Consider the following 72089-nt stretch of genomic DNA (forward strand, 5'->3'; position numbering starts at 1 on the left):
CAGAGTATTGCCAGTGCGCGTGTCATTGTACGTAGTATCCAGACATTAAATCACGACAAAGTGCTCTTGACGTATTGCCGGCTCGAAGTTACCTCCAAAACACACAGACCCCTTACGGGAATTGCGCATGATATTGAAGGGCTTCTTTTATGTTGTTACATTTCTGTATATTTCTTCGGCTTGGTCTACCAAATTCTTTAGCCTCTGGTTATGAGTGGGAGGCAATGTTAAAGGCACAGAGCCTGGAAGATCAGCGAAGTCTGGTGGACCGGGACCGGGCTACAGCATTAGCCAACGGCTTTCTGGACGAAGAGAGCCGCCCACCTAGGGCGAAGAAAGGACACTTTCTCGCTGTTTCTTACAATAAACGTTCATTCCTCCTCCTCCTCTGGGTATGAGCCCATTCTTGTGCAATCCCGCCGAATGGATGTAGACTACTCTCACGCATGGGAATAAAATCCTTAATTGTGTATAGAGGGGTGTCACGCTTCTCTGTGCCATAGTTCTTTTAAGTGTCAATCTTCCATGGACAATGATCGTTCATCACCATCTTCCTCGTGACATGGCTTCGTCGGTGATTAACAGTATGCACGCTCCTGTTATGGCATTTGCATTTCGGCTTAGTTTGCTAACGGCGTCATGCGCATAAACATACACACCGCATTACATCAAAGTTGTGATCTGTGGGTTCCATAACTACAAACGTTGAGTGACATTAGTGGCCGTAATGATATTGACACTAATGACAGTGGTAGTATGATGACGCTGACAGTAATGACACTCACAGTAATGAGCACGAATGAACGTATGCAGCAACTAATGTCACTCGAGCGCCATTGTTGGTAACAGCTGCCGCAGTTTAATTTATTTATTACTTTTCTGACTTGTTTGTCGCGCCTTTCTCCACCGCGCTTTCAACGTGTATGCGTGCGTATGTGATTCCTTGTTGCACATTAGCGGTTGTGGAGTACAGCGCGTGTTAAAACGCCTTCTATCAGGGGTTGCAGTCATTTGCCTAAACACAATAATGCGCGACCACGTTTTCGCGTGAACCATATTTAATATGTTACATGTATACAGTGTCCACAATTTTAACACGATCTGAGGCTGCGTGCTCTTTCTCAACTCATTACGTGCTCCGGTTTTGTTTTTCTCTTCAGAGCTTCGTCTTGACCCTGCAATGGCGAGGTTTTAAGTCCTTCGGCGAACAGCCTTGCGATTTCGTCACAGCTAGCTAAGAAAGAAACCCAATCGAGCCTTTTGCGTTAACGAAAACCACAAGCAGTGCTTTTCTTTCTTTTAACGTAAAATTCTTCTTCGCATTTCTTTCTTTCTTTTCCTTGCATTCATCGCATGCTCAGGCCGAAAGGTCAGTTCGAGGTCGATGCGTTCACGACCCGGAACCCTTAATTACTTGTGCCTCAATCACTTCGTCGCAAACATATGCTTAAACTGTTATCACGCACTGTAATAAAATTTTAGAGTATTGTTCGATAAATAGAGCATTTTATGCGCGCCCCACTACCACACCGGCTTCGTATAAGCTTCGCGCCCGCGGAATACACCCTCGCTGCTTTTTCTCCTAATATGGCGCCTTACGAAGGACAACGAGTCTTTTCCCCCATCACAGGGCGAGCCGGTTAAGATCGCAAAGGGAACCCGTACGATAGACGACGTCGGAAGCCAAATTTAGCGTACGTCTGACGCTATAAACCTTTCAAAACACGCACGCGCGCACCTAGCTTTGCTATTCATGCAGCCTCCTTTCAAAGCTGGAAAAGGGCTTGTCAGCGGAGATCTAAAGCGGCGCCAACGGGCTACGACCCGCTGCTGATTGATGCGCCGAATTCCAAAACCAGTAGAGCGTTCGCAGCTGCGCTATAAGGGGAGGGGAGGGGTTAGCGCTTTCGTTATACAGGGTGTTTTTTATGGCTGCACCAAATTTTTAGAAACAGCCCGAGACAGATAGCACCATTCTAGCCCTTCAGCTAAATAGTTCGGTGAGGCGCGGCCACTACTTCTACGATAAATCAAAATGCTTAATTTAATAATCACGATAATTATGCGCTAATTAACTACATTATATTTACCTTACGGCACATATTTCAGTCTACGAATGATAGCGGCTGAGTTCGCAAGGTGACGCGTCCAATTGAAACGAATTCCCTGGAAAGAACCAGTCTCGAGATATTCATAGTTTTCAGTGACCGACGAAGTGCACTGGTGTTCTAGTTACTTTTGTGCATGAATTGCATAAACTAGGGCTTTCCTTTAAAGACAAAGTGGAAACATACGTGCGTATGTATACACAGGAAAAGGCAGGGTGGATAAGGGCACAAGAACAAGTCAGAAAAGTAATAAATAAATAAAATTGGCACAACGCTCATTAAAATGGCGTAGAGTTACACTAGTTGCTGTTGGTGGTGGGATATATATACATATATTAGAGGCATCCATACAGGAGGTATTCTCGGAATAATGCATCTTTCTCATGGCTAAATAGCATTCTGATAGAACTGTTCGAGTTCCTTGATCATCATCACTGAACGTTTGGGCCAATGTTGCCCAATGAATGTTACCCGTTGTGTTCTTACAAATTAGAAATTGTACCGTGTATTTGATCTGGAAGATCTCTGTAGCAGTAGACGTGGCGCACCGAAGCCCTGTTGTGCCGTAGCAGTTCTATTCACCTAAGTATATTCTACTGATATCCCAGGAATTAAGTGATGAATCTTCAGAAAGCCTTGAAATCTATATAACTTCAGTCGAGAGTTAGGGTTCGCTTGTTGAATGTTGCCAGGTTCCGTTTCCAGTGGCGGTTTGTCCGGATCCAGAGAGTATTCCATTGGCTCGTCGCAGGTCTGACCGCCGCCTTGGTCTTGTGCTCTGCAGCCGATTAGCTTGAGAGTCAGATGTTAGGAGCAACGGACGTGATAGAGGCAGTGGCCAAATACTTCACCAGGAAGGCCGATTCCGGCTCTGGTGAAGAGGTGTCTTGTTGGTTGGACCTGGTTGCAACCAAAAAGTTGCATTTGTTCGCACCTAGACTAGTAGAGTGCCACTGGCTCTCCGCGACTCTTTCTTTCTGGCAGTTTCAGGTGCCGCTCTACGTGTTAAAGTGCGGTGGCCTGGATGAGGATTCAAACTTGGGACCTTGAGCATAGGAGCCCGTGTTCTACCTCTACTCCACGCCGCCACCATGAGACGAGTAAGAGAAAGGTATTCTCAATATTGTCATGAGTATGAGCCATGTAGTGAGGCCTACTGCGCGTTGGTAGGAATAATGGAAAGTACCAGAGTGCTCTAAATAATTTAATATAACAGCTTTGCGCCAGACAGTCTCGGTTTGGTCTCGCAGAAGGCAACTGTTCGTTTACGTCGTGACGCAGAACAGAAAGGCCACGAAATTGTTTTCCAGTGGCTACCTAGGAATTGCGGAATCAGTGGAAGTGATCAAGCAGACAAAGCTGCCCGAGAGTCACATAAAGAACACAGCGTTCACATTCTTCTCTCTAGGACAGACGCTGCAGGGCAGCTTCGTCACCTGGCACGCAAGCTCTCTTTAGCAGAGTCAAATATAAGACGCACCAGGTTGCACGAAAAGAACCCTTCGTTCCAACTCCTACCTCCACCCGAACTTCACCGACGTGAGGCATCGATTCAAAACCGGCTGTGGTTGGGAGTGGCTTTCATGAAGGCGTACACTACTTAGATTGGAACAACCAACAGTGCTGCGTGCGACGTCTGTGGTGGCGAAGAGAACATCGAACATTTGTTGTGCCACTGTCACCAGTTTCAGTCTCACCGCGTCTTTCCTTCCCCCTACCTCTCGCTATCTCATCTTTGTATTCCCCCTTTCCCGCCCCCAGAGTAGGGTAGCCAACCAGACGCATTTCCTATTAACAACCCTGCCTCCTCTCCTTCCTTCCTCCTCCTCTCCTTCCTTCCTCCTCCTCCATGACGCAGAAGGTGGCCCCGTAGGAGCAAGGAATCACCGCCTTTTGACGTTTGCTCCGGCTCGCTCGGTTGTCTGATGTGCTGCTGCATCGAGCCCCACATCGAATAGCAGCATAAGAGGAAACCGGGCGAGCCAGAGCGAGCGCCAAACCTACATAGCGAAACGCCGCGACGTCTGCTCCCACGTCACGGCGTCTGCTCCCACGTCTGCTCCCATGACCTTCTGCGTCATGACGTCAGGACGCAAACACCTCCGGAGAAACAAAATCGAGTCTGACACTGCGAAACCCATTAAAATGTAGCACCGCATACATCCTTTAGAGACCATTGGTGATATTAATGCTAGTAGCAATTGTAGCAGTTTGTGAGTAGTTGGTGATAACGTGTCTTATATAATGATTATTATGAAAGACGCCACGTACCCAGTGAGATATAGCCACTGACCGAAGTTGGCGTCAAATATAATCATTTAAGCGCGGGGCAAATATCATGTGGCAGGTACCCTGAGGAAAATATCTTGTGTCCCAAGTTGGCGCGTCAAAGCATGGTTCATTGACAGTGGCACATACACATCTGTTCCATACCCATTGCTTGAAGCTTGGGCGAAAGAGGGTTATTCAAGTGCAGTACATTCGCATTGGCATATACCCAGTGAGCCAAGTTGGTGAAAAGACGTTTATTGAAGAGTGGCAAATACTTGTATCCTTGTATACCTTGTATCCTAGGTTGGCTTCGAAGTCTGGTCCATTGAAGAGCGGCCCATACACAGTGGCCCATACACAGCGCTTCAAGTTTTCGTGAAAGACGGTCATTGAAGAGCAACGCATAGCCAGTGGCATATAGGTGCAGTGACCCAAGTTGACGTCCAGGATGCTCATGGAAGAGCACCGCATACCCATTCACATACCCAGTGTCGTGAGAGGTTCATTGCAGGGCCGATACCCGGTGGACCATGTCGACGTACAAGAGAGGTTCATTGACACTACATACCCAAAGTTAACGTGCCCAGTTACCCAGGTTGGTCCGGCTGTTCGTTCTGAACCCGCTTCGTGCGGAATAGCAGCCCAGTGCTCCACCTTTTCTACCATAGACTACCAAGGGACCCTAATGGTCGGGAAAGCGGTTAGGCACAGACATAAAGACATACTGCAAGCTGGGGTACGTTACCAGAGGATGCTAGTAGCACAAATAATTTATGTACGGTGCTCTCAGGCTTGCCACTATTTCTTCTATCGTTTAGAGGTTTAGAATCAAAGATATCCCGTAAGAAAAACGGAAGAAAAAAAGAACAGGAGAGACATCTTTTGTGGAACAATCGTTTATTGAACACCGTTCTCTTCCTCTGAAGCATGAGGGTTGAACGTAAGCACGTATACGGGCAAATAAGCGCACATCTTCGGCGGCTGAATGATGCGGCACGGGCCCGGAAGTTGTCCTTTCACGTGGATGGAGAAATGCCTGAGATCTGCAAACGGGTGCGCGATGAGCCGGCATCAGAGAAACGCGAGTTGGTAAAAAAAAAGAAAGAAAGAGGAGAAGCTATTGTTACGTCCTCAGGCGCTGCGCGTGCAGTTGTGCATGCCCCAAATTGCGGGCCAAAAGCAAAAAAAAAAAAAAACATCGACAAGAATAATTATGCATAACACATATGTCGTGTACACATTGGGACACTTCTGATTCGAGCTTTTTTCTGCAAGTTTGAATAATATACATAAAGTGTTTTAGTAAAATCGGTTGCAAGGTAATTTCGAGCCAACAGGAAGATTTAGAAATATCGTCCCCAAGCCGCGTTGCGCATCCAAAATCTCAACTCTTTTGTATATCTAACGGGGTGCATTTCGCATATGTTTTTCGCGTTTTTGCAATGATAGTTTGTCATGGGTTCACTTCCCTAGAAATTCTGACATTCGCCAGAGTCCGTCGCTCAATCGAATCCCAGAAATAAATGCTAGAATTTCAAGAGAAATAAAAAAAAAACGTCCCAGTGCCTCGCCAGGATTCGGCGTCCTGGTTACTTCTCTTTCTACACAAATTTGATTACAAGCAACTTATTTCTTAAATCACATTCGACAGGTCGCCTACGAGCGCTCCTGCGAAGGTTTTAAAGTCGTTTAACAATGTAACTAAGCTATATCATGATAATTAGTACGCTCGTGTAATGTGTTAACAAATGCGAAGTAATGCTGCTATAGTCCTGAGTCATATATGGGCCATTCCACGCCAACTGTCCCAACCTTGGCGCTCGACCATCACCGATTTCTTTGAAAAAAATTGAGGACTATCTATTTAAAGCAACAAGTCCTTGTGTAAAACATTTTCGTGAAAAAACAATTTTCAGCACCGCTAGGAACATGTGAAATTTTTTAGAAAGCTCGAAAGTATGAGTCGTAACACGCATTGTCGAAAAATTTCCTCTTCTTAAATTAGGCGAGCACATGATTTTCCATTGAGAATAAAGATAGGCTTTTCACTTAAAAAAGGTTTTATCGATCTTTACGTTTCCGTGAGTTTCTTATACGACACTAAATATGCAAAATTTGGTGCATATTGAGAATTTTTTCGCAGAAAGGTTATGACGTCACACCGCCTTCCTCGTCGTTGCGCTCGCCTCCGCTCGCTTCGCCAGCTGCGTCGCACGCCTGATAACATGTCGGATTGAAAAGGAGAGCTCGCGGGCGCCGCAACCACAGTTGAGGCAGCAGTATGGACGGTGACAATTCTGAGAACCCTCCGTGGTTGCTCAGTGGCTATGGTGTTGGGCTGCTGAGCACGAGGTCGCGGGATCGAATCCCGGCCACGGCGGCCGCATTTCGATGGGGGCGAAATGCGAAAACACCCGTGTGCTTAGATTTAGGTGCACGTTAAAGAACCCCAGGTGGTCAAAATTTCCGGAGTCCTCCACTACGGCGTGCCTCATAATCAGAAAGTGGTTTTGGCACGTAAAACCCCATATATTATTATTACTACTACTACTACCACTACTGCTACTACTACTACTACTACTACTACTACTACTACTACTACTACTACTACTAAAACTACTACAACTACTACTACTACTACGACTACTCACAATTTCCACGTTGTGCGTTTGCAGGTTTCGGGTAATCCTGATGGCCTTGAGGCTTGGCTCGACAGTGCTTCTCACCAACGGTACCTTAACCGGTGGGGCCGGAACGGGTGCGCCTACGAGCGAGATGATCATTTCGGTGGCACTGAACTTCATCACGACCGTCATCGGCTTGTTCTTCTGCAGCCGCTTCAGTATGGCGGCCACCTTGCCGTCATAATACACTGTGATCCTGCCAGCGACGAGGTCGTGAAAGAAAGAAAGAAATGACGGCCACTTGAACACGAAACCGACAGGAAACAAACAAACAAAACACACACAAAAAATCACTGGCGGTTTAGCGGTAAATTCGAGAGAGAAATGCGTTAACATTGCGTCGCACCTCTTCGATGTCCCGGATCCAACCGCGTTCGCCATATTGCAAGGTGTCCTTCAGGAGATCACTCGACACACGTCCTGCCGTTTCAAGGATATATATATATATATATATATATATATATATATATATATATATATATATATATATATATATATATATATATATATATATATATATATATATATATATTGTAAGCACTATTAACGTACTTCGTCGTTTTCATTTGTACATAGCCATCATCATCTTCGCTCTTCTTCGACTTCTTCGCGCGTGAGCTGCGGGCGTTCCCTTTTGTGGAATAAACAGCGCTGGACAACTTGATCGGTCTCGGTATTATAAAGTGGTGGAGGTACGTCAAGATCCCGACGTCCTCTCGCGTTTCCGTCCTCCCTGGAGCTCCGTTCCGGTCGCCGCCTGCACCCAGCTACCTCTACAACAATGGACACTTCCAACCCCGGCCCTTCCGGCGCCTCTAACCCTACTACACAGACGACCCCACCTGCGGCGCCCGCTTGGACTGTGACGAGCCCTCAGCGCGATCCCCCTGTCTTCGCGGGACTCCGCGGTGATGACGTAGACGATTGGATCGACCACTACGACCGCGTGAGTTCTTGCAACAAGTGGAACGACACCCAGAAATTGAGGCACGTCGCCTTCTATTTGACCGGTGTTGCAAAGACGTGGTATTTCAACCACGAATCCGACATCGCGGATTGGTCCACGTTTACCTCGAAGCTGCGGCAAATCTTCGCTTCCTCGTCTGGCCGTGCAGAAGTCGCCAAACAGAAGCTGGGAACGCGGCGCCAACTTCCCCAAGAGTCTTACACCTCATACATAGAGGATGTCTTGGCTCTGTGCCGCCGTGCGAATCCTAGCATGACGGAAGCCGAACGCGTTCGCCACATCTTAAAAGGCATTGGGCCTGTCGCGTTCAACGCCTTAATCGTGCAAAATCCGGCTTCTGTCCAAGACATCACTTCAACGTGTCAACGCCTCGACGAGCTGCAGTCTATTCGTCTTCCACATGACAGCAGCGATCCTCCGGTTCCCCATTCTCCAGATCTACGTGCTCTTATCCGCACCATCATCCGCGAAGAGCTTCAACTACAAGACCTCAGCCGTCCACCTGCTGCCTGCGCCCCAACCCCCGCCTTCGACTTGCGCGAGGTCGTCAAGCAGGAGTTGACAGCGATGACTACACCCACGACGCATCTTGCACCGGTAGCGCGCTCCACACCTACCTACGCGGATGTTGTTTCGCTACCCACCCCTCCCGTGCCTCCCGTGCCTACTGGCGTTTCCTATGACCATGTGGCTTCGATGGGAACCAGAGCACTTGCTGCGCCATCGTACCCTCAGTGGCGTCCTCCTCGTCCAGTTTGTTTTTACTGCGGTATACGCGGCCATATATCACGCTTCTGCCGCCGGCGCCAGCAGGATGAAAGGCGAGGCTATGCTGAGCACGAAAGAGACCGCACTCGCCGATCAGACGACTACTATCCCGGACCGTACTCGTCCCCGCAACAGCGTTCTCCGTCTCCACCAGCTGCTCCCAGTCTGCCTCCTAGTTCCCGTTCGGCCAGACGTCGTTCTCCATCCCCTTACCGGCGCTCTACATCACCGCTTCGCCCCACTTCCCATTTTGTCGACCAGCACTCGGAAAACTAACTGTTGCAGTTTTTGGAGGGGAAACTGCTTCTTATCGTTCTTCGAAAATTCCTCCTGTTCACCCGGCCAACATGCTTTCTGTGACTGTCGAAGGTGTTCCCGCGTCAGCTCTCATCGATACCGGTGCCGCCGTTTCTGTTCTTCGGAGTGATCTGTGTTCCCGGCTCCGTAAAGTAAAAACGCCTTATCTTGGACCTATTTTGCGTGGTGCTAATAATGCGTTCATTCACCCTGACGGACAGTGTACTGCTCGTGTTCTCATCGACGGCATACGCCACCACATCGAGTTTATCATCCTTCCAACGTGTATCCATGAACTTATACTGGGTTGGGACTTCCTGCATTCTGCTTCAGCCGTCATTTCCTGTAGAGAGGAAGTTGTCCACATCACGGATACAGAGCTTGAACCTGCTGCGGACTCTTCACTTTCATGCGTGAACTTGACCATCGCTGCCGACTACGTCCTGCGTCCTGGTCACGAAGACGTTGTAGCCGTAACATCCAGTCAGATCGCCGACGGAGACGCCCTAGTCGCCCCTTCTTCCCGCTGTACTTCTCGCGGAATTCTCATTGCCACCTGTCTCGTCCGGTTTTCACGCGGCCGCGCCCTTCTGTCTGCTTGCAACACGACCCCAGATCCTGTGATGCTGCCCAAAGGGATGACTGTGGCAACCCTCGCCGACACTCAACCTATCTCTCTAGTCGCGCTTTGCCCTTCTTCATCGCCAGCCCCAGCCTCAGGTTTGGATAATCCTTTCCCTCCTCCAGCCGTTCTTGGTTCTGACCTAACAGCCGCGCAGTCCGAAGCCTTAATGGTGGTCTTGGCAAAACACAAAGCCTGTTTCGACAGCTGTTCCCCTGTGTTGAGCCAAACTCCTGCGGCTACACACCGCATCGAAACCGATGGTTCCGCTATTATACGACGACGCCCCTATCGTGTATCGCCGTCCGAACGAAAGGTCATTGAACAACAGGTTGCTGACATGCTTGCGCGGAAGATAATACGACCTTCATCTAGCCCATGGGCGTCTCCCGTGGTCCTGGTAAAGAAAAAAGATGGCTCAGTTCGCTTTTGCGTGGATTATCGAGCGCTCAATAAGATCACACGCAAGGACGTATATCCAATACCTCGAATTGACGACGCTTTGGACACACTACAAGGGGCGGAGTATTTCTCCAGCCTTGATCTTCGATCAGGATATTGGCAAATTCCGATGAACGAGACTGACAAAGAAAAGACCGCATTCGCTACACCGGATGGCCTTTATGAATTCAACGTGATGCCTTTTGGCCTTTGTAATGCTCCTGCCACATTTGAGCGCATGATAGACAACGTCCTTCGTGGTCTAAAATGGAAGACATGCCTCTGTTATCTGGACGATATTGTCATCTTTTCGTCTGACTTCAGCCAACATCTTCATCGATTAGACGAAGTTCTCAGGTGCCTTGCGAATGCTGGTCTCCAAATCAATACAAAAAAATGCAAATTTGCAAGCAAAACAATAAAAGTATTGGGTCACGTCGTCTCAAAAGCTGGCATCCAGCCTGACCCCGAAAAGATTAGTGCCGTTCTTCAATTTCCTCGCCCCCAGCAACAGAAAGATCTACGTAGTTTCCTCGGCTTGGCGTCATATTTTCGTAGATTTATACGCAACTTCGCAGCAATAGCAGCTCCTCTACACAAGCTCCTGGTTACCGGTGCCTCTTTCACGTGGACTAGCGACTGCGAGTCGGCTTTTCAAGCTCTTAAGCGGCATCTTACTTCCGGACCAGTGCTTCGCCACTTCGATAATCGTGCCCCCACCATACTCCATACTGACGCAAGCGCACAAGGTATTGGCGCAGTACTTCTGCAACGTAATACAGAATCTAAAGAGCAAGTCATAGCATATGCCAGCCGAACACTTTCTCCAGCTGAGCGTAACTACACCATTACAGAGCAAGAGTGCCTGGCTATCGTTTGGTCGATTCAGAAATTTCGCCCATACCTTTACGGCCGCCACTTCACCATCGTCACCGACCATCATGCTCTGTGTTGGCTGTCATCAATGAAAAACATGTCAGGACGCTTAGGACGCTGGATACTGCGCTTGCAGGAATATGACTTCACTATAACATACAAGTCTGGAAAACGCCATCATGATGCAGACGCATTGTCTCGCTGCCCACTCTCACTCTCTCCCGGTAACGCGCCGTCGTCTTCCCAACCACGTCGTTCCGATGATACGCTTGCCTCCCACCAACTCTCGATAACGCCCCTGGACCAAGTTATGCTTTCATCACGCTCTGATTTCGTCTCGCTTCAGCGGGCCGACTCCTACTGTCGAGCTCTCATGGATCGCCTTAGTGGGTTCACCGAACCACCCAACAGCCGCTTGCGACGCCAACTTCGACAATTCCGCCTTCAAGATGGCGTGCTACACCGCTACGTTTACCACCCAACAGGTCACCGGTGGGTCCCAGTTTTACCTCGCTGCCTTCGCTTGCGGGTATTAGAGGCACTTCACGACGATGTATCGGCTGGCCACTTAGGCTTCCACAAGACTTACGACCGCATAAAGACCCGCTGCTTCTGGCCTGGCCTATCCACAACAGTGGCCAAATACATTGCCTCTTGTGCGTCATGTCAGCACCGCAAACGCTCGACATCCCCTCCTGCCGGTTTACTACAACCTCTCCCTTGCCCGGACGCACCTTTTGAATTTGTTGGCATTGATTTATATGGTCCCTTGCCGTTGACACCATCCGGTCACCGTTGGATTGTCACTTCGGTCGACCATTTAACAAGATATGCCGAGACTGCCCCTCTGCGTTCCGGCACCGCTTCTGAGGTCGCCGACTTTTTCTTGCGCGCCATCGTCTTGCGCCACGGGGCTCCTCGCGTTCTTCTCAGTGACCGTGGCAAGGCGTTCATTTCACAAGTTCTCGAGGAACTTCTTCGAGCCACTAATACCGTCCACAAATCTACTTCTACTTATCATCCGCAAACCAATGGCCTTACTGAGCGCTTCCACCGTACGCTGTCTGACATGATTTCCATGTACATCCGTCCTGACCACACTGACTGGGATAAAATTCTTCCTTTTGTGACATTCGCATATAATACTGCTATTCAACGGACTACCGGCTACAGCCCTTTCTTCCTTGTGTATGGACGATCTCCTTCCACCATATTCGACAGAGAACTATTTTTCGCACCTTCTTCGCCTAACGCGTCGCTTCCAGAAGATTTTGCTGCCCGCGTTGCACATTGCCGTCAAATCGCCCGGCAAAGCACAGAAGCGACCCAAGCGGAGCGCAAGCGTTACTGCGACAACAAACGCCGTGACCTACGTTTTCACCCAGGAGACCAAGTCCTGCTTTGGACTCCAGTCCGCACCCCAGGCCTCTGTGAGAAGTTCCTTCCACGCTACATTGGTCCATACACCGTTGTGCAGCAAACATCTGCAGTGAACTATCTCGTCCGCCCAGTACACTCCGTCACTGACCGGCGCCGCCGGAATGCCGAAATTGTTCATGTGTCGCGGATGAAGCCGTTCACTCCCCGTTTAGATAATCTCTAATCTGCGGCCAGGCTGGCCGCTTCCATGACGGGGGGAAGTTAGTGTAAGCACTATTAACGTACTTCGTCGTTTTCATTTGTACATAGCCATCATCATCTTCGCTCTTCTTCGACTTCTTCGCGCGTGAGCTGCGGGCGTTCCCTTTTGTGGAATAAACAGCGCTGGACAACTTGATCGGTCTCGGTATTATAATATATATATATATATATATATATATATATATATATATATATATATACGCGTACAACTTCTACAGCGAAGCTGTTGGCCTCTAGTTGGAGTGGTCGAGAGTTTTCGTCGCGTGCTCACCCAATACAAGTGCAGCTGGAAAAAGGCTTTTTTTGTTCGAGATTTCCGCGTAACAGAATTATGGCTTGTCGCATATTCTAGTTACAATTCTACGCTTTTATGTATGTAGCTTGTGTGCAAGTCGTACTTTACCAATTTTCTGACACATTTTGCTAAGAGAAATTCAACTAGTTCAACAACGCTATTGCGCCAGGCGGAAGGCCGGCCGAAAAACAAACGGCGGCTGAAAGGCTTTGTGTTTCGGCTTCTTCGTAAGAAGAATTACGTTTTCTCGTGTATTCGAATTACAGTCCGATGCTGCTCTGTGTGCAGGTTGTGTACGTAAGTCGTACGTCACAAATTTTCTGGCGCATTTTACTTCCAGAAATTCAATTACTTCAATAAGGCAGTTGCGCTAGGCGCAGGGTCTACAAGAATGAGGATGCGTGCTGTGTTAAAGGTAACCATAATGCTCGTGTGCGGCCAACCCAATGCAACCCCGAAACATCAAAGCGCCAATCGTTATTAAATATTTGCGTCAGCCACCGGTATCGTTGTCACACCGTTCAAGTCTGTAGGCTTGAAATTACTGCGTTACGTCTACGCTAGCCTCCTATACGAAGCCGATGGCGTTGCCCAACACAGCGATCACTGCGGCTGGAACCAGCATGATGCATATAAGCTCTTTGATACGGTATTCCTTCTTCTTGACCTGCACAGCAGTTTTATCCGAATGAGGGATCCCATAAAAAAGAATCTTGCGGCTATTTGCGAGGACGCAATTTCCGCAAGACAGGTGACTGCATCATGGAGAACGGGACGGACAAGACCAAAAGAAATCGGTTCTCCCCTCTTTTTCTTTCGCGAGAAACAAAAAAGAAATGCGGCAGAACCCATCTCACGATGACTGTCGGCGGTAATGCGCCAGTTTAGAAACAACACAGCCATACAAGGTATTGCCACCGTTCAGCCGAGTTATATATGAGGCTGTACTGCAGCAGGACTCTTCTTTCGCGCTTTTCTTAAGACACTGCACGTGACCTCCGAAATCCGCGGTGCGCCGGTGCGTGCGAACGCCGAGAAACGCGTCGTGCTGCAGCCGGGCTCCTCTCTAGCGCTCCTTTCTGGACACGCTGCGCCATCTAGTGACAGCGTCGAGAAGTCCGCGCCTGGCCTCCGAGACTAGAAGCGCGCCACGCTGGTGCCTGCGAAACGCTGATAATTGCTGCCTCGCTTGCCGCACACTCAGTGGCACACACTCAGTGACGCAAGTTGGCGGCGAAGAGGCTCATTGGAGACCAGCAGAGACCGAGTGGCAAATGCCCAGTATATACCACATAACATGGTCACGTCAACGAACTGACGTAGTCCCAATCATATCGCACCCAAGCGCGGAGCAATGGGAGGAGCTGCTGTCCAGCGACCGCTGCGAAGACCAGCTATAGGTCTAGTACGGCGTGCACGAGGGACAGCAGAGGCCAGCGGAGCCCTGGACTGGGGGCAACCGACCATTGCGATAGAGGATCGGACGAAGCAGCGGGTGAAGACCTCCGGGGAACACACGTGAAGAATGCGCCCCAGCCGCCAAAAAACAATTACTAGAGCTCTGTAAAATTTTCACTCACTCACTCAACTCAACTCACTCACTCACTCACTCACTCACTCACTCACTCACTCACTCACTCACTCACTCACTCACTCACTCACTCACTCACTCACTCACTCACTCACTCACTCACTCAGCGAATTTCAGGGAATTTCTTTCGTCAGGGAATTTCTCTAACCGCGGCACCTACCCGGTCTCGCGTCCACAGTGATGCATGTCGGCGTGAAAGAGGTTCGTTGAAGATCGAGCGGCACGTACGCAGACGTTGCCAAATGCACAAGTTGGTCGATGCGTGCATGATGTACCCTAAGAATGCTATCTCAGTAAAGCGAAAATGGGCTCACGCCCCATTAGGACCTCGCATGGTCACGCCGCGTGGTTGGACAATGTACCATATCGAACCAACAGATCTATAACCCAGCATCCACTACTGCTTCCGACCTTCGCGCAGACCACGGACGGTCATTCGACCATTCGGCAAGTGTAATTCATACTCTAAGGCACGCTGTTATTACTACTCGAAACTATTTTATTCGTAGGTGGAAACCTGGTCCAACAGACGATATAGTTGTGCAATGCATCTCTACAGATTACGTTTTGAAAGCCTGTCTCAGTAAACACCATAGTTATTCCGTAGCAGAACAGTATACCGATGCGTATGGGATCCTCGTATGTTTCGCCACTGCTCAATGTTGCTAAACCACAGCTTAGAGCTGCAGCGAGAACGGTGCAGTGAGCTCGCATTGATGAAACGAACTTTCAGAAATACGAAACCGATCTCTGAGGCTGACTGGAGGCTCAGAGACGCGCGCACGTCGCGCCCAGTGCTCCACCAGCCACAATGGGCGCAGAAAACTGCGGCCACACTGAGTGAAGTTGCTTCAGCATTCGCCTCACAGAACCGCTTTCCCGAGTAGAAGACGGGCGCCCCGTCATACTAAGGAGACCGCGCGACGCGAGAACAGCCACCAGAAACTGCAGCTTCACTTGTTGTCTGGCATACTACACGGATAGCGCTCACCCAAGCCAGCAAGCAGGCCCACTGTCCAAAGATGGCGCCACTGCGGGCGCAACATGGTGACACGCGTCACCAAATTGGTGTCGCCCATGAACAACACTGCGGGCGCAACATGGTGACACGCGTCACCAAATTGGTGTCGCCCATGAACAACAACAACAACGGTCTATAGAGACTGCCTGTAGAAAGGACGTGAGATTACAGGTGACCAAAAAAAAAAAAAGCTTGTCAACTCGCTTACGTGCTGAGTACGGCTATAAGGGTTATAATTTCGATGGTTATGAGGGTTATAATTTCGAACGCAAAGTAATCATTCCTATACTGAAACGCTACGCGCTTACAGTTTCATACATTTAAAGGCACGGAATCGCCATCGCTTCCAGCAATCAGCGTCGCGGCCGAACGCGTATCTTTAGGAAAAGGCTATGCAGATACAAAAAAAATTGTTTTAAAAATTTTAACTGGATTTCGCAGAAAAAAAAAAACATGCGGGTTCAGGCACTTCGAATTGTAGGTTTTGTATTGCGCTATAATGTATATTATAAGACGTCCTTCAAAGAACAGTGGACAGTCCCTTCAAGAGAACCAGAGCCACCGCAGTACCGGCAGTTTTTTGCGTGTCTACTTTAGAAATGACGCATCTCAATCGATTAATTGACTGATTGATCGAAGCAGCGCTTACTCTCCCGTGCGGTGCTCGCGCATGATGCATTTTTCGGAAAACCGCATGAGGACATTGGACGCCAAGACTTGCTGTGCGGGAAGCGTGTAGCTGTAGTTCTGCGAGGAAAAGAGGCGCCTCGATTAGAAAAAAATGTGGCCGTGATTGCCGAGCACAATAAAGAACAGTACAAATGGGCGTGTAATTAAGCATTTCCGCGGAATATAGGCAACCCTTTGTACGATCAAGAAATCTGGAGGCTGCTGTCAAATAGTAAACTGCACCCGCCGTGGTTGCTCAGTGGCTATGGTATTGGGCTGCTGAGCACGAGGTCGCGGTATCGAATCACGGCCACGGCGGCCGCATTTCGATGGGGGCGAAAGGCGAAAACACCCGTGTGCTTAGATTTAGGTGCACGTTAAAGAACCCCAGGTGGTCGAAATTTCCGGAGTCCTCCACTACGGCGTGCCTCATAATCAGAAAGTGGTTTTGGCACGTAAAACCCTATAATTTAAATAGTGAATTGCATGCGTATAGTTTGAATACCGTGTACATTCATACTATGACAGCACTCTTCTTTAAGGCGAGTCTCAAGTATGCCTCGTGGGTCGGAAAATGCGTTGTCCGGCGTTATCTAAAATTTACAGGGTTCTTACAGGGGGCGGTTCATGTCGTTCCCAAGGCTATCGCTTTAATTCGTAACTCACTTGTTGCACGCATATACATATCACGCAAATGCAGCCCATATGTAGTCCTATAACCACAGCCAGGGTCGTCATCGCACCCGCTCAGGCTCGTCAGCAGACGCTTGTGCTTATAGTCGTCCCCCATGCCACTCGTGGTGTTCGATATGTATTTACACATGTATCCGACTTCCCAACAATGTGCAAACTTCGAAGACACCAAACGCCGAGCGCTCAGAATGAAATAGCGAACACGCTTTTTTTTCTTCTTCTTTCTTTTCTTTACGAATTTGGGGTTGACAAGTTGGGGGTGCTGTTGTTGCGCAATAGCGCGGCCTTTACTTGAGTGAATACGGTAGTCGTTCTTTTATATAAAAAATTTAAATGGCCATTAAAGGTCCGTAGATGTTCTTCTGGAAGTTCTGCGGAATGCATACATATTGTTACGTTTCGCCTACGACGCGCGGTAAAGTCGGCGCGGATGCAACGTACGCCGGAGCTTCGTTCAAAGCGGCGGACATTTTGGCCCGTTCGGAGCGGCCGCGACGCATCCCCGCCGAGCGCGTCCCGGCATGTTCAGTGCCACGTGTCTTTGTGTGTGCGTGTGTGTGTGTGTGCCCACGCTTGTCAAAGCGCGGCAGCTGGGAAGAGGAGCTCCCCCAGTGTGAAGCGAGGAGGTCTGACCGGCGCCGGCCCGGCTGATGCGTCACCTCCTTGTCTCTACATGTCTCTCAGTCCGTCCGTGCCTCGCTGTCACGTGGTGTCATCTCGTGACCTTCCTTTTTGCCCGCGACGCCAAGAGTATAAGAGCAGCTGCCCCCGGACGCCAGGAGAGAGGCTCCGATTTCTTCGGTTGAGTAACGTGCTCTCCCGTCTCTCCACTTCGGTCGACCTGACCGCCCGCTCTTTGCGATGCTAGAATAAACAAGTTGTTCTGTTAGCAGTCGATTCATGCTTTGCCGGGACCTTCGGATGCTTCCAGTGTGCCCCAGGCCGCCAGGCCAACGCTACCCTTGGGGCTTGCGACCCATTTGCAACAACGGGCGCCAGCGGTCCGATTGCAATAACGGGTGTCAGCACTGAGGTTCCAACAGCTGGTGGCAGCTCTGAGATTCCAACAGCCGGTGCCATCGGTGCGGTCCAACAGCTGGTTGCCAGCGGTGAGATCGCGACAACGGAGGCCAGCAGCGAAGATATGCGGTTGACTGTATGCTGAGCAGCACAACGACCATCCGGGAGCAGTGCAACGAGCCCTGTGTGATGACTGGTTGCCTGCAGCGGAACGACTGCGCTGAATACTTGGCTGCGAGGTTTGGTGAGTGCGGGACTTTCTTCTTCTGAGTTTTGCCAGGCTTTTGTTAGTGTCAGAAACAGAGCTGGTAATTGTGGTTGTCGTTGCTGCCGGGTTAGTTTGCGGCAAGACAATAGTAGGCAGCAGAGAAAGCAGCATTCAGAGCAGCCATGGATTTGAAGTCGTTGCGCAAACCGAAATTGTTGGAGCTTGCAAGAGAGTTGGGTCTGGATGTCTCAGACAAACTCAGAAAACCAGAACTGCTAAGGGCTATTCTTGAGTTAGGAGCTGAGGATGACGAGCTGTCGGAATGCCTTGAGACCATTGAAGAGAGGGAGACGGCAAAAAGACATGAGCTTGAACGTAAAGAACAGAGAGAGAAAGATGAGCTTGAACGAAAAGAACGAAAATAAAAAGAAGAGCGCGACCGTCAACACGCTTTGGAAATGAAGCGTCTCGAGGTAGAGATGGAACGCGCTCGTAATGGAAGTCAGGCACACGGTGCAGGAGAACGAGTATTGTTTAAAATGACTGACCTGATGCGGCCGTTTAAGCTTGGAGAGGACATTGGTTTGTTCCTGGTTAACTTTGAGCGAACGTGCGAGAAGCAGGGGTTCTCTCGGGAAACGTGGCCACAGCGCTTGCTCACTTTGTTACCCGGCGAGGCGGCCGACGTAGTCGCTCGCTTGAATAAAGAGGAGGCAGAGGATTTCGACCAAGTGAAATCGAGTCTGCTAAAAAAGTACAGGCTGTCAGCGGAGGCGTTCCGTCGGAAGTTTCGAGAAAATGAGCAAGGCAAAAGTGAGTCATATACAGAGTTTGCCTACAGGCTAATGTCAAACATGCAGGAGTGGCTCAAAGAAGAGAAAGCGTTTGGTGACCACGAGAAAGTTCTGCAGTGTTTCGGGCTGGAACAGTTTTATAGTCGGTTACCTGAGAACGTGAGGTACTGGGTCTTGGATAGGCCAGATCTTAGTACGGTGGCTAGAGCCGCTGAGCTAGCCGAAGAGTTTGTGACGCGTCGGGCTCGCGGAGCTAAGGACGGTCAAAAGGGTGAATTTGGCTCAAAGTTTGAGAGGCCAAAGTTCACGCCCATGAGAGCAAAGGTGGACACACGTAGTGCGGATGAGAGTGAATGCAGTCCGACCGAACGTACGGAGACGGCGGCAGCCGAAGCCGAACGCAGAAAGCGGTTCGAGACGAGGCAGGTGCGCGTGTGTTCTACGTGCCAAAAGCCGGGTCACTTTTCGGCGCAGTGTCCGGAAACAAAAACAAAAGTCGTGTTTTTATCGTTATGCAGCACTGACGAGAACATGAAGCTTCTCGAGCCTTACATGCGAGACCTCCTCGTGAACGGGAAGGAGTGCCGAGTGCTTCGCGATTCCGCAGCTACGATGGATGTAGTTCACCCCTCTTACGTAGAACCCGATATGTTCACGGGCGAGTGCGCATGGATTAAGCAAGCCGTGGAAGCTCATAGCGTGTGTCTGCCCGTAGCAAAAGTGCTTATTGAAGGTCCTTTCGGAGCACTTGAGACGGAGGCGGCAGTGTCATCTATGCTGCCCGCCCAGTACCCGTACCTATTTTCGAACAGGTCCGATCACCTCCTGCGCGAGAAGGGGCTTTTGTTTGGTGAGGCTAGCGTTCAGGCCTTAACCAGATCGAAGGTTCGGGAGCTCGCTGCAAAGGCGGTAGTTGCGGGGCCGACGTTGTCGAACGATGAGAAAGGGTCAGAGGCGCAGCAAGCTGATATTCAGAGCACGCCCGAACTGAATAAAATTGAGCCTGTAGCGTTAAAGGCACCATATACTGGAGAGGAAATTCCCGATGCGGGAAAGTTAGAAGAGCTATCTGCAGATTTGCTCATCGCGCCTACGTCAGACGGACTTAATAGGTTGCTAAAAGTCAGCCGGTCGGCTTTGATAGCCGAGCAAAAGAAGGATGGCAGCCTAGAAAACATACGCTGCATTGTCAAGGAAGGTATCGCCAAGAAAAATGCTCGCTTTGTGGAAAGAGGTGGCGTCCTGTACCGGAAGTATCTAGACTGCAGGGGAGTGGAGTTCGATCAGCTGATCGTGCCTCAATGCTACCGTCAAGATCTGTTGCGCTTGTCGCATGGGGGTTCGTGGTCCGGACACCTAGGAGTTAAGAAAACTAAGGACCGTCTCTTGCAAGAGTACTATTGGCCAGGGTGTTTTCGGAACGCAGACCACTTTGTGAAGACATGTGACACCTGTCAGCGGGTGGGCAAACCAGGGGACAAATCGAGGGCGGCGTTGAAGTTGGTACCTATCATTACGGAGCCTTTTAGACGGCTCGTTATTGATACAGTGGGACCTCTGCCGGTAACAGCCACGGGGTACAGACACATTTTGACTGTGATCTGCCCAGCGACAAAGTTCCCTGAAGCAGTGCCGCTTAAAGAACTCAGCTCAGTTGAGATAGTCAATGCACTACTGTCCATATTTGCGCGAGTTGGTTTTCCTGCGGAAATCCAATCAGATCAGGGCACAGTCTTTACTAGCGCTTTGACGACAGCCTTTCTCGAAAGGTGCGGGGTAAAGCTGTTACACAGCTCATTGTACCACCCACAGTCGAATCCCGTTGAGAAGCTCCACTCCGTCATGAAGCGCGTGTTGAGAGCCTTGTGGTTTGAACAACAAACTGACTGGGAGCTGTTTCTGCCTGGGGTGATGTTTGCATTGAGGACCGCGCCGCATGCGCCTACGGGGTTTTCGCCAGCTGAGCTAGTGTACGGTCGCTCGCTGCAATCTCCGCTTCGCATGCTTCGAGACGGATCACTGCCCTCTCCAATGGCTGCAGACCATCTGTTTCACAAATGGCCGCCTCCTGCGCTGGAGCCTCGCTTTGCAACAGCATTCCTTTGAGGTGCGTTACAAAAACGGGAGTCTCAACGGTAACGCCGATGGCTTAATTCGAAGCCCCTAACGTGGGAATCAGCCTCAAAATTGTTTGTTATTGATGTTTTTCTTCCTGAGGCAGGATTTTAACATATTGCTTTTGTGCAGTGTTTCAAAGCGATGATGTGCTTTCTAGTGCAATTTTCCGATTTGTGGACGCGTTCTGAGTGCTGCTATAGACTACTGTAAGGAACTAGGCAGTAGTATAAAAGGGGAAAGAGCCTGGCATGGCTTAGTGAGGGTTGTGCCGTGCTTGCTGACTGAGCGGCTGAGTTTCGGCGCAGTTCTAACGCTTGCTGGGAAAGAGAACAAAAATGGCAACTCTCCTGAAGTCACTTTGCAGTGTCCTGTGTGAACCTGAACGTGAGAACGAGGCCTTCTCGGTGCGCTGCGCTCAAGAAACGCCGAGGGACGACCGACTTCGGTTATGAGCATCATCGAGCGACATCCCTCCGGACAGCGGATGCAGTCCCCTGACCATCGGGATCTCCCTCCCCCGGCGGGGCGGTCTGTTACGTTTCGCCTTCGACGCGCGGTAAAGCCAGCGCGGATGCAACGTAAGCCGGAGCTTCGTTCAAAGCGGCGGACATTTTGGCCCGTTCGGAGCGGCCGCGACACATCCCCGCCGAGCGAGTCCCGGCATGTTCAGTGCCACGTGTCTTTGTGTGTGCGTGTGTGTGTGTGTGCCCACGCTTGTCAAAGCGCGGCAGCTGGGGAGAGGAGATCCCCCAGTGTGAAGCGAGGAGGTCTGACCGGCGCCGGCCCGGCTGATGCGTCACCTCCTTGTCTCTACATGTCTCTCAGTCCGTCCGTGCCTCGCTGTCACGTGGTGTCATCTCGTGACCTTCCTTCTTGCCCGCGACGCCAAGAGTATAAGAGCAGCTGCCCCCGGACGCCAGGAGAGAGGCTCCGATTTCTTCGGTTGAGTAACGTGCTCTCCCGTCTCTCCACTTCGGTCGACCTGACCGCCCGCTCTTTGCGATGCTAGAATAAACAAGTTGTTCTGTTAGCAGTCGACTCATGCTTTGCCGGGACCTTCGGATGCTTCCAGTGTGTCCCAGGCCGCCAGGCCAACGCTACCCTTGGGGCTTGCGACCCATTTGCAACAACGGGCGCCAGCGGTCCGATTGCAATAACGGGTGTCAGCACTGAGGTTCCAACAGCTGGTGGCAGCGCTGAGATTCCAACAGCCGGTGCCATCGGTGAGGTTCAACAATATCGACTCGGCCTATCACCTTAGATATTTTGTTGTTCTTGCTGACTGGTGCCTAGAGTCTTTCTGCAAACAGTTACCTCTGAACTCCATGGACTAGAATAACTTTGCACGCGACTTTTGTTCAGGAAGAGCACATACCGGGTGTTTTTTTCGTAGACCATGCATAATTTTTTAAAAGCCGGCTGTGGCACGGAGCATAATTTTTGGTTCGCTGAGCTGGATTACTCAAAAAGGGGACAGATTACTTGAACGAGAAATCAAAGTTCTCAATCGACCTATTAACAAAAAATTACTAATTAGCTCCTAGGTTAATTGCTTTAAGGCACATATAGCAATTTACGAATTCCGGCCGGTGAGTCCGCCCCCTCCCCCTATGCTGACAGAAACGAAACACGTTTCCCCTCAAAATGAATAATAATAATAATAATAATAATAATAATAATAATAATAATATCCCAATACAAACCTCTGCAAACATGCTCTGCCATGTGGTAGAACTGTGGTGCACTTCGTAGACGATAAAGCCGCGCAAGGTTTTGCTGGTGTCTCCCGGGAACAGCTGGCCGGCTACAAGGCGCGCGCAGTCCCTGAGCATCGTTCCGGCCGGCTTAGTGCCGGTGATGGAGGCTGACCCGTCCAGGTAGAACTGCGATGGCGGAGCGCCATAATAATAATAATAACAATAATATATGGGGTTTTACGTGCCAAAACCACTTTCTGATTATGAGGCACGCCGTAGTGGGGGACTCCGGAAATTTCGACCACCTGGGGTTGTGCACGTGCACCTAAATCTAAGTACACGGGTGTTTTCGCATTTCGCTCCCATCGAAGTGCGGCCGCCGTGGCCGGGATTCGATCCCGAGACGGAGCGCCATGGCGAGGCGTGCAGAAACGTATGATAGAATGAATCGTGTTTTTTTATGCGAAGCATACTAGCCGCACAACCACGCTCTTCCTTGCTGCGCCGCGCGCGGCCGCGTAGCTACCATATGACGTCATAACAGCTGCAAAGCGGACGCTCAAGCTTCGCCTTCAAGAGTGGAACGCGACAGCGTTCCCGTCGACCCGCCAAGGGGTGTAAGACAATGGGCTACGCCGCAGCGACTACGCGCCCGGCATCGGACGCGGTGAGCGTCGAGCAACGCAGCGTTCGGCGCGACAACGAAATGTGCGCCTGAGCAAGCGACGCACGCCTGAGCCGACGCCGACGACACCGACTTTTCTGCGACACGAGCTCCTTAACGCTGTCGCGTTAAAATAAAGGCTAGTAGGCTTCGCATCCTGGGCTTAACCTTAGCTAAGCCACAGCCATTTTTTTATACCGCGCTGCCCAGACGTGCAGTGCGCCACGAACCCGACCCTCATATTCAACAAAGAAAAAAGAAGAATGCCGATAACCTTCCATGAGAAGTTCGACCCGCTTCCAATAGAATTTCTCGACATCCTGTTCTAGTGACTCTTGTTCGCAGAGTGTCAAAAGAAATAGTCTGCTCACTGTTATTTTGTCTGCAGAAGGCTTTCTTAGGGACGTCGTTGGACATCGTAGACACCACATTTCTTTTTCTGAAAAACACGTCTAAATGGCGCGTGCCTGGAAACTGAAGCTACTTTTAGTGCGATAGCAATTATGTGGATACCACAGGCGCATTTCTGCCGTCGCCGTGATGTTCCACACAAATTCCAAGGCCGATAACACCGTCGTCGCGCGAAAGGCAGTGGTGGGATGGGAGGGAGGGTGAGGGAGGGGGTGGCGTTGTGCTCCGGCAGGCAACGGCGCATTTCGCGACCGGGAGGAAGGACAACTGACGATCGCGCCTCAATCTCGCGCGTCACATATGGAGGATAGCGGGGAGGCAACGCGGGAAGGAGGGGGAAGGGGGAGGGGAGGAGTTGGCTTCGACTCCGACGCCAACTGCGGCCGCTCGCACACTGTCTTGACAGGGGCCCGCAGACGTACGGCTCATACCTTCGCGCGCGATGTGTTCTCGCTGCTCTTGCGTTGGAGCGATGGACCGCACGAAGGTCACTTCGCTCGCCGCTGCTGCCGCGATTCCTCACGCCAGCGCTTCGACAGCGAGTGTCCGCTCGCTCATCGAGTGTGATGTGTTCAAGTTTGCTTACGCGCGCTGACGCCATGCTTGTTAATTCAGTTAGCAGGCGAATGTTTCGAAGTTTATGCGGCCGATAAATCTACTATCCGTACTTTCGTATAGCTGTCTATTATTTTGCTATCACAGTCGAGGCTTCGCGTTTCCAACGAAACTCCGACCTTTTTTTTGTAATGATAGTTCTAAATAATTTTTTAAGAAAAAAATTGGAGGACGCTTAAGCTTCGCCTTTAAGAACTGCGTCAGCGCCCCGTCGATCTCTCTGAGCAGAAAGGAAATGGCCTATCTGGAAAATGCTGGGTTTGCGCGTGCGACGATTTTCACTCGTGGGAGTCGGTATAAATGCCATGCTTTTCTTGAAATAAAATTCAGTTGACAGTAAGCGCATGTCCTGTGCTCTTTCCTGTCCCTGTGAATCCACCGCTATTGCTTGAATTGATGCAACGAACCAACTAGCCCAAAAAATCTGCACTCCTGAATCAATCTCTCTCCCCCTTCTTTTGCATTCTCAACTGCGGGGTACAAGGCGTACCTCAGCTGTGATACGTTCTTATTACGATGCGTCAAGACACGAACCACACAGGAAAAAACAACACGGACATTAAAGAACGTCACTCGCAACTCACTTTGTTTCGCGTCTTGGCTATAGGGATGCGGGAATTATTCAATTTTTTCTAATGCGAATCGAATATTTCGCACCAACTATTAGCATTCGTACTCGGAAAGGAAGTGTACGGTATTGTCGAATATCACAAAATTACTGGTGTATTTCGGAAGAACCCACTGTTAAAACCTTTCCGCTGTTCTCCATGTGGATGACAAAGTGTCGCAAATTACCAGAGATGAAACAACCACAAATGTTTTTGGAGCAACGCAGAAACAAAAATGTCTATTGGAAGCCTTGGTTTAGGTTTTGCGGCGGAAGCTTACATGAACAACTTGTAATTTTTGCTTGTAATATGTCACTGTTTTTTTTTTTTGCAATCTAATGACGCGCAGGTTTATTTTTATGCTATAACCACTGATACTTTCCTTGCAAGGGCCCTTTCACAGATGTCTACTGCGAGGAAGTCCTTCGATAGAGTTTTTTTCCCGCCAACTTCAGATCTTTCTTTTTCCAGCCACCATTTACTTGTCGTTTTTGGAGAGCTAATCCTACAGCAGCCATTCATTTTTGGAGAGCTTGTTTTCAACCAGTCTCTAAAAGCGTTTGAGATGATATTTGTGCAGTGACCAATGAAGGTCCTTTGTTTAAAAGTGATCCTTTGTACCCAATACAGTTAGGAGTCTTTCTTTTTTCTCTTTCTTTTTGCACTAGTAGGTACAAACGTGGTACCTAACTAAATCGAAATACATATTACTGCTGCGATTACATACGTTTGACTATTCGACATGCGATTCTATGTTCGATGCTTACTACCGGTGTTCGATGCGTACTCGAAGAACTCGACGTTCGCCCCACCTCTGTAGCCTTAACACATCGTATCTAGCACGAACCAACTGACCCAGCCACAAGTGGGGACGCGGTACGCACCTCGATCTTGTCATCGGCCTTCCACTCGAGCTGGATGACGTAAGGCTTGCCCGTGTCAAGCTTGGTTTTATTCAGGCGCAGGTCCTGACGGTGGTGGTTGTAGGGGTGCTGAAGTTGCTTGGTGCCCGCGTACAGCTTGCCGTCGACGGGATCGCGGCTGACGTAGAAGTACCTGTTGCTGTCCTCGACTGTCTCGTAGCAGATCTCCATGAAGCTGCTGCAAGGAGCACGTAGCCGGGAGAGTCCTTTGAGCAATTTACATAGCCTCCGAAATCGTGGGAGCCGGGAGAGTCCTCCGAGCAATTTACATAGCCTCCGAAATCGTGGGCGGTGCCATTTTTTTTGTTACTTATGCGCTAGCAAGCTTCACTCAAAAGGAATCTCTAGCTCCTATATAAACACGTGGAAGAGGAGAAATTATTTGTTTGAGCAACCGCTGAACTGAGTCGGAGGAGGTTTGCTGCACTTAGGACAAAAAAAGTTAGAATCTAGTGACTGCTGATAGCAAATCGTTGATTGAGACTGCTATTTTTTTTTATAAACACTGCTAAAAATCACAAGTTTTCAGGAAATGAAACTATCAAGTTTACCGCTCTGTAACTGGGCAATGAAAATCGATATCGCAATTCTGCAAACTGCACCTTATAGTACATGCAAAGCGCACAAGCTTTATGCATTGCACATGGCACTCCGATACGCCACCAATATGTGAGTAGTTATCTTGCATAACCTTTATAAACGTTGTGACGAATTGGCGTAAGATAAACGTTAATATATCAAATTTGTCCGCTTTGGATGTTCTGATGGATTCTATTTACAGAGCTACGATATCCAGTATAGGCGCAAAGCTGCAGGTTTGTAAACATCGTGCTTGGGATTTTTTTTATTCAAATTTACCCATCTGCGGCAAATTCTGCACAGGCATATATTTCAGGCGTGAACTATCCACAACTTAAACGGCCCTTCAGAATAAATATATATATATATATATATATATATATATATATATATATATATATATATATATATATATATATATATATATATATATATATATATATATATATATATATATATATATATATATATATAACTGAATCGGTGTTCCAACCCTTAAACCGGAGTTCCTCGTTCCTGGGCATCTAATTCACTTGTCAAACAACATAGTTTGGGCTTCGTGGAGGGGTGGGGGGTGGATAGCCGCGTGCCGCGTGTATAGCCCAGCGCATTGAGCGTGCGAAACAGCGACCGGCTACGCCAGGATCGCCGACAGTGTGCAACCTGTACAGTTCGGCACGATTAAACGGGGGCCCCCAGCATCGCTGGCGGTGAAGCTCGATCGGCAGACGTTGTCCTTGCGCATGCGCACAAAGCGAGCTTTGTTTGGATTGGCGTATAGGCGCGCACTCCGCACGCTCTCTCCAGTCTAAAGAGCGCAACATATGCGCAATGTTCACATATGTTAACATGTGTTAACATGTACGCAATGTTAACATTTAACATGTGCGCGAGGTAAGTTCTGCTTCGCTTAGCCATGGAGTGAATTGTCCGTTGTTTCTCGTGTGGAGAACAGAAACAATAAGAAAAAAATTAAATGAGGGATCTGCTCACAATGTCAACAAACATTTGCGCAACATGGTGCGCCAGCACATAAGGTGCACCATGTGCAGGTTCGGCCTGGCGGTGCGTCGCCGGATCGTAACTGATTACTGTCTGCTCTCTTCGTATCACCGCCTATGTGACTGCTGTGTGAACTAATGAAAGAGAAAAAAAGGCTGTTTCTGTGTAAACTAATGTTAACTAACCTGTTGCGCGAATCTGAGTTAATTTTGCTTGTTGTTCTACAGTTGAAATATCTTGCATTTTAACTGGCCCAAACTGTTCTCCCTTCGAAACTACCCATTTCTCTCAGACGCCCATACGAGATGCAGTTGATTCACTAAAACTTCTTTCTGGGCGCGTTAGTGCATACTTGACATAAAAGCTGTAACAGCGCCAGTACATGCATCCACAAAGTAACAAGGACGAGGCACAATCGCTTTATGCCGAGATGCAATTGCTTCCACGTTAGCGCATTTTCAGAATGAGCGCCCACTATAATTTGCCTTAATTAAGTGTGTCCAGGCTGCGAACAAAGAAGGCGTATTGAAATATGCCACCCGCTAGTTACAGCTCACTCTGGTGCCTATACGCCTCGTGCTTAATGCAGCACGATTTACTGACGTCACTCGGAAGGGCCTGAAACTCCCAAACGTGTCGACTTCCGCCGATGTACAGTCAGCCACAACTCCTTGCGGACCACGGGATCTCGTCAAAAGTTGAATTTCCGAGTAGCCTGCATCGTATTTCTAGTAGCCTGCATCACTACGTCGTTCGCATATACTGGCAGCGGCTGGAAATGCGAACATCAGGCTCGGTTGTGGGGCTGCTGGGATATTGAGCTTTGTCATATTCCTTGGTCCGTAAAGTTTTGTGGGAGACTGTACCATACACGGAGGCCCCACGTTGTAAGCCGCGTGTATCCGGTGTAACAGCTTCGTTTAAAGATAAATTGAGTGCTGTGGAGACGGTTGCATCACAAACTGCATTATACCACGCCGGTTATAACATGGAACTACACGTTGCAACATGCCTACGCACTGGACGTTACCACGATGGCGCTAACAAACTCAACGCAATACTATCTGAAGTTCGTACAAGCAACAGGTTACTGTTCTCCCCACAAAACCAATCCTCGCCCGGAAAAAAAAAAGAGAACTGTCTGGAGCAAAATGTCTGACTCGTAGAAAAGAGCACGGGAGCGCATCTGGTGGTGAAGCTTACTTAGGCATAACTTCAACGACGATTGTGAGCTTTGAATTTTTCGCAAATTTCCTGCTGAGCTCGACTCTGAAATCCTTCGTGGCCGCACTGAATGGTTGCTGCAACATAAAGACAGAAAAAAACGTAAGCGCAAACGCATTGCGACGTTGGTATGTAAATGATGCTAATCTTCTTTGAGACTATAAAGAAAGTTGAAACATATGCTTTTGTCTCTCTGTTTATGTGCACTTAATACATGCATGTTTAACATGGCTGAAACGCTTAAATTTGCAAGCTGCAGAGCGTCAAGGCAGGGGCGCTGCGATGTTTTGCACTTGATGCGGTGCAACGTCTTTTGCTTTTTTTCTTGCACTAGTTTCATCATTCATGGATGCGACAAGTGCGTGTGAGGTAGAAGAGACAGGAGGACGCTGAAATGGGAAGCGTATCTGTGCAAGTTCACCGCCTCTCTCCCCATTACGAACACATGATCTGTAGCTTCACCAATTGTTGACCTGGCTAAGGAGTCTTTCTCATCTTCGGTGAGAGACATATTACTTTTAGACCTTACGTTTCAGCCATAAAGTAGAAAACCCAGCAACATCTGGGCTTGCGAATGTTGCAACCACCGCATACGATTGGGGGCATTTAGAGGGTCGAGGCAGCGTGCATTTGATGATGTATGTGTAGGCCTCCATTCATATGCTATACCGGAATACACGCTCCAAGTCAGGCGGATGCCGTACTGTTGGACACCAAGGAAACGATGTCATGAGCACGAAGGTGGTGTATGATGCTGGTGGTGGGAAGAACTGTGACGAGAGGTGTCACGATGACAGTGTTGCAGTGAACCATACCCATACCGGTTGTGACCAATACCAGTTGTGGGAGATTATTATTATTATTATTATTATTATTATTATTATTATTATTATTATTATTATTATTATTATTATTATTATTATTTCGTAGACATTCCGACCTAGCTTCCAAGGATCAAAGTGGTATGTAATTTGGACATCTTTTACCGAAACGCTCGTGGACTTCGCTCCAAAGCACGTGAATTTTCCTGCAGTGTCATTTCGTCTTCTTTTGTTATTTCCAAAACTTGTCTCTGCAGTGAAATTTCCTCTTCCCACTTTTTTGCACCACACTACAAAGTCTTCCACAGTGACCGGTAGTTCAGTGGATCTAAACAAAAAAAGTGGTGGAGCCATGACTGCTGTCGACAGTTCACTGAGGTGTGTTCGCCACAAAGGTTAGACAGGGTACAGAAGTCGATTCGGCTAGAAATTAGCCTAACGCGCAGTGAAAAAAGAATTGATCTTTCTCTGTACCGCCGAATATTTCCCCTGTTTTGTTTGATGAGGTCATCTCTTCTAATTAAAGTACCCATATCTCCCCCTAGCAAGCACAAAGTAATCCTTCTTGGTGATTTTAATAAACCTGAAATTCATTGGAACACGCTTAGATATTCCCATTACAATTATTACACAGAGAACAAATGCAGCCTGTTGTTGGAGTTTCTGTCCTTCTGTCCCCTTCAGCAGCATTACTTGATCACCAATTCCTGTTCACTTTATCGTATGCTTATCGTAATTCCACTTTATCGCGAATGCAAGGTTTTGGCCAGAACATGGATTCTTTTTCACAATGGTGTCGTATTCTAAAACCGAATCCTTTGATTTGCGCTTTGTGTTTACCCCATGACAATGATAGTTTTGTTTCTCTTTTTACCTTGAATACTCGCACCTAGAAAAAAGAAAGGTGATCAGCTGACTACGGATCTGAAAGATGTACTGGTGAAGTATGATGTGTTAGTGTTAACGCAGATGTGGTTTGCACGTAATCCTTAAGTACTTGAGACTTGAAAAATATAGAAACACTGCTCAGTTCCTAAGTCACCAACGTGGAGGCAGTGCGTCTGTATACTTAGCGAGGGAAATTGTTGGTGATGTTATGCCTGATTCTGGTATTCCAAATGTTGATGTTGAAGCGTTGTGTATGAACGTGCACGTTGCTGTCCAAGTGATTTACCGACCTCCACGTCGATGTCTCTACATACAAGGATGTCAACATCATATTATATTAATAGTAAATACACCCCCTAATTACTCTATGTTTGATTCGATTCGCTTTGCTTTTTACTCTAGACAATTCACGCTCAATATCGTCTCCAAAACTTACTATTTCGCAGCCCCCTCCCTGCTAATTAGTTGCCCGACTGTTTGAATGATCCATTGATCGATCTCTCGCACTACTCTACCTGGCGCAGGGACTCACTTACGCTGAAGTACATGTGCATGCCAAATTCTTTGCGCGCCGCTGCTATGGCTTTCTGCCCACCGGAACTGAGGTTCCTAGGCGCTGCCGGGAGTAGAGACATCTTTCGTGGAAATGGCGGTGGTGGTGCACCACAACTTGGAACTCGACGGCGTCGATGGCTTCTTGCGGCTGCCTGCGATTTGTTATGGAGAGAGAGAGAGAAAAAAAACTGCGGCGAAAAAGAGATACGCAGATCCGACGCAAAGTTTAGAATCTACGTGAGTCGAAGTTTTCGTGGTGTGGTTATAATGAAATCACCCCCCCCCCCAAAAAAAAAAGAGATGGCCCATCACATTCCTGCCTCATTAGGTTCAAAGGGAATTGGCACCCGTGCGTGGGCTCTACGCAGTGTGAAAACTCCAACATTCGCTCGCATTTTCTTAATTTCTCGTTATTTATTTTAACCATCGTCAACAGGCGGCGATCATCTTAAAGAGCCAGTTGGCCCAATATATGTAATGGCCGCTTCTTGACTAATCTTCCGTTGCGGGTACGGGCCATGCCGTGGTAGTCGTCGTCCATAACCAACACATGGACTATAGCTTCTTGGCCGATTTGTGTATGCACCCCAGTATATGGCCCCATATTATGTATGCGCCCCAGTATATGGCCCCATATTAAGTATGCGCCCCAGTATATGGTCCCATATTATGTATGCGCCCCAGTATATGGCCCCATATTATGTATGCGCCCCAGTATATGGCCCCATATTATGTACGCGCCCCAGTATATGGCCTCATATTGTGTATGCGCCCCAGTATGTGTATCTTAGAATGGAAATCGTCAGCTAGGTGGGCGTTGGCACGATATGCCCTGCGCGCGCCTCGGAAAATCCTCTGCTGCGAGCATGGGCCTTAATTACGGAAATCATCGTCATGATCAACACGCTGCAACCATCTGAGATAGTTGGCTTTGGTACGATTAGAAGCACACGCACGCGCGACGACGATTCTGGGCCTACGTTGTATTTGGTTGTCGAGAATGGCCGATCGGTCGCCCCCTGGTTTGGACGCGAGGCCAATAAGGAATTACTTTCGCGAATCTGTACGCAGAATGGTTCGAGTGTATAAACTGCAAGAAACGGCACCACACTGGCTTTCTGGCTAGGTTAGAAGAGCTGGTGTACATGCCAGAGCTTTGATTGTTTCTCTCCTCACTCCTGGCCGGTCTGGTACGTTTGTATAATGTATGAATTGAGTAAAGGCAATAAAAACAAAAAAATAAAGTAAACGTGGGAACGAAAAAAGAAATTGTGGCTTATGCCAGACTGGACGTCCTTATTGGACGCTAGCACGTGCTTGCCCGACTTTTGAATGTGCTGGCAACCTTAAATTTCTGCAGTGCATTGTTTTCTAGAAGTTCTGTTCCAATGGTATAGAGAAGAAAAAAAAAACGTTTCGGCGTTATGGTTAGAGTATCGGGCAACTTCGCTGAGGGGCCGAGGTTCGAATCCCGCCGCCGGACACGTTTCTTTCTTTTTTTCATATTTTGAGGGAGGAACTTGCTTCACGAGAACCCGACCAACCACCAGGAACAACACAAGAACGGGCGCTTCAGAGCAGCGCTCTAAAAAAAAAAAATCATGACGTCATGGACCTCGGTCAACTTTAGTAAAGCGTTTCGACCTCTTGCGCGTCTGATACGTGTCCTTGCAAAGGTTTCGATGCGCTTTGTTACAACACAGACCGATCTTGGAGGCTGTGCAGTCAAAGGCGTGCTCGGGCCGATCCTGATAATTCCATCGCATTACAGTCGCTCAGGTGTATCATGTGGGCCTATAGTTTATATACTCAATTAACACATGCAAGCTGGGCGAGTTGGTGATTGAACGTGTTCGTAGGAGTGCACTCGTATAGTGTACTTCTTGTATTTCGCCCGGGTTGCGCTGCCCGCTCCTAGGAACATTCTTATTTACTGACCTTACCGGAATTTGGTGTCGCTTTCCCGCCGTGTAGGCCTACCTGGGGATCTCTCACACAGCTGGGGCGCGGAGGAGGTACCAACGGAGAGCGACTGTGACGTTAGCCTGGAAAATCCCGGAGAGAAAGTGCTTGCTTATAGTGGTTATCGTTTACACGTTAATGGTGCTCTCGTAGATAGGGTGCTTCCCTAGGGGACAATTGGCAGCGTCTCGATTTGTGGGTGCAATTGATCGTGTAGCTTCAAGGGGTGCGGACGCGTTAAGCCTCAAGCGCTACTTTTCTTATTATACACAGATGTGCGCTGGAGCGCGTATTCACGGCGTATATTGAAAATTTAGCGTACTTTCTTTGTAGGAATAAGATAAGTAGGCGATGCATCACAAGCTCTTTTTTTTTAGGATTCTCTGCACCTCCCAGAAAGGCAATCTCGTGTAAGGTTACTCATTACTGTTAGATAACTAATTTCAAGTCAGATACGAACCACCGGTCTTTCAAACTCATTCTTCCTGACATGCACTTGGTCTTATTGACGTAGAACGATCGGTCACTGCTTGTGAAACCTTCGTGCATGATCGCTGAGACACCCTGTATGTGCGGAGCAGAACGTAGAAATGCCTACCTCTAGATGAACGACGGCCATGGGTTATCGCGAACGCACAACGTCTCCTACAAGATACGATGCATTTTTTTTTACCGCTAGGCTACGTCATCTGGCGCTGCTGTCGGTATCGAAAGGTTTAGAGCCCGGTATTTAGCGCGTACACAGACAAGCTATTACCTATCTACTACTTACTCTTCAAGTTCACAGATCGAATAGGCTTCCTCGTCGAGTAGGCCGCAGTAGCTTGGTAGAGCAACGCGCAAGGTAAGCAGCAACTGTCGGCTGTAATGGGGCTTCACGAACTGCCACTTCTTACATACATTGAGCGAAGAAACAATTGAGAATAAGTCGTTCCTACGTGAAGGGCATAAAGAATGCATTCGCTGGCGCCGAACTCGTCAGTGCTGATCTAACGGGGCGCCTTTCAGGCTGCACTGCCGGCTGGCTACAGCATACTTCGTGCCTCGAACAAAGGCCGTCTCGACCAACTACCGTAATATGCCGGATTGAAGTCGATGACTCGACAGCATTTTCTCGGGGACTGGAAGTAAACTCATGTTAAACACATAAACTAAAGATGAAGATCTACCGGAACACCGGTGCTGGCATATGCATTCTATCGGCACTAACATATAGAGCAGAAGCTTGGATGTTAGCGAAGACCCATTAGAAGTACCGGGCAAGGAGTATTGAAATGAAATTGTGAGGCGTAACGTTAAGTAGACAGCGGTTTGGATCGGATAGCAAACGGGGATAGCCAATACTCTGGTTGACATTTGGAGAAAGAAATGCAGTCGGGTATGTCTTGTAATGCGTAGGGTGGATAGCCGGTGGCCTATTAAGGTTACATAATCGGTGCCAAGTGAAGGTAGGCGCAGTCGACGACTGGGCGGCGTGACGAATTTAGAAAATTGGCAACCGTAAGGTAGGGATTCTCCCAGAGATCTCGCGCCTTGTCGTTATGCTCGCAAATTTCCAAATTTTTTCAACTACCTATGTAATTCAATCCCGTCTGCTACGGCGTTTCCTTTCTCTCGGTACCCATTCTGTAACTCTAAATGACCTCCAGTAATCTTTTCTACAGATAACATATATACTGTTCAACTACATTTCTACCTCTTAATGTAAAGTAGCATATTCAAACAGCAGTCTTCCCATCTCTTAAAAGGACACTAACTAGAAAAGCCGTACTGAAACCGCATTAGTGAATTTACTGTTCTATATTACCAATTATACCACTGTTACCACAAGAAGAGCCTTGCTAAGCCAGAAAATACACAAAACACGAGGGACTGGTGGCGACGCCACCGTGAAGTTCCCACACCAGCTCTACGTGAGGTCAAGAATTTTGACCGCGCTTGCTCGGACTCGGGTCTTTATCGGTAAATACCGACCACACGTTGTATTCAAGAAGAGAAAGAGACAAAGATTGAACTCTCCGAATAACAAGAACTTTCGTTGAGCCAGAGCGGCCCAAATGCGACAAAGTACTTGGAAAACTGTGATGTTACATGTGCAGCACTGACGCCCCGACACTGGGATTTCAGCGTGAAAATAAAAAAAAAATCAATGTAATGTTGATTTTCATCGTCTCTGCTAATAATAAACAAATTACTGCAAAAATAAATAAAGCACATATTTATGAAGGAATACTCTATCAGTGAAAGCTGACTTGACGTCTCTCTTTATTGGCCTTTTAACGTTAGGCTTATCATTTCCCGCTCACTCATCTTTATTACAGTATTTAAATACTTCTTTAGCTTCTTTGTTAACCTCCCAGTTTCTGCCCCATATTTTAGTACCGGTAGATAAAATGCAGTGACTGCACACTCTTCGTCTTCAAGAAGAGCGGCATGCTGTCGGTCATAACTTGGTAATGACTGCCGCGTGCGCTTCAACCCACTCTTATTCTGTTCAATTTCCTTCTCATGATCACGGTCTCTAGCTAGTAACCGGCCTAGAAAAACGCACTCTTCCACAGATTATGCAGGCTCACTGCCAACCACGGTTTCTGGTTCCCAGGCTCCTGAACATTATCTTAATCTTCGGCATAATAATTTTCAGGCCTACTCTTACCTTTTTTTTCGGCTACGATCCTCAATCATTTGTTTCAGTTCCTTTCTATTTGTGCCGAACAGGAAATTGACATCTGGAAGACTCAGGTTGCTAAGATATTCCACGTTGACTCTCGCAACCTAATCTTCCCAGTATATCGACTTGAATACTTCTGAGCACGCAGTGAATAGCATTGGACAGTCTGTGCCTCTTTGCCTGACCCCTTTCCCGATCGGAGTTTAGGGGCTTTTCCAGTGAATAAGGTAGCTGTAGAACAATGACAGAGAGTTGCTCAGGTATTCACGTATGCTTCCTATACTCCTTGACTATGCATACAATGCCTCAACGACTGCGGGTATCTCTGCGGTTTCGAATGCTTTATGGAAATTCATGAAAGCCATGCGAATAATTTGCTTGTACTCCGCAGATTTTTCAACTATCTGATTGATGACAGTGGTGTGATCCATTGTAGAATAACCAATTCCTGAATACCCATGCCTGCTCTTCGGTTTGACTATAGTCAAGTGTTGCCCTGATTCTATTTGACACTACCAAGGCGTATGTCTTGTACAATACCCAGAGCAACCTAATGGTCCCATCATTCTTCACCGGTTAATCACGTCCATTCTTATTGAATGATATGTTGGCAAGTTTTCCAACTCTCCGTTAGACTTGAGGCTTTGAAGCAGTGCGTGCAAAAAAATGTTTAAGCTTTAGGGATATAATATCTCCTTCCTTTTTTAAAAATAATATCGTCTGTTCATCTTCTCCAGTCACTTTTTCACCAGACGTGCGCTGCCCTTGGTAGCTTTTTTTGTAACTTCTCTTTCCATGTGTCACTCTGGAGCGCACGGATCTCGCAGTGGAACAGCGCGAGACGTTGAACGGCTTCTTTAATACTTCTTTAAATATTTCAGCTACACCAATCTCTGGGAATCGGGTCTGTGCCACAGGATATTTCGATTTAGCGAGCACGGCATTTTGACAAAAAGGCGGTAGATATAAGATCGGCTCGAAGTTGCCTCCAAAGTACACAGACCTCTTAACAGTATGGCGCAGGATGTTCGTGGACTTCTTTGATTTTCTTAAATATCTAAGGTATGTGAGCTACACTATTCGTTAATTCTTGAGTACTATGAACCCATCCTTGTACAAGCCTCCAGAATGTTTATTGGCCACTGTCACACGAGGAGTTTAAAATCCTTAAGTGTATCTTCGCATGCATACTATTCTTATCATCGCTCTTCTCTATACAGTGATCATACATCGTCTTCCTCGTGACATCACTTTGTCGATGACTCACATTGTGCATTTGCCTGACTTGGTATTTGCATTTCGGCTTAGTTTGTTAAGGCGTAGTGCTTAAGCATACAAATTGCAGGAAACCAACGTTGTGATATGTGCGGTGCATAACATCAAACATTGAATGATGTTACAAGTAGCTTACACATGAAATTTAGTTGAATATGATTTTACAGATTTCAGCATTATGCGTTGGATCTGCAAACTTTTTTTTTCCAAATATCATCCACTGATCTCTTTTCCGCCAGCAGTAGCAATCATGTCATTCTACATAGCTTCGTTATACTGATAAGCGTTGTATCATTTTTAATTTTTTGATGATCTTTTATCTCTTGGGCCTTTTCTCCCCAATACAATGCCCGTTTATGTAAAAATCTATGGTTTCGTGTTGGCATATTCCCTGTTGTCTACTTCATCCCCTGCAATAACGCCTTGTGTTAGGGGCTGATTAACACAAGTTACTCGCTAGTTACTCGCTAGGTTACTCGCCAGTTACTCGCTAGGGACCCTGATCACGAGAATGAAATTTAACAGAAGAATAAGACTGGGTTGAAGCGCACGCGGCAGGCATTACCTAATTATGACCGGCAGCATACCGCTATTCTTGAAGACAAAAGCTGTGCGTTCATTGCATTTTATCTACCGGTACTAACGTATGCGGCAGAAACTTGGACGTTAACAAAGAAGCTACAGAAGTATTTATAGACTGTAGTAAGAGCGACGGAACGGGAATTAAAAGACCCATAAAGAGACACGCCAAGTCAGCGTTCACTGATACAGTAATCTTTCATACCTATGTGTTCTATTTTTGCGGTAATTGGTTTAATATTAGAAGAGACGATGATAGTCAACATTCCAAAGATTTTTTTTAATTTTCGCGCTGAAATTTTCCCAGTGTCGGTACGTCAGTGCTGCACACGTGACATCACAGTTTTCAAAGTACTTATTCGCATTTGGGCCACTGAGGCTCAACGAAAGTTCTTGTTACTGGCTAATTTGAATCGTTGTCTCTTTGTCTCCTTGAATATGATATGTAGTCGGTATTTCCCGATAAAGACTCGAGTCCGAGCGAGTGCAGTCAAAATTAATGACGTCACGTGGAGCTGGTGCGGGAAATTCACGGTGGCGTCGCCACCATGCAGTCCCTCGTTTTTCCGTATTTTCTGGCTTAGCAAGGCTCTTCTCGCGGTAACGGTGACTTATTCGGCAATGTAGAACGGTAATTCACTAATGCGGCTCCAGTACGGCTTTTATAGTTGGTGTCCTTTTAATAGACAGGAAGACAGCTGTTTGGATATTCTAGCTTACATTAACAGGTAGAAAGGTAGCTTAGAAGAATATGTTATGCGTAAAAACGATAACTGGTGGCCATTTAAAGTTACAGAATGGGTGCTGAGAGAAGGGAAACCCCGTTGTAGAGGGAAGTGAACTACGTAGGTGTTGTGAAGAAAATTGGGAATAACGACAGAGATAACGTGCACGAGATCTCTGGGAGAATCCCTACCTTACGGTTGCGAATTTTTTTAATTCGTCGCACCACCCAGTCGTCGACTGCGCTTACCTTCATTTGGCACCGGTTATGTAACCTTAATAGACCACCGGCTATCCAACCTACGCATTGCAACACATACCTGTCTGCAATTCTTTCTCCAAATACCAACCACAATATTGCCTATCCCCGTTTGCTATCCGATCCAAACCGCTGTGCTCCTGTTTTCTTAACGTTACGCCTCACAATTAGGTTTCAATACTATTTGCCCGTTACTACTAATGGGTCTTAGTTAACATCCAAGTTTCTGCTCCATATGTTATTGCCGATAGAATGCATATGCCAGCACAGGTGTTCCGGTAGATCTTCCTCTTTAGTTTATGTGTTTAATATAAGTTTACTTCCAGTCGCCGAGAAAATGCTGTCGAGTCATCGACTTCAATCCGGCGTATTACGGTAGTTGGTCGAGACGGCCTTTGTTTCGGGCACGAAGCACGCGGGAACCAGCCGGCATTGCAGCCAGAAAGGCGCCCCGTTAGATCAGAACTGACGAGTTCGGCGCCAGCGAATGCATTCATTATGACCGTCATGTAGGAACGACTTATTCTCAATTGTATCTTCGCTCAATGTGTGTAAGAAGCGGCAATTCGTGAAGCCTCATCACAGCCGACAGTTGCTGCTCACCTTGCGCGTCGCTCCACCGAGCTACTGCGATCCATTAGACGAGGGACCCTATTCGCTCCGTGAACTTGAAGAGTAAGTAGCAGATAGGTTTTAGCTTGTCTTTTAGCTTCGTCGTTCAACCGACCACATTCCTTCTTTGTCATTCCATCGTCGTCACTGCGTTATCAACATGCTGTCGTCGGCGTACCACCTTCGTCATTCGACCGACCACATTCCTTCTTTGTCATTCCATCGTCGCCACTGCGTTGTCAACATCCTGTCGTCGTCGTGCCACCTTCGTCTTTCGACCGACCACATTCCTTCTTTGTCATTCCATCGTCGTCACTGCGTTGTGAGCATCCTGTCGTCGTCGTGCCACCTTCGTCGTTCGACCGACCACATTCCTTCTTTGTCATTCCATCGTCGTCATTGCGTTGTCAACATCCTGTCGTCGTCGTGCCACCTTCCTCGTTCGACCGACCACATTCCTTCTTTGTCATTCCATCGTCGTCACTGCGTTGTCAACATCCTGTCGTCGTTGTACTACCTTCGTCGTTCAACCGACCACATTCCTTCTTTGTCATTCCATCGTCGTCACTGTGTTGTGAACATCCTGTCGTCGTCGTACCACCTTCGTCGTTCAACCGACCATATTCCTTCTTTGTCATTCCATCGTCGCCACTGCGTTGTCAACATCCTGTCGTCGTCGTGCCACCTTCGTCTTTCGACCGACCACATTCCTTCTTTGTCATTCCATCGCCGTCACTGCGTTGTCAACATCCTGTCGTCGTCGTACCACCTTCGTCGTTCGACCGACCACATTCCTTCTTTGTCATTCCATCGTCGTCACTGCGTTGTGAGCATCCTGTCGTCGTCGTGCCACCTTCGTCTTTCGACCGACCACATTCCTTCTTTGTCATTCCATCGTCGTCACTGCGTTGTCAACATCCTGTCGTCGTCGTAACACCTTCGTCGTTCAACCGACCACATTCCTTCTTTGTCATTCCATCGTCGTCACTGCATCAACATCCTGTCGTCGTCGTACCACCTTCGTCGTTCACCCGATCACATTCCTTCTTTGTCATTCCATCGTCGTCGCTGCGTTGTGAGCATCCTGTCGTCGTCGTGCCACCTTCGTCGTTCAACGGACCATATTCCTTCTTTGTCATTCCATCGTCGTCACTGCGTTGTCAACATCCTGTCGTCATCGTACCACCTTCGTCGTTCAACCGACCACATTCCTTCTTTGTCATTCCATCGCCGTCACTGCGTTGTCAACATCCTGTCGTCGTCGTACCACCTTCGTCGTTCGACCGACCACATTCCTTCTTTGTCATTCCATCGTCGTCACTGCGTTGTGAGCATCCTGTCGTCGTCGTGCCACCTTCGTCTTTCGACCGACCACATTCCTTCTTTGTCATTCCATCGTCGCCACTGCGTTGCCAACATCCTGTCGTCGTCGTGCCACCTTCGTCTTTCGACCGACCACATTCCTTCTTTGTCATTCCATCGTCGTCACTGCGTTGTGAGCATCCTGTCGTCGTCGTGCCACCTTCGTCGTTCAACCGATCACATTCCTTCTTTGTCATTCCATCGTCGTCACTGCGTTGTCAACATCCTGTCGCATCGTACCACCTTCGTCGTTCGACCGACCACATTCCTTCTTTGTCATTCCATCGTCGTCATTGCGTTGTCAACATCCTGTCGTCGTCGTACCACCTTCGTCGTTCAACCGACCACATTCCTTCTTTGTCATTCCATCGTCGTCACTGCGTTGTCAACATCCTGTCGTCGTCGTACCACCTTCGTCGTTCAACGGACCATATTCCTTCTTTGTCATTCCATCGTCGTCACTGCGTTGTCAACATCCTGTCGTCGTCGTACCACCTTCGTCGTTCGACCGACCACATTCCTTCTTTGTCATTCCATCGTCGTCACTGCGTTGTGAGCATCCTGTCGTCGTCGTGCCACCTTCGTCTTTCGACCGACCACATTCCTTCTTTGTCATTCCATCGTCGTCACTGCGTTGTCAACATCCTGTCGTCGTCGTAACACCTTCGTCGTTCAACCGACCACATTCCTTCTTTGTCATTCCATCGTCGTCACTGCGTTGTCAACATCCTGTCGTCGTCGTAACACCTTCGTCGTTCAACCGACCACATTCCTTCTTTGTCATTCCATCGTCGTCACTGCATCAACATCCTGTCGTCGTCGTACCACCTTCGTCGTTCACCCGATCACATTCCTTCTTTGTCATTCCATCGTCGTCGCTGCGTTGTGAGCATCCTGTCGTCGTCGTGCCACCTTCGTCGTTCAACGGACCATATTCCTTCTTTGTCATTCCATCGTCGTCACTGCGTTGTCAACATCCTGTCGTCATCGTACCACCTTCGTCGTTCAACCGACCACATTCCTTCTTTGTCATTCCATCGTCGTCACTGCGTTGTCAACATCCTGTCGTCGTCGTACCACCTTCGTCGTTCAACCGACCACATTCCTTCTTTGTCATTCCATCGCCGTCGCTGCGTCGTCAACACGCAGTCGTCGTTATGCCTCCATGGTCACACGACCGACCCTGGTGAACTTGCGTCATAGGAAAGTGGGCCGATCCCGGAGACATGCAGCGTGTGTCGCAGATAGCCGAAGCAGTGGCAAATCGAAGAATGACCACCACAGATCCTAAATCAGGCATTGTTCGCGTGCTGATCGCATGACCGGCGATAGCTTTTTTTAGGTGGGTGCTGCCTGACTCGGTTTACCTACATTTTACGCCACTGTATAGAAATATTAGTGCTTAGCGCGGTTTAATTGTTCTTCGCAACTTTTTCTTGCCTATACCAGTTCTCGTTTTTGGATTGCATTATGTCTGCACTACTTATCGCTTTGTTGTGGCTGTTATATTCACCAAACCAGTACTGTTACTGTTGTCCATAAATGTTCTAATCCACGAGATGAATTACATTTGATTTCAGTTTAACCTTAATCTATCCATTGTTTCCTTAATTGACATTCAGTGTGTTCACTTCTATTAATTCTACAACTTAAAGCTTTGCAGCCAACCGTCTATTATTGATTATGCACATATTCTAGCCCGAGGTTTCCATCGCAGTTTATTTGGCAGCTAGTTCTGTATTATGGCACTCCATACAATTAAAAGGAGGACGTAATACTTGGAAAAGTCATATAAACTTGGGACTAATTGGGTGCGTCTTGTGAATCGCAGTTGGGAGGCCTAGTGTTGTACTTCATCATGGGCAGCATGGAGTCGAAAGCGCTGAGTTGCCTGGAGGGTACTGCGTACTCCTGCTTCTTCAACGGCATCTTCATGCTCGTGTGCAGCTTCCTGACCGCCACCTTTGCCTACTACCTGCCCATCATTTTCTACGTGAGTATCCGTACTCGTCGACTCCAGTCTCAGCGCCGAATATGCAAACGCTGTCTAGTTCGAAGATCTACCAGCCGTTCGGGCGAAACTAGCAAAATTACTTCGAAAATTGCCTGCAGTGGTTGGTATAGGAAAATTTTGATCCTTGAGGAGGATTTCCGGAAGAGGCGGGTGTGCGCGAGAAATCGAAGTACTTAATTGATCAATTCAAATAATTTCACTAATTGGTTTAGGGAAGGTAGCGCAATCATGTTTCGACATTGTACCGACCTCGTTTCGTTCCTTACGCTCACAAACGAGGGGAGGGAGGAAAGAAAGCGCAGATTCGCAGTTTCCACGCAAGCTCATTAGAAAATTTTCGTGCTTTGATCCTATCAACAGACCGGTCATCTGTATTTGAAAAACAGGATCCAAATGCAGCCTACGAATTGTTCTTTCGTAAAATTATTTACGTGCCACGACCTAGCGTTTCCGTTGAAATCGTGCAATCAGAGGAGCAAGAAAATACAAAAACCCTGGATAAATGCTGCTTTGCCAAAATGATAACAAGAAAAAACAAAATGTATCACCTGTTTATAAAGTGAAGGAGTGCGCAATTCTTGAGTGATTACAAAAAAAATACGGAAATAAGGTCAACAGTGAATTAAAGCAAGCGAAAAGTTGAGTACTATGAACGGTTATTTACTAAAATAAAAAATGACCCTTTGGGATGAAGTTAGAGACTTAACACCTACCAAAAGACAGAACACGGAGATAAACACAAAGACCAGCCACTGGCGTGTTGACAGGCAGAGAAGCAGCAGGTGCTCTGAATGAATATTTCGTCTGCAGTACCCAGCATCCCGACAGGGAGGAACCCACGGCAACATCTATAGTGAATAAATTCAGTCTTACTAACTCAGTGATACTTACACCTGTTAACCTGATGAAGTTGTGCAGCTGCTGTGTAAAGTAAAAAAAAACAACGTCTCTGCCGGGTATGGCGATGTGAGACCAGTACCGATTAAGTATACTGCCGACTAATTGCACCTGTCATTGTTCACATCATAAACAATGTTTGAAAGCGGTATATTTCCTGATTTTCTCAAAATAGCACGCGCATGCCCTATTTACAAAGGTGGTGATAAACATATAATGACAAATTTCCGGCCGATATCTGTCTTAGCTGTTCTATCAAAGGTGTTCGAGAGTGCCCTGAATGTTAGACTACAAACATTTTTCAGTAAATATAGTGTAATTAGTGACATGCAGTATGGATTCCGAAAAAATAAATCTTGTGAAGCAGCTCTTCTCAATATCTAATATAAAGTAATAACAAATATTGAAAATAAAATGTACACACTAGGAATATTTGTAGACATTAGGAAAGCCTTTCATTCAGTATGCCACAGTTTATTAATTATCAATTTGGAGCAGTGCGGTGTACGAGATATCGTATTGGACCTTTTACGACATTACTTAACCAATCGCTATCAATATGTCTGTGTAAATATTGATGTTTCATCTTACGCGGAAATCATAACGGGTGTTCCACAAGAATTAATACTTGGACCTTTTCTGTTTATAATATTTATTAATGATCTGTGTGACATCCCCGAGTCTCTTGAACTAGTTATGTATGCAGATGATACTAACATATTATATAAAGCTGCTACTTTAACAGAGCTCGAATTAAATGTTAACAATTACCTGAAACAACTCTCTTGCCGGTTACAACATAAGCTACAAATGAATTCCTCCAAAGCAAAATATATGATATTTGCTTCTACTAATAAACCATGTAAATGCAATGCGGCTATTCTTTTTGAATAGCCGCATTGCATTTACATCTGTATATATAGCATCTTATATCTGTATCTCAAATACTTGTTGTCCGAGTACCTTGTATCGCGCCGTGATATAATTCCAAGGTGTCTTTGCCCAGCACCGGAGCCAACAGCAGGGTAATTGAGTTTGCTCCGAAGATTTAACCGGGGTGCTGCGATTGCAACAAGCTATACGGTGTTGTTATACCATTTGGCATTGTGGCTGGCAACGAGACGACCACTTCGTATTTATGCTGATGCGTCTTTGAGGAAGTAGAACGTATAATGAAAAAAGAAAAAAGGCGAAGCGCCCGCAACTGAGTTTAGTGATTCATGGTTGGCATCGGGATATGGAGCAGTTCAAACAAGAAAGCTATCTATCGATGGCTTTAACTATCATCTTCGATGATTTGTGCCATAATTTTTTTTCTTATATTACTCTCACGCAGGTCGTTGTTCTAATGACCGGTGGCATTCACGCCTTTCATTACGCCTACTCGACGTACAAGATGTACTACGAGTGAAGCTGGGACCGACGAAAGCATCGGTGCCTATCCGTCCCGTTGCAGCGGATGTATATCATCGCCTCCGGCGGTGCCTTTGTTTAGCAGCGGCTGCTAATAAACTACGTAGTGCCACGCGTACTGATAGCGTCAGTTATTAAACAGTGTAAAGTAGCACGTCCTACTAGGACCAGTTCTTTGGTGTTTCATTGCGCATATGTAACGTTCCAGGAAGCATATCATTAAAGATTGTTCTTCTTTTCTGCCTCTCTCCAGAAATATGGCGTTACGGGCCACAAATTAAACGCGGGCATGTATGGCGAATGATTTAGCTGAGGTTAACCATCACGGTGCAGTTGGGAAGGCGTTATTGTGCGAAATCGAGCATCGTCGTCACTGCGTCACACACTCTTTAATGAATTCCTGGCTTAACCAGCCTGGGCTGGATAACTTCCTTGGCGGCGGCGTGCGCGTTACAAGACACGTCATGCATATTTCGGTTACGAGCGCGTCCCTCAGCCACCACGGTGGGCCTCGTGGAGAACGCGGTACCTTTATTCAGCGTTAACCCTCGTATTCTGGAGGAGGAGGAGGAGGAGGAGGAACTTTATTACAGTAAAAGCTCGGTAATTCGAACCGCAAGGGGAAGCCGCTTCAGTTCGAATTAACGAAAGTTCGAACTAACGAAAGTAAAGGAGAGCAACAGTACACTGCGATTTGGAAGCAGTAGGGCATGTCAGAAATTTGGCGAGTCAAAAAGTGATGGCGTGTGCCGCGGGCACACGCCATCTTCGAGTCGAAGCTCTGGGTCCGACTGTGCCACACCACCGATGTCCAATGAAACGAACGTTAGCCAAGGCTTAACACCATCACAATGAATCGCGACGGCCGATGCCTCCTAAGCTGAAAACAGAGGTGCACAACCGATGGAGACTGCCGTGACAAAGACGCTGAACATGTGAAGGTGGCGAAGGCCCTGATTCGTTGGTTCTTGATTGCAAGCGCAACTGCGACGTACTTGATTCGCTGTGTTTTGGCGCTTGCCGTGCCATCTCCGCACAACATTAGCAGCTGCACAAGATTTGCAAAGCCTCCGAGATTCGCAACGGGCAAGAAGTCTTGGAGGTTACGTAGAACGGAGAGGCAGCAGCCGCCACCGCCTTCTGGCTGACCCCGCGTCGGTTAAATTTTTTTCCGATTTTGCCTTCTCTCGCCGTTTTCTCCGTTTCGGAGGCAATACAGCCTTGTGTGTAGGCAGTAGGCGCGTTTCTCTGGCCGTGTGCCAGGCGAGCGTAGTTCGAATTATCCATGAGGGAACCTTCTCGCGTTCGACTTAACGGACTTTTTTATACATAGACTTCTGTGGAGCTTGGCCGGACCAAATCGTACAGTTCGAATTATCCATAAATTCGAATTATTGAAGTTCGAATTAACGAGCTTTCACTGTATTGCAGAAACCGTTGCGTGGTTTATTCCTGGGTGGTTCCCTCTGACAGGGCTCCACTGGCAATCGCGGCTCGCCGGGCCGGGTCTAGGGTCGCCAGTTGGCTTCCCAGGTCCAGTTCGGAGAGTCGGGAATGCACCCCGTCTTGAAGCCCACGCTCGACTCGATCCGAATGACGCGTGACGCGAACCTGCCGAAAGACGCTCACTGTGTGTTTGCTATGGCGCGTTCACGACAGGCGCGTCACTCACATTAAGTCGAGCATCGGCTTCCAGTTGGGATGTATTTCAGACTACGGGGAGGCAAAACGTGTTTAACCACATGACACGACTCGCTCGACCCGTTGTGGAAAAGCGTCACAGCAGTGTGATAGGCGCGCAGCGAGCTGACGAATGTGACTCGTGTAACTCCGTCCTTCGTCGTCAGCTCGAAGAAGGGCGCGCTTAAACTAACGCCAAGACCGCGCGTACGCCTGCCGACGCTTGCCGACGCGTGCGAGTGCGCGCCCACATGGCTCACTCATAGTCGTTTTGACAAGTGTCGTCTCGCGCTTTGTCATTGACAGTGGTTCAGTGTGCTGATACATTGATGCACGAAATTGATTTATTTTTTATAGCCATTAGGGGCCGGCGCAACAAAACAAGTAAAGATAACGGCAGAACCCATCTCATCGATGACTGTCGACAGTAATTTGTTAGCATTAAGTCGCTATAGTGACAACGTATTACCACCGTCGAAACGAGTTAAGCGTAAAACTGGACGAGTCGGTTCATCTTCGTGGTAAAAGCGGCGCAAAAAATAACGGCAAACACAAGTTAGAGAAATACACAGGGCAGGCGCCGACCTGTGTATTTCCACGCTTTGCGTTGCCGTTATGTTTGCGCCGCTCTCACCGCGAAGAGTTGTGTGTGAGGCATATATCGCAGCGGGGAGCCTTTCGCGCTTCCCTAATGACACCCGGCGCCATCTAGAGCCGCCGCCGCGAAGCTCGCGCGTGGCCTCCGAGATGCGTGGCGCGCTGGTGCGCGCAAACGTTACGGTAGATTAGTTGCGTGATGTTAGTTTGGCTTATAGTGTTCCAAACAGCCTCAATTATTGAAAAGTCACTCGACAGTTTTAGCTGCGATTTGAGCGACTTGGCAACAGGTTTTAGCGAGCCCTCGGCGAACTCGTGGTCCCAGTTTAGCGGCATGCTCGAAAATAGCGTTGGCAACACTGATTCGAAGTGCCGTAAATTGCCGCTTATGCTTCGTAGCATTAGGGTGGATGCCGCTTTCAAAGCAAAAGGACGAGCATTCCCTCGGTACGTGGTCCGATGTCGACGCGACATTATGACGAATTGACGTGTGAGGACATATGATGACAATTACGACTCGCCGCTGATCCGCTCGCGTGCATGACTTACCAAATGCGCAGTGAGTTTGTACATTTTGTGACCGCGTAAACGTCGCAGTCGCAACTGCGAACCATGCATCAACAGGAAAGTCAGCTCGCCCGAAGTGGTGAAGCACGACCCGCCACGCCACATTTAGCGGCGCAGACCGCTCTTCAAGTCGCCTTCAGTATTCGATCGCGAACGCGCGCGAGTGACCCTTGTCGTGTCGCTTAACTTTTGTCACTAAGAACCGGCTCCTCGTTGACGCGTTATCGAGAGATGGTGCTTTAATGATCTCGCGATGCGGAAGACCAATAAAAAAATAAAGAAAGCAGACTTGTGGGACTCTTCCTGAATCGCCGCCTAATTTTCAACGAAGCTGTTTCTTTCGAACACTTGCATTACGAATCTCAGCCGCCGGAAATTAAGCCATCAAATTCGAAACGCTGCCCACCTAGGAGTCGCCCGTTTGAAATCGTTCCCGCATATAGCGCAGCACTTTCTTTAAACAATTTGTGCTACGAAGCCTGTTATTCATCAGCACACATTTCACTTCGCGAACGCATCGGCTATAATTTTGCCCCATATTCGCTGAATTTGATGTTGGTGACATTTATAGTTATCTCAGGGCAGCAACGGGGCTACATGGTGGGTTAATTGGCACATGATGAACTAAAATGAGAACGAGCGAACGAAACACGTAGACAAAAAAAAAAAGAGTACGTAGGGCGAATGCTGGACACCTACGTAGGTGTTGTTCTTGGTGGATTGCACATCCTGGTGATATCTCGGTGAAGAAAAACCATGCCAAAGTCTGCGAAGTTCATCGCACTGCTGCCATCAATGTTACGACGTGGTAGTTAACTTGTGCCCTTCTAAGGCCCCGAAATATTCCTTAGACGGACAGGTCACAATGTTCTCACAATGTTTTCCCCCTTCTGTTGCAAAGTCGACGAATCCAAAAGAAAGGCTGGAAGCATTATACATTACACTTTATGTATCCGACTCTCCCAGAAATCTGTGCGGTCAATGAACCACAGCCACTCAAGATACAAAAAAAAGAAGTCAGGTTGCCTTTTCTTTGTATGCTCAAAAAATAAAACAAAACAAAAAGAATGATTGAATCCTCACCATTGCAGTCACCGTTAAGACGCGCGGGATACACGTGTCAATAGGTTAGAATTAATGTGCCGAACTAACCCTTCAACAATGTATTGAAATAGGAAAACCAGCCAACTCAGGCGTAAAGCAATCGCCAGCACTCGTTTATTAGAGTGAATGTATTCTCACAAAGCCTCAAAAGTGGAGCGAAACGAGAAAAGCAACGAACTTCCGCGTGAAGGAATGGCCAGCCCATATATGCTGGAAATAATGTGCTCTTATAACCCCTTAAACATGGAGTTAAAATGGAAAATCGATCAGCTCCCGTCTAAACGAGTTGCCAGCATTCGTTTGTTAGAGGAATGTACTCCTTGCAATGTTTAGAAATGGAACGAAACGAGAAAAAAAAATAAACAACTGAATCCAATGTACAGCAGATGCCAGCACTACTGCATTCAGGTGAATAGACAAGGAGAAACCTTCAGCAGTGACGTTAAATTGAAATTACAGCGAGATTTCCTATTAAGGAATTTTGTTAGCACTGCCTTGTTAGATTGCATGCGCTCCGAGAAATGCTATGAAATAAAAGTTTAACGCGAAAAGCAGTCCACGTAACGCAGTGGCCAGTGCTTCATTAAAAGTGCAAATGTACTGCGAAGACCATTAAAATTTAAATGAATATAAGTAACAACAAAAAAAGCAGTTACTCCCCCATAGTGTAACTCCACGCACTGCACTGTTTTTTTGGAATTCAGCACGTCAAAGGCTTCGTGTAAAGTGGGATGATAGGTACAGCGTGGTGGCACCACTTTATATCTCTGGATATGACAAGCTCTCGCGTATATCAGAGGAGGTTATTTGAATAGCAAAGCGAGGAGTACGAATGCAGGTTGAATGATGAAAGGTTTATCGCATTAGCAAGACGTTCAATTGAGCTTGAGTCGTCGTTTTTTGTGTGCCTTTTCTATGTGGTTTGGGTAGCGCTGCGATGGAGGGAATAACTTGTTTGCCGTAAGTGTGAGGCGCCGTGTGAGGAGAGCAGGTGGCGAAGACATACCGTAAGATCCCCTACGTTGCCCACCACGATTCGAATCCGTGCAAATGAGCGAGTGGGTGTTCAGTAGGTTTTTTTCTTCAGCCGTTTAACCGCCTGCTTTTGATCGAACAGTACATAAATCTGTGTCAGTGAGGTGATTACAACTTGCGCATATATTTAGCCCGAAGGAAATGAAGAGCATGTTAGACCCCGGATGTGTACCTAAATCAACATGGTATTTCCAACTGCATCAACCACAACATGGATACAAATCCAGCACGGGAGATGGAAATTCAAGACGATGAGCAAAACGAGAACAAAGTGAAAGCAGGAGCCAGCGTTTCGACAAGTGGACTTGTATTCTTAAAGGCGACTGGTGGAGTTCTCTTCTTGAAGAAGACAAATCCACTTGTCGAAACGTTGGCTCCTGCTTTCACCTTGTTCTCGTCTTGCTCAAGATGGATACAAAGGAACAAAAGAAAGAAAGGCGGAGTGTTACTAATTAAAAAGCAGACATTATTATTATTATTATTATTATTATTATTATTATTATTATTATTATTATTATTATTATTATTATTATTATTATTATTATTATATGGATACATACAAGCACACAAAGGAAACAGGGAGGGAGCAAGCTCACAACCGCCACCGAGAAGGGCACAGCGCCCGTCTACTGTTATTTGAGGAGGGAATGAAAAGAGGTGAAGATAGGAAACAAAGAAATAGGAAGGAAAATAGGAAATAGACAAACGACAGAGACACGGACGAAAGAAAGTAGGAACACGGAACGAACGTCTATAAGCGGGTGCCAAATCAGTTTTCTACGTGAAAGTGAGCAAGTATCTATGGACCCGGTCACGTTGAGCAGCACTCCCTCTCGGAAAGAGGCGATCGTCAAGGGTCGACACTTGAGTCAAATAGGTCAATATTCCTTAATCAGCAGTGCACGTTGTGTGAAGAATGCGGGACACTCCAACATAAGGTGTTCAGGTGTTTCACAGGAGCCATGGGACGTACACGACGGACTGCCACACGTCCTTGACGATACAAGTGTTCGCACACGAACAGAGAGTCGTTGTGTTAGTCAAGACATAAGTCTCAACCTGCGTCCTTTTCAGCTCTGACTAAAGCCTTGTAATTATTATCTCATAAAGCCTCATAATTTTAGCGGAAACAGCATGTTGTTAAGCAGAAAAGAAATGCCAAAGCAACTCATGAGCTAGAACGAGCAGCACCATAACCACGTTCAAATAGTAAACATCAGAGCGCAATAGGTATCCTTGATGCGAGAAAGTCATCATGTATTTATTTTTACGATGATGGTCCGAGTACGATGATGGTCATATTTTACGATCAGGGTCCCTAGCGTGTAACTGGCCTAGATAAACGCGCTCTTCCAGATTATGCAGGCTTACTGCCAACCACGGTTTCTCGTTCCCAGGCTTCTGAACATTATCTTAATCTTCGGCATAATAATCTTCAGGCTTACTCTTGCATTTCTTTTTGGCTAAGCTCCTCAATAACTTGTTGCAGTTATTTTCTATTTGTGCCGAACAAGAAATTGTCATCTGCAAAACTAAGGTTACTAAGATATTCCCCGTTGACCCTTGCACCTATCTTCCCCAGTATATCAACTTGAATGCTTCTGAGCATGCAGTGAATAGCATTGGAGAGGTTGTGCCTCTTTGCCTGACCCCTTTCTCGATCAGAGTTTAAGCGCTTTTCCAGAGAATAAGGTAGCTGTAGAATCTTGATAGACGTTTGCTTAGGTATTCACGTATGCTTACTATACCCCTTGACTACACATACAATGCTCAACGACTGCGGGTATTTCTACGGGATCGAATGCCTTTTGAAGATTCGCAAAAGCCATGCGAGGAATTTCCTTGTACTCCGCAGATTTCTCAGTGAGCTGACTGATGACGTGGGCATTATCCATTGCAGAATACCCAGTTCATGAATACCTATGCTTGCTCTTTGGTTTGACTAAAGCCAAGTGTTGGCTTTATTCTATTTGAACAACGAAGGTGAATGTATTGTAGAATACTCAGGGCAACCTAATGGTCCTATCATTCTTCAATGATTAATCACGTCCGTCCTTATTGAATAATATGTTGTTGGCAAGTCTTCCAACACGCCGGTAGACTTGAATCTTTGAAAGAGTGCGTACAATAAAATGTCGCAAGCTTTAGGGCTATAATTTTTCCTCCATTTTTTAAAAATAAGGTTGTCTGTTCATCTTCTCCTGTCACTTTTTCACCAGACATGCACTGCCCTTGGTAGCTTCTTTGTAACTTCTCTTTCTATGTGTCACTCTGGCACGCACAGATCTCCTAATGGAATAGCGCAAGACATTCAACGGCTTCATTAATATTCTCTCTGGCAATTGGGTTTGTGCCACAAGATATTTCGGTTTAGCGAGCAAGGCATATTGACTAAAAGGCTGTAGATATAACATCGGCTCGAAGTTGCCTCAAAAGCACACAGACCTCTTAACCGTATGGCGCAGGATGTTCATGGAATTATTTGATTTTCTTATATATCTAAGGTGTGAGCTACCCTATTTTTAAGATCTTAAGTACTATAAAGCCAACCTTGTACAATCCTCCAGAATGGTTATTGGCTACCGTCACACAAAGAGTTTAAAATCCTTAATTGTATGCTCCTATACGTACTATTCTTGTCGCCATTCTTCTCTAGACAATGATCATCCATAATCTTCCTCGTCGCATTACTTCGTCGATGACTCAAATTATGCATCTGCCTGACATGGTATTTGCATTTCGGCTTAGTTTGTTAGCGGCGTAGTGCTTAAGCATATAAATTACAGGAGAACAATGATGTGATCTGTGCGGTGCATATTGTCAAACATTGAATGACGTTACAACTAAATTACACATGAAATTTAGTTGAATATAATTTTTCAGATTTCATGATTATGCGTTCGATCTTGCAAACTTGTTTTCCAAATATCCTTTATATATCTCTCCCGCCAGCAAAACCAATTTCTGTCATTCTACATAACGGCATTATACTGATAAGCGTTGCATCATCTTTAATTTCTTGATGATTTTTATCTCTTGAGAAGACTCCTGCCTTTGCCGCACTTCTCGCTATGCAGGGCCCAGGCAGTCACTCTCAGACTTCTACAAACAAGCACTTACCCGGACCCCGCGGCACTGCACACAATGCACCCCGAGTGGTTCCCAAGCCCGAACGGTGTGGTGGTTATGCGGACTTCGAGCATGTCCTGTGGGGCTGCGCCTCTGCCGGTCCCCCTTTCACCCAAGAGGAAATGAGGAATCTCATTAGGGCCCAGGACCAGACCACTCAAATCCTGGCAGTCCAGAGGGCCCTCGAGAGGACCGTCAGGTTTCACCTGATGGTCCCCGAGTGGGCCTAGCTAGGTGACGTTGAGTTTACTCTTATCTCTTGTGGACAGAATGAAGTTGTTTCACTCACTCTTGGGCCTTTTCTCACCATTACACTGCCAGTTTATGCAAAAATCGATGGTTTCTTTTTGGCATACTTGCTGCTGTCTACTGTAGCCCCTGCAATACCGCCTTCTATAAGTGGCTACCAGTTATTATCGTAAAAATAAATACGTGATGACTTTATCGCGTCAAGGATACTTAATGCGCTCTGATGTTTACTATTTGAACATGATTGGGTGCTGCTCGTTCTGGCTCATGAGTTGCTTTGGGATTTCTTTTCTGCTTAACAACATGATGCTGAAGCTATAATTATGAGGCTTTATGAGGTTATAATTATGAGGCTTTAGTCAGGCTAATAAAGGGTACCAGTTGAGACGTATGTCTTGACTAACTCTACGACCCTGTGTTGGTGCGCGAACGCTTGTATCATCAAGGACGTGTGGGCAGTCCGTCATGTACATCCCGTGGTGCACTGTGGTACACTGTGGTACACTGTGGTACGCGTTCCTGTGAGACACTTGAACGCCTTATATTGGAGTGTCCCGCATTCGTCACACAACGAGCGCTGCCAATTAAGGGAATATGGACTGACTGGACTCAAGTGTACGGTCCTTGACGATTGCCTGTTTCTGAGAGATGGTGCTGCCCAACGCGACTAGGCCCACAGAGCCTTGCTAACTTTCATGCAGAAAACTGATTTGGCCTCCCGTTTATCGACGTTCTTACCGTTTTCCTACTTTCGTTTGTCCGTGTCCCTGTCGTTTGTTTATTTCCTATTTTATTTCCTGCTTCGTTGTTTCCTAACTTCTCCTCTTTTCACTCCCTCCTCCCGAAAGAGTAGAGAGAGAGAGTAGAATTCAGGAAGGCAGGGATGTTAACCAGTCAATAGACTGGTTGGCTACCCTACACTGGGGGATGGGAGAAGGGGAAGAGAAAGAAGGGAGAGAGAAGGTGTAGATACGTGTACGCACAGCACTTCAGTTAAAGACGCTTGAGCAAACCAGAAGTTCTGCGAAAACACAAAAGTGCCTTCACTGCCTTCTGAGCCGATGATCGGTCGGGACGGTGCTCTAATATGGTCTGTTCACTCAGAGGACAATCATCTAGTTTCCTCAATGTGCTGGACAAAGACTGTCTTTGTGATTGAAATTGAGGACATTGGCAGAATAAGTGGTCAATGTTCTCCTCGCATCCGCAAACATCACATGCAGGAGTATCAGCCATTCCAATTAGTGCTGAGTAGGCATTCGTGAAGGCCACTCCAAGCAATAACCGACACAGAAGAGACGCTTCACGTCGGTGTAGACCCGCTGGAGGTCTGAGTTTAAGTGACGGGTTTAGTCTGTGCAGTCTTGTGCGCCTTGTATGTGCGGTGTTCCACTCTGCCAAGGAGATCGTGCCTGCTAGAATGCCAAGTTGCCTCGCGGCGTCGGTCCTTGAGAGAGGAATGGGGACGCAGCGGTCTTAGTAGGCACGCGTTGTGCCCCTGTGGGTGGCAGTTGCAAGCTTGCTCCGTCCCTGTTTCCTGTGTGTGCGTGTATATTTTTATATAATGATAATAATAATAATAATAATAATAATAATAATAATAATAATAATAATAATAATAATAATAATAATAATAATAATAATAATATTATTATTATTATTATTATTATTATTATTATTATTATTATTATTATTATGTCATCTTCTCTTTAAGTAGTAAGACTCCACCTTTCTTTTGTTCCTTTGTATCCATCTTATTCTATGCAGTTGGAAATACCATGTTGATTCAGGTACGCCTCCAGGATCTAACATGCTCTTCCTTTCCTTCTTGTTAAACACATGCGCAAGTTGTAATGAGCTCACTGACACAGATTTACGTACTGTTCGATCAAAAGCAGGCGGTTAAACCGCTGAATAAAAACCCTACTGACCGCCCACTTGCTCATTTGCACGGATTCGAATCGTGGTGGGCAACGTAGGGGATCTTACGGTATGTCTTCGCCACCTGCTCTCCTCACACGACGCCTCACACTAAGGCCGAGCAAGTTATTCCCTCCATCGCAGCGCTAACCAAACCACATAGATAAGGCACACAAACAATGACGACTCAAGCTCAATTGAACGTCTTGCTAATGCGATAAACCTTTCATCGCCTGCATTCGTACTCCCCGCTTTGCTATTCAAATAGCCTCCTCTGATATACGCGAGAGCTTGTAATATGCAGAGATCTAAAGTGGCGCCACCACGCTGTGCCTATCATCCCACTTTACACGAAGCCTTTAACGTGCTGAACTCCAAAAAACAGTGCAGTGCGTGGAGTTACACTATGGGGGAGTAACTGCTTTTTTTTGTTACAAATATTCATTTAAATTTTAATGGTCTTCGCAGTACATTTGCACTTATAATGAAGCACTGTCCATTGCGTAACGTGGACTGCTTTTCGGATTAAACTTGTATTGCAATCTAACTTGCATGCAATCTAACAAGGCAGTGCTGACAAAATTCTTTAATAGGAGATCTCGCTGGAATTTCAATTTAACGTCACTGCTGAAGGTTTCTCCTTGTCTATTGACCCCAACGTAGGAGTGTTGGCAGCTCCAGTACGTTGGATTCAGTTGCTCTTTTATTTTTTCGTTTCATTCCATTTCTAAAGGTTGCGAGGAGTACATTCACTCTAACAAACGAATGCTGGCAACTCGTTTAGACGGGAGCTGATGGGTTTTCCAGTTTAACTCCATGCTTAAGGGGTTATTGGAGCACATTAATTCCAACATATATGGGCTGGCCTTTCCCTCACGCGGGAGTTCGCTGCTTTTCTCGTTTCGCTCCACTTTTGAGGCTTTGTGAGAATACATTCACTCTAATAAACGAGTGCTCGCGATTGCTTTGCGCGTGAATTGGCTGGTTTTCCTATTTCACTACATTGTTGAGGGGTTAGTTCCACGCATTCATTCTAACCTATTGACACGTGCACCCATGTACCACCATGTACCCCAATGGTGAGGCTTGAATCGCTCTTTTTGTTTTGTTTTATATATTGAGCACACAAAGAAAAGGTAACCTGAATTCTTTTTTTTTTGCATTTTGAGTGGCTGTGGTTCATTGTACAGTAGATTTCTCGGAGAGTCGGAAATATAAAGTGTAATGTATAATGCTTCCAGCCTTTCTTTTGGATTCGTTGACTTTGCAACAGAATGGGGAAAACATTGTGTGAACATTGTGACCTGTCCGTCTAAGGAAAATTTCGGGGCCTGAGAAGGGCGTAAGTTAACTACCACGTCGTAACATTGATGGCAGCAGTGCGATGAACTTCGCAGACTTTGGCATGGCTTTTCTTCACCGAGATATCACCAGGATGTGCAATCCACTAACAACAGCACCTACGTAGGTGTTCAGCATTCGCCCTACGTACTCTTTTTTTTTTGTCTACGTGTTTCGTTCGCTCGTTCTCATTTTAGTTCATCACCTGCCAATTAGCCCCACCATTTAGCCCTGTTGCTGCCCTGAGATAACTATAAATGTCACCAACATCAAATCCAGCGAATATGGGGCAAAATTATAGCCGATGCGTTAGCGAAGTGAAATGTGTGCTCATGAATAACAGGCTTCGTAGCACAAATTATTTCAAAGAAGTGCTCGAAAGCGCTACATGCGGGAACGATTTCAAACGGGCGACTCCTACGTGGGCAACGTTTGGAATTCGATGGCTTAATTTACGGCGGCTGAGATTCGTAATGCAAGTGTTCGAAAGAAACAGCTTCGTTGAAAATTAGGCGGCGATTCAGGAAGAGTCCCACAAGTCTGCTTTCTTTATTTTTTTATTGGTCTTCCGCATCGCGAGATCATTAAAGCACCATCTCTCGATAACGCGTCAACGAGGAGCCGGTTCTTAGTGACAAAAGTTAAGCGACACGACAAGGGTCACTCGCGCGCGTTCGCGATCGAATACTGAAGGCGACTTGAAGAGCGGTCTGCGCCGCTAAATGTGGCGTGGCGGGTCGTGCTTCACCACTTCGGGCGAGCTGACTTTCCTGTTGATGCATGGTTCGCAGTTGCGACTGCGACGTTTACGCGGTCACAAAATGTACAAACTCACTGCGCATTTGGTAAGTCATGCACGCGAGCGGATCAGCGGCGAGTCGTAATTGTCATCATATGTCCTCACACGTCAATTCGTCATAATGTCGCGTCGACATCGGACCACGTACCGAGGGAATGCTCGTCCTTTTGCTTTGAAAGCGGCATCCACCCTAATGCTACGAAGCATAAGCGGCAATTTACGGCACTTCGAATCAGTGTTGCCAACGCTATTTTCGAGCATGCCGCTAAACTGGGACCACGAGTTCGCCGAGGGCTCGCTAAAACCTGTTGCCAAGTCGCTCAAATCGCAGCTAAAACTGTCGAGTGACTTTTCAATAATTGAGGCTGTTTGGAACACTATAAGCCAAACTAACATCACGCAACTAATCTACCGTAACGTTTGCGCGCACCAGCGCGCCACGCATCTCGGAGGCCACGCGCGAGCTTCGCGGCGGCGGCTCTAGATGGCGCCGGGTGTCATTAGGGAAGCGCGAAAGGCTCCCCGCTGCGATATATGCCTCACACACAACTCTTCGCGGTGAGAGCGGCGCAAACATAACGGCAACGCAAAGCGTGGAAATACACAGGTCGGCGCCTGCCCTGTGTATTTCTCTAACTTGTGTTTGCCGTTATTTTTTGCGCCGCTTTTACCACGAAGATGAACCGACTCGTCCAGTTTTACGCTTAACTCGTTTCGACGGTGGTAATACGTTGTCACTATAGCGACTTAATGCTAACAAATTACTGTCGACAGTCATCGATGAGATAGGTTCTGCCGTTATCTTTACTTTTTCTTTGCGCCAGCCCCTAATGTGTATAAAAATAAATCAATTTCGTGTATCAATGTATCAGAACACTGAACCACTGTCAGTGACAAAGCGCGAGACGACATTTGTCAAAACGACTATTAGTGAGCCATGTGGGCACGCACTCGCACGCGTCGGCAAGCGTCGGCAGGCGTTACGCGCGGTCTTGGCTTTAGTTTAAGCGCACCCTTCTTCGAGCTGACGACGAAGGACGAATTTACACGAGTCACACTCGTCAGCTCGCTGCACGCCTATCACACTGCTGTGACGCTTTTCCACAACTGGTCAAGCGAGTCGTGTCATGTGGTTAAACATGTTTTGCCTCCCCGCAGTCTGAAATACATCCCCACTGGAAGCCAATGCTCGACATAATGTAAGTGGCGCGCCCGTCGTGAACGCGCCGTAGCAAACACACAGTGAGCGTCTTTCGGCAGGTTCGCGTTACGCGTCGTTCGGATCGAGTCAAGCGTGGGCTTCAAGATAGGGTGCATTCCCGACTCTCCGAACTGGACCTGGGAAGCAAACTGGCGACCCTCGACCAGGCCCGGCGAGCCGCGATCGCCAGTGGAGCCCTGTCAGAGAGAACCACCCAGGAATACACCGCGCAACGGTTTCTGCAATAATAGAGTTCCTCCTCCTCCTCCTCCCGAATACGAGGGTTAACGCTGAATCCGCAAGGCCCACCGTGGTGGCTGAGGGACGCGTTCGTAACCGAAATATGCATGACGTGTCTTGTAACCGGCAAGCCACCGCCAAGAAAGTTATCCAGCCCAGGCTGGTTAAGCCAGGAATTCATGAAAGAGTGTGTGACGCAGTGACAACGATGCTCGATTTCGTACAATAACGCCTTCCCAACTGCACCGTGATGGTTAACCACAACTAAATTATTCGCCATACATGCCCGCGCTTAATTTGTGGCCCATAACGCCATATTTCTGGAGAGAGGCAGAAAAGAAGAACAATCTTTAATGATATGCTCTCTGGAACGTTACATATGCACAATGAAACACCGAAGAACCGATCCTAGTAGGACGAGCCACATTACACTGTTTAATAACTGACGCTATCAGTACGCGTGGCGCTACGTAGTTTATTAGCAGCCGCTGCTAAACAAAGGAACCATCGGAGGCGATGATATACATCCGCTGCAACGGGACGGGTACGCACGGATGCTTTCGTCGGTCTCAGCTTCACTGGTAGTAGTTCTTGTAGGTCGAGTAGGCGCAATGAAATGCGTGGATGCCTCCGGTCATTAGACCAACGACCTGCGTGAGAGTAATACAGGAAAAAGAAATTACGGCACAAATCATCGAAGATGATAGCCAAAGCCAGTGATAGATAGCTTTCTTGTTTGAACTGCTCCATATCCCGATGCCAACCGTGAATCACGAAACTCAGTTGCGGCCGCTTCTTCGCCTTTTTCTTTTTTTCATTAAACGTTCTTCTTCCTCATTGACGCATCAGCACAAATACGAAGTGGTCGTCTCGTTGCCAGCCACGATGCCAAATGATATAACAACACCGTATAGCTTGTTACAATCGCAGCACCCCGGTTAAATCTTCGGAGCAAACTCAATTACCCCTGCAGTATGTTGGCTCCGGTGCTGGGCAAAGACACCTTGGAATTATATCACGACGCGATACAAGGTACTCGGACAAGTATTTGAGATACAGATATAAGATGCTGCAATTATTGCATCTGATACGATAGATTCCATTTGTACCTTCGATGCATTCGCAAACTTCCTGTTACAGATGTATACAGTGTAGCAGGAAACGCGAACGCACGAAAATGTTTGCTTGGAAATTCCTCAACCATACGCAAGCTTGCTTTATTTGAATTAAATGTCTGGAATGACAAAATTTTTGTCATTCTCGCTCATAGTATAATATTTTTCGTTGCGAAACAATTTATTGGGTTGCTCTAGCTGCGTAACATGAAATCTATGTATACGCAGCGCTTCAGGCGGTTTTTGCTTGTAGCTTTCGTAATTGATGGGCTGCCAGCTAGCGGAAAGCCAACTAATTGCAAGAACGTCAATAAGAAGCCATCTACATGATGGCGCAAATAGCGCCGTGGATTTTTACATTGTCCGTAAACGTATTTCCGTTTACGCAATAGCGGATCAGAGGACAGGCGTACAGCAGCAAGAAGGCTGGTAGCAACATTTCTTTGTGACGCATCTCTGTATACAGAGAGCACATAAAGCTGCAATGAAGTTTCATATTCTGCTTATCTGCTGGCGTGAGGCGTTCGTTGGCGACGTATTCATTAATGTGCAACCCTTTTACGATTGTTTTTACTTCCTCGATAAAACTTGTGCAGCCCAAAAATTTTTCATACGTATCGCAGCAGCGCAAAGCGTCGTGGGATACCGCCGCTGTTGACCCTAGTGCCGCTTACAGCACTGATTACTATCCCACTATCCAATATTGAACCCCACTTTCCAGTTTCTGAGGCACTCCTTTGCCTCACTGCGGGTCTTATATTTCTTTTCTCAAGAGCGAACCAATCACCATTTCTCTCCGCTGGGATAAACATCTGGAGAGGGAACATCTGGAGAGGGAGCGTACCCCTACTTTTGTATCCCTGCACCTTCTATGATAAGGGTAGCAACTCGACATAGGTGTCTGTGACGCATGATTCCAATTGCAAGCTTGTGAATGGCTTGCTCAGCTTCACCGGAAGTGGCAGACACAACTACTGGTTCCAGCTTGCTTTCTTTTTTGGGAGGTGTATTTTATTTTGAACTTTCTAAGTTTTCATAAAGATTTGACTCTTTCGCAGTGCTTAAATTCCGAGCCTGCGGACCCCGTGCTGCGTATCTGTAACCCAGAAGACGTCAGTGGAAATCACACACCACGTATATAAGCATTTATGCAAATTACACCTTGTTTAGAGGTATTTCTGTGTACATACTGCATTGTACCTCACATTCGTCCTTCTCAGCATGTACACGCACTCTACTCTGGTGGTCCAACAGGCGTAGGAGAGCAGGCCTCACCATGCTTTCTTATGGTTCTGACCAGGCAAACCAACTGGACAAACAGCTTGGGACTTACTTCTCTGTCTCGCTAATAGAAATAAGGGCCTGACCGCTTGATGCAACAGGTCGGAGCCTTTCAAGTTTACTGGTATTGCCGACGGGATTTACGAGCCTGACCTCTTTATCTAATTGGTCAAACCACCTGGATGTTTGTTGTGCCACCGATTGGTTATGTTAGTCAGGCCCTATCAGTAGAACCGAGAAGTCCAACTGGACCTATCGGACGTCTACAGTGGGTGTGTCAAAAGAGAATTGGAACTATCCCACAATTTCTAATTGGAAATTTCCAATTGCAACGAGCGACGTTTTCTTGGATGGTTACCTTCGATGCGGTAAGCTACTAACGCCAGGAAGCAAACAATGCGTGAAGTGGTTTATCGTTGCACTTACGGGAGGCCCGCCGACTTCGTTCGATTCTCGGACAACCCCGACGCTTGTGAAGATGTACATGAATGCGGCCGTCCCGTTGAACAGCACGTACTGCGAATGCGTCAAAGGCCGAGAAGATAAGTTGGATGCAATCGACGCCAAGCAATATTAGCTTGCAGTTGATTCGCAAACGCGACATGGACCGTTCTGCTGTAACGGTCTGTCAGAACGGTTCTGTTTAATTAGAAAGCGTTCTCCGGCACCCGTAGTAACTGCCTTTACGGAACACTAAGCCAAGCTGGTAGCTGAGACCCACAAGCAACAGCGATTACCTTGTTCAGTCATTGGTGCTATCTACTCTATCATTGCCAACTGAAGCTATACGAAGGCAGTAAATAGTGTGGCAATTAGGCACTAACTACTAGGCGCTCTTTTTGGGGAATATATAAAATATACGTTCGTGTCCGTCTTCAGTCTATTCAGGCTCTCTACCACTTTATTTTTCTGCGCGGCGCCCTTTTTGTGGCGACATCGTGCGTTGAGAAGCGGATGATTTACTGAAGTCAGTCGGTGACGTTTCATGGCAGCGTGCCTCGCGTAGAGGCAGTTGCGCGTTGACTGTTTGGCTGAGGGTGCGGATACCTCCAGATGGAAGAGCACGCTGCTTTTTTTGTTTGAAGTGCCACCTCTTTTCGCATAGCGCACGGCCTTGACACCTTGCAGGCGGTATCGTAAGCGCGTGATCTACGCAGCATGCTTGTCTGAATGAATGAATGAATGAATGAATGAGTTTATTTCTCCTGTCTACAACAGAAAGGAAGCAGAAGCTAAAGGCCACGTGGCCCGACGAAGGCTTCTGCTCCCACAACGATTCGGCACGCAGGCCGTACGCAGCAACATGTATCATACAGACATACTGAAATCAACTGGAGAGTCACGAGACAGAATATTATTTTCGTGAAACAGAACATGCATACAAGAAATATGAGAAACCAACAGGATACTCAAAGTACGATGCATCATGTTTCAGACCAACCACAACGAGAAAACAAGAGAAACAAAAGACTGACCATTTATACTGTGGTTCTAATCAGACCAAGATTTTTCAGAATGAGAAAATTTTTTGTTGATTTATTCGAATATTTTATAATTTCATCTTCAAAATCACGTAGGCGATATAGTAGGGAAGGTGCCTGGTAAATGACTAGTTGTTTTCCGTAATTGGTTCTTATTTTTGGCGTTCTCATGTTATGTTGTCGATGGCTGTAATGCGGAGTGGTGGGTACATTCAAGATGCACTGTGATTTGTTTTGTTTAATGTATTGCAGCAACTTGTAATAGTATACCTGACCTGGTTTGCCTTTAACATAGAATGTTTCATAAAAAATGGTGCGGTTCTAAAGTTTTGTACAGGGCCATAATATCCCTTGAATGCGCGTAAGACTCTTTCTTGTAGCACTAACAATTTATTATAATTTTTTTGCGAAGTAGTGCCCCTAATTAATGTGCAGTAGGTTAATCTAGCATAATATAGTGCGTAGTATAAAGAAATTTTCAACCATGGAGGAACCAGAGTACTCAGTCTGTATAAGCAACCAACAGTTCTGCTTAGTTCGATAGCAAGCTTGTCGATGTGCATGTTGCGGGCCAAATCCTCTTGGAACCACACTCCCAGAAATTTTTGGCACTTTACCTGCTCTATCAGCCTTTCTTCAAAAAGAATAGCCGCGTTGCATTTACGTGGTTTATTAGTAGGAGCAAATATCATATGTTTTGTTTTGGAGGAATTCATTTGTAGCTTATGTTGTAACCAGCAAGAGAGTTGTTTTAGGTAATTGTTGACATTTAATTTGAGCTCTGTTATAGTAGAAGCTTTATAGAATACGTTAGTATCATCTGCATACATAACTAATTCAAGAGACACGGGGATGTCACACAGATCATTAATAAATATTACAAACACAAGAGGTCCAAGTATTGATTCTTGTGGAACACCCATTACGATTTCCGCGTAAGATGAAACATCATTATTTACACTGACATTATGATAGCGATTGGTTAAGCAATGTCGTAAAAGGTCAAATACGATACCTCGTACACCGCACTGTTCCAATTTGCTAATTAATAAACTGTGGCATACTGAAGCAAAGGCTGTTGTAATGTCTACACATAAACCTAATGTGTACATTCTAATGTCAATATTTGTTATTATTTTATGTTTGATATTAAGAAGAGCTGCTTCACAAGATTTATTTTTTGGGAATCCATACTGCATGTCACTAATTACACTTTATTTACTGAAATATGTTTGTAGTCTAACATTCAGGGCACTCTCGAACACCTTCGATAGAACAGGTAAGACAGATATCGGCCGGAAATTTGTCACAAAATGTTTATCACCACCTTTGTAAACAGGGCACGCGCGTGCTACTTTTAGAAAATCAGGAAATGTACCGCTTTCAAACATTCTGTTTAAGATGTGAACTATGACAGGTGCAATTATATCAGCAGTATATTTAATTGGTACTTGTTTCACATCGGCAAACACAGCAGAGACGTTGTTTCTTTTACTTTAAACAGCAGTTGCACAACTTCAGCAGGTGTAACAGGTGTAAGTGTCACTGAGTTAGTAAGACTGAATTTATTCACTATAGATGTTGCCGTGGGTTCCTCCCTGTCGGGATGCTGGGTACTGCAGACGAAATATTCATTCAGAGCAGCTGCTGCTTCTCTGCCTGTCGACACGCCAGTGGCTGTCTTTATGTTTATCTCCGTGTTCTGTCTTTTGGTAGATGTTAAGTCTAACTTCATTCCAAACTTTCCTAGGGTCATTTTATTTAGCAAATAACCGTTCATAGTATTTAATTTTTGCTTGCTTTAATTCACTGTTGACCTTATTTCTGTATTTTTTGAAATCAGTCAACAATTGCGCACTCCTGCATTTTACAAACAGGTGATACACTTTGTTTTTTCTTATCATTTTGGCAAAGCAGCATTTACCCAGGGTTTTCGTATTTTCTTGCTCCTCTGATTGCACAATTTCAACGGAAACGCTAGGTCGTAGCACGTACTCATTTTATGAAAGGACAATTCGTAGGCTGCATTTGGATCTTGTTTTTCAAATACAGATGACCAGTCTGTTGATAGGTTCGAAGCACGAAAATTTTCTAATGCGCTCGCGTGGAAACTGCGAATCTGCGCTTTCTTTCCTCCCTCCCCTCGTTTGTGAGCGTAAGGAACGAAACGAGGTCGGTACAATGTCGAAACATGATTGCGCTACCTTCCCTAACCCAATTTGTGAAATTATTTGAATTGATCAATTAAGTACTTCGATTTCTCGCGCACACCCGCCTCTTCCGGAAATCCTCCTCAAGGATCAAAATTTTCCTATACCAACCACTGCAGGCAATTTTGGAAGTAATTTTGCTAGTTTCGCCCGAACGGCCCGTAGATCTTCGAGCTGGACAGCGTTTGTATATTGGGGGCTGAGAGTGGAGTCGTCGACGAGCACGGATACTCACGTAGAAAAGGCTGGGCAGGTAGTAGGAAGAGGTGGCGCTCAGGAAGCTGGACACGAGCATGAAGATGCCGTTGAAGAAGAAGGTGTACGCAGTGCCCTCCAGGCAGCTCTGCGATTTCGTCTCCGTGTTGCCCATCATGAAGTACAACACTAGGCCTCCCAACTGCGATTCACAAGACTCACCCAATTAGTCCCAAGTTTAAACAACTTTTCGAAGCATTACATTCTTCTTTCAATTGTATAGAGTGCCATAGCACAGAACTAGGTCCCAAATAAACTGCGATGGGCACCTCGGGCTAGAATATGTGCATAATCAATAATAGACGGTTGGCAGCAAAGCTTCATAGTTGTAGAATTAATAGAAGTGAACAACACACTGAATGTCAATTAAGGAAACAATGGATATGTTAAGGTTAAACTGAAATGAAATGTAATTTATTTCGTGGATTAGACATTTATGGACAACAGTAACAGTACTGGTTTAGTGAATATAACCGCCACAACAAAGCGATAAGTAGTGCAGACATAATACAATTCAACAACGAGAACTGGTATAGGCAAGAAAAGGTTGCGAAGAACAATTCGCAACAAGAGCAAGACACTCTATATCTTCGTTTAATTAACTCAACGCTAGTGGGTCGAGTCTGAACTCGGCCTAACCAAGCTCCACCCGACTGCATGTACACGCATCATGCTTTGCGCGCAGGCACTACAATGGCGAGTCGAGCCACCCCTCGCTATCGGGTTGACCAAACTCGACCCGACACTCGCTCTGCCCGACTAGCTAGCGTTTACGTGAACCGCAAGACGCGATTTCGGCTTGAGGAGCCGACTAGGCACGACTTTGTCGGATTCAAAGCATTACTGCGGGACACCGTGAACTAGGACAAAAGCGAAGTGCACACAAGAACAAGTGTCTGTCCTTGTCTCTTCTGTCCTCGTGCAAGAATTCGTGGTTCTGTACTTTGAATTATGCATAACCAAATGAGGGGGGGGGGGAGAGGAGGGGGCTCGAACCCTCGACGTTTGTCGGAGTTCACGTAAACGCGGCCTATGCGACGTCGCAAAAGACCGCAACCGTGGCGAACGAGGCGTGCGCACGAAGACGGCATCTTACGATCTCCAAGAAGTTGAAGAGCCCGTTGACAGTCCCGACGTACTCGTCGAAGGAGACCTCGAATACACGGCCGCGAACTGCTACCATGGTATCCGCAACGCCGTAGATCCTCGAGGAAGACTCCTAGGGCTGGTGTCGACGTTGGAGGGAGTGTACGGCCTGTCGTTCGAGGGCAGCCTGGGCGCGAAAGGGGCAAAAGATTCACAGACTTGAAGGCTGCTCAGGGACAGCTCGGGACAGCTCTGGTCAGCCCTTAAGAGGAAGCTTTCGCTCGGGGACACCTACCCATATACATGGGAAAATACACAGGGATACAAGTACAAAATGAAAACGAGCACAACCCATCATCTATGATGAGATTCGAACCATGACCTACACCGCTAAAAGCCAAGGTTCTATGTATGTCAGTTGCGCCGGGCACGATCTGCGAAGCGCGGTTTCTGGGGTGCTGAAACACTTTTCGCTGCTTCAAGACTGCGCCCTATAAAGATGTTTCTTACAAAAGTTACTAGAGGGAACTATGGCCCTGTGGTCGTTAGGCGACCATGGGAATGATGCATGCCTTTGTATGACCTTCGTTCTTGTGGCTTCATGCGTCCTTGTAACAACATTTACAACGACTTATCTTTCTAAACATTCAAGTATACCGATCGCTTTAAAAAGCCACCAAGAAAATTAGTGCCCGCACACGAGCGTATTCATTGCGAATTGTTGCACTTATGCCGCAATATGCTGCTCATGTTGAGCAATTTTGAACGTCACAAAAAAAGTTTGAAGCTAGAAAGAAAAAATTCAGTCAAACTAATGTACTACGGATCGTTGCCTTGCGGGCTAAACTATCCTACTCGCAGCTACGGTAGACAGCTTCATAGTCCCATCAAGTCATTTTCTGCAGAAAACCCTGCGGGTGCTACCAAATTTCCTTCCGGAACTGCAATGCAGGTAGAATTAATTGAAGACAGATCATCAAGACATGCTAGACCACTCGCAGTATTCGCGATAGGAAAGAAGTTTAGATGCCTGCGACAGCGTCGCTCACCTTGCACCAGGACCGTCTCGGTTGGACTCTTCTTCTTCGTCGGCTCTGTGAATGTTACGCACCCACTACGTATTTCCACAATGTTTCCATTGCGAACCATGGCCAAATGCCCTTGGCAGGTACGTGCTATACATTGGATGCAACAACTACTACAGCAATAACGACAACAATGCAATACGGGGCATTGAACAGGCAACGCTCCTTAAGGGATATTTAACTGTTTAACCCTAGGGCTTCCTATTACCTCACTAGAAATACCTCTGGTGCTGTGATCATTCAACTACAATGAGAATAACGGTTGGTATACTGGTGTCGCCGCTATTCGTGCCCGTTGCTTAAGACGTTCTTGCTGCTTTATTTATTACCCCTTTTATGCTTTAGTTGGCCTAAATTTCAAGAAAATCCTAGCTTTTATAACCCCGAAGGCATCAGACTGCGCACGTGTACGATTACCCTGAGAATTGTTGCCTTTATTGCTCAACATGAAAAAAAAATTAGTTGCAGAGTTACAACTTAGTTTCAGAGAGACGAAGTTAGCCGAATCCATGTGCTATCATTTCTGATGGAGGCTCCACTTGCTCCACGCTTGTAGTATGCTCTTTCTAGTAACTTCATTATCAAGCCATCTGCGATCAACTACCACTCTATGGGAAACTTATGTAGGTAACAATAAAAGTCGGGAAGAAGGCAGCGTGTTCCTAGAGATCGGATACAGGCATCTGATATTCGATCCAGCTAAACGTAAACGTGTATTGCTAGCGAGCATGAGTTCAACTGAAGATAGTGATTACGGTGATGATGACGATGGTGGTAGTCGCGATAGTGATGTGATGGTGACAACAGAAATTTCGACTGGTACCAAGTGCGGTGCATCGGCGAACAATGGGGCTGCGTGGGCAAAAAGTGTTTTGAGGGCTGTTCGATTTAAATCTGGTGGATAAGGCTGTTCAAGAAGAAAAGGAAAGGACCCGATATTGAAAGCGGAAACACAATCACAAGCATTGCTGACGGAGAGGTAAGTCGAACGCAATATTTTAATGAAAATGGAGATATCGGCCCAAAATGACTGACATGCTACTAGAGAGTATTAGGTTGAGAGGTGAAATAAAAAAGAAACGGAAAGCAGACACAGAGGACAAATGGACATGATCAGTAAAATCAAGAAAAAATCGAATTGTAGAGACGTTCCTTTCTGAAATAAATAAGACGTAAGAAAAGAAACATCTTAAAGGGGGTCTGAAACAATGTTTGAACATAGTAAGGAAATGTTGCCCATTTGTGAATGAGGCTCCTGTGGACTTGTGAGCTAAATATTATTTCGCAGCACGGAGCAGGGATTCCACCTCTTGTAAAATTCAGACTAGAATAGCTTTCTCTCACTTCCGCAATGTCGTCATGCAGCGTCACCGCAAGCAGCAGGACCCGCAACAGCTATTGGCTCATTTCGTAATCGTAAGAGAATTCTTAGTAATACAAATATTGTTCAATTGAGTTAAATAATTGAAAAGAAAGTCGCAATCTCGCCCGAAAGGCGAAGCGTCGATTGCGATAGCAAATTAGTAGACAGCTATACGAACTCAGAATAGTTGTTTTAACGGCCGTATAAACTTGTAATAATAATAATAATAATACTTTATTGATGACTTGAGAAACATACAGTGCAAGAATCGGGCCTGCCAAAGCCACAGTGGGCTTGAACGGCAGTGCCTGGCAGACAGCGACAGAGCCATCAGTAACTCGTTATTAAACAATAGTGAAAAAAAACACACATACACTCACATGACAGGCTTCCAATCATGCATTCATGTGTCTAAGAGCCTTTCTAAGACCATATTTTGTTTTCACATCTTGTACGCTTTGAGGAAGTAGATTAAACATTGCTGGGACATAGTAGTTACGAAGTCTTCGACCATATCTCGTCTTACAGCGGGGTGTAATGTAAGGATTCTTTGGTCTCAGGGAACGGACAGGCACATAAGGAATTTTATACTGACTTAACCAAAAATGTTTTAAGATAACAGTTTCAAGCAGCAAAGAATTGAAATCAGGTAAAGACAAAGTTTTGAACACATCAGATTTGGGGGAGACATCATAAGCAACATGCTTCAGAATGCCACGAAGGACGGAGTTGACCCGGCTTACCAAATGTTGAGCGCCATGACCATATGTAGATATCCCATACCGGATTACACTGTAGCATAAGGCATGTACTACAAGCTTTCGGACAGACAACGGCATGTAAAATTTTATGTTATACAAAACACAAGACACTGCGCGAAGTTTTTGACAAATATATGCGAAATGAGAGTTCCAGGATAAATCACTGTCAAAAAAGACACCAAGGTATTTAATTGAACAAGCGTATTGCACAGGGGCACACGAACAGGGATTGCAATGTGATGTGTGCAAGTATAACGGGGAGGATAGGGTAACTTGCTTGACAGGGTTGTGGAAACAGATTAATTGGGTTTTGGACGAATTTATAAGGACTACATTATTCTGAAACCAGTCCATCACTCTTGTTGTTGCCATTTGTAAAGAAGAGATGGCGTCAGTGTAACTTCGAGCGTGTGAAACAAGGACAGTGTCATCAGCATACTGATATAATTTGACGTTCACAACATTAGATAAATCATTAAAATATAAGTTAAATAATAACGGACTTAAAATTGAACCCTGGGGGACGCCAGCTTTAATTTCGGTCAGGCTGCTACGAAATTTTCCAATAGACACAAGTTGTTGCCTATGAGATAAGTTTTTCAGAAGCCGCAAAAACGCACCCCGAAAGCCCAGCAAAGAAAGTTTGGTTAGCAGTATACTATGGCAGACGCTGTCAAATGCTTTGCGGACGTCTAGAAACAGTGCACAAGCAATCTGGTTGTGTTCAAACGCAGAGTTTAGTGTATCGGAAAAATCTTCAAGCAGCAACTGCGTACCCCGATTCGGCACAAAACCATACTGGCTAGGAGATAACACGCCATGACTGCTTAAAAAGCTGCTCATTGTCTTGAGCAGATGTTTTTCCAATATCTGCCCAATGCATGAAAGGATAGAAATAGGCCGGTAGTTTTCAATATTGTTGCGTGCGCCACTTTTAAAAAGAGGCATAAACATAGGCATACTATAACTAAATTAACAAATACGATGTCACGCACGCACAAGAAATCCTGAACACACATCTCTCCTAATGACCGCGGAAACTCGCTGTAAGTACGCTGCAGTGAGGAAGCGCGGAAGCAGCAGCGAGCGAATCAGCCTTCGTGCTGCGTCTCGCATCAACGCGAGCTAAGCCGCGAAAACACAGCGCGCGGCGGACTCAGTCTCCGTCGCAGATGGCTTTCGCGACACATTGAAAAAAGATCATGCAATTTTATGGTGTCCTGGCCACGAGGGTATCTCGGGAAACGAACAGGCACACAATGTAACTCGAGGATTTACTAACCGAGCTGGAGATACGCACAACGATGAAAAAGACGATCGCCTACTGGTCCGCCATATACTGGAGCACCAGCGAAGAACCCGGCAACAGTACGCCCCACCCCACAAACTACTCAGTGTAGAGGAGGCGCAGAAATATAGAAGAATACAGACGGATACCTACCCACATTTGGGTAGATACCATAAAATAAACCCAACCTTGTGCACTAACTCTTGCCCGTGGTGCGGGTCATGGCCTTCATTGCCTCACGTAACATGGGAGTGCGCCAAAAGACCTCATGCCAATAATTCACCTTTGGTACTCACCTTGCTAGGGGAGCCCTGGGAGGCCATCCTCGCTCTTGCTGACCTCGAGGCCCAGAAGGGCCTCTTGGACCAAGCTGGGCGGGTCGCGATGGCCACTGGAGTCTTGGAATAGGGACCCACCCTGCACCGCTCCCATCCGCCATTTTTTTTTGCCTCATCAATAAATGTTTATTCCTCCTCCTTTCGAGATAGCGCGGTCCAGGAGGGCGCGCGCGGCTACGCAGCAACCGCCGCAGTAGAACGCGCCCTCCCTCGCCTCCCTCCGGAACCGTCCGCTCGACGGAAGACGGTGCGCTTCCTCCCCACTTGCCTCCCTTGCGTGCGGTAGATGGAGCCGCCATCACTGGCTCACCTTGGCACGCTTTGACTCACACACGGCGTGCGGCGACGGTGCTTTACACGGAACCTCACAGCGACGGCGACGGCGACAGGTAAACTGCACCTGGAGTGTCCATAAATTCCTATCGCGATAAAACCTGCTCTCTGAGCCATTTGAGTTTGCCATCTCAAAGACTGACAAACCGTTTCGTTGTTGCACGGTTGGGCCAAAGAAAGCCGCTTGTGGCTGTGTCAGCGACGCATTGCCTCTGAGGTGAACACCGTAGCGTGGATACCACGACCGCGACGGAGTGCCGCCATGAGCTGCCTCGCGTTCGATGTTTGCCGTTTGCGCTGTGATGTTTCCAGCACACTAGTGGAAATGAAAGGGGACAGAAAGTACAGGTCCGATAACTGCGTCTAACTTCGCTAGTGCTCGAAATATTAGAAACATTTTTACGGCAGGATATTTACGAGGCGGCGTAATTTAATAGTGATGCCATTATACGATTACTTAGAAAAGTGTTTTCCGGGTGACTTTAACGAAAAAAGTACTCACACGGAGAAAATCATGAAAAAGTCAAAAGCGTTTTTGCCGCTTGAGGGTGGGCCACCCAAATCTTGTGGGTGAGCAAAGTCAATTTTGGGAGTGGGCCAGGTCAGTTTTGAACATGCATCAACTCAACTTCTGAATCAGGCAAAGGCAATTTTTTGGATGTGGACCACCCAAATTTTGGGAGTGGGTAAAGTCAATTTTGCGAGTGGGCCAGGTCGCTTTTGAACGTGAGCCAAGTAAATATTCGAATTGGGCAAAGTCAATTTTCCCGGTCGCAAAGTCAACTTTTGGCAA

At 46.9% G+C, this 72089-nt stretch overlaps 2 protein-coding genes and 1 long non-coding RNA gene across 6 annotated transcripts in view; 1 reads left to right on the plus strand and 2 right to left on the minus strand.

The window, feature by feature from the left end:
- Window positions 1-5259: 5259 nt before the first annotated feature.
- LOC139052691 (uncharacterized) lies at window positions 5260-33940 on the minus strand. Of its 4 annotated transcripts, none has more exons than XM_070529736.1 (9): window positions 33806-33940; window positions 33052-33116; window positions 31112-31223; window positions 28787-28884; window positions 25964-26180; window positions 22788-22967; window positions 16232-16329; window positions 7031-7259; window positions 5260-5422 (listed from the first exon to the last, which is right to left on the minus strand). In XM_070529736.1, the coding sequence occupies exons 4-9, from the start codon at window positions 28792-28794 to the stop codon at window positions 5396-5398; spliced, it is 759 nt and encodes a 252-aa protein (XP_070385837.1). In that variant the 5' UTR covers window positions 28795-28884; window positions 31112-31223; window positions 33052-33116; window positions 33806-33940; the 3' UTR covers window positions 5260-5395. The 4 variants fall into 4 exon arrangements, with proteins under 4 accessions (XP_070385837.1, XP_070385834.1, XP_070385833.1 ...); XM_070529733.1 differs by having other exon boundaries at window positions 31053-31223; XM_070529732.1 differs by having other exon boundaries at window positions 31053-31223; window positions 33010-33116.
- A 5140-nt stretch (window positions 33941-39080) lies between these two features.
- Window positions 39081-44956, plus strand: LOC139052706 (uncharacterized). Its single transcript, XR_011510018.1, has 3 exons — window positions 39081-39215; window positions 42346-42507; window positions 44762-44956. It is a non-coding gene; the product is annotated as an uncharacterized lncRNA (long non-coding RNA).
- A 14077-nt stretch (window positions 44957-59033) lies between these two features.
- Window positions 59034-72089, minus strand: part of LOC139052690 (uncharacterized) — a 26917-nt gene continuing 13861 nt past the window's right edge. Inside the window, exons 6-9 of the mRNA XM_070529731.1 lie at window positions 66139-66315; window positions 65023-65184; window positions 61523-61612; window positions 59034-59350 (exon numbers count right to left, since the gene is read on the minus strand). Coding sequence (XP_070385832.1) covers window positions 59136-59350; window positions 61523-61612; window positions 65023-65184; window positions 66139-66315 — 644 coding nt within the window. The 3' untranslated portion in view covers window positions 59034-59135. The remainder of the gene's footprint in view (window positions 59351-61522; window positions 61613-65022; window positions 65185-66138; window positions 66316-72089) is intronic.

This window comes from Dermacentor albipictus, unplaced genomic scaffold (genome assembly GCF_038994185.2).
Source record: "Dermacentor albipictus isolate Rhodes 1998 colony unplaced genomic scaffold, USDA_Dalb.pri_finalv2 scaffold_29, whole genome shotgun sequence".
NCBI lineage: Eukaryota > Metazoa > Arthropoda > Arachnida > Ixodida > Ixodidae > Dermacentor > Dermacentor albipictus.

Bases quoted from the DNA above. Each gene is read 5' to 3' on its own strand.
- LOC139052691 (XM_070529733.1), bottom strand. From the start codon at position 31,151: ATGTCTCTACTCCCGGCAGCGCCTAGGAACCTCAGTTCCGGTGGGCAG. The intron at 28,885-31,052 runs GTAAGTGAGTCC...TTTATGTTGCAG, and splicing joins GCATGCACATGTACTTCAGC to CAACCATTCAGTGCGGCCAC. The intron at 22,968-25,963 runs GTGCGTACCGCG...CCGCCATCGCAG, and splicing joins AGGCCGATGACAAGATCGAG to TTCTACCTGGACGGGTCAGC.